Raw genomic sequence first — 72,089 nt, 5'->3', positions numbered from 1 at the left:
TGGAAGGTTGCGATGCATCCCTCTAACACGGCCTAACAATACTGTCCCACAGGTGTGCAGGGTACGGTCCTCGGTATTGCGGTTGACTTGAGCACCCCGCCTTACTTGCTCTGTCCATTTTCTGGGTCCTTACCGAGCGGGCGTCCCCGGTCGGTCGTTCCCCAGTCGGCTCTGGCCTCCCGGTCAGAGAAGAGCTGTAAGTAGAGGTTCGGTGTACTTCCGGTCGGAGAGGCGGGTCAGAGTCGAAAGCGAGCGTCGTTCCTCCTTGGCCAGGCCTTCCGGTCGGAGAGGCGGGTCGGAGTCGGAAGCGAGCGCCATTCCTCCTTGGCCAGGCCTTTCGGTCAGAGAGGCGGGTCGGAGTTGGAAGCGAGCGATATTCCTCTTTGGCCAGGTCTTCCGGTCGGAGAGGCGGGCCAGAGTCGAAAGGGAGCGTCGTTCCTCTTTGGCCAGGCCTTCCGGTTGGAGAGGCGGGTCGGAGTCGGAAACAAGCGTTGTTCCTCCTTGGCCAGGCCTTCCGGTCGGAGAGGCGAGCCGGAGTCGGAAGCGACCGTCGTTCCTCCTTGGCCAGGCCTTTCGATTGGAGACTGGATCATCCTTCTAGCCTGTCGTTTAGGTATTTGGGCCAGCCTAGGAGTTGCGCGTTGTTCGCAACGTCGTCTGCTGGGCCAAGCTTTTGCTAGGAAGTCGGTCCATGAGGGACCCCGGGTTTATAAACCCGACAGGAGGCCCCGGGCGATTCGGGTAGAATCGTCTGGGGGATTTTTGTCTTGACAGTAGGTGCACGCGAGCGCACCCATGGGTGTAGCCCCAGAGCCCCCGGGCGATTTGGGTAGAATCGTCTGGGGGGTTTTCGTGTAATTAGTGGGGGAATTTTTTGTTCTGACAGTGGGTGCGTGCGAGCGCCCCACGGGTGAAGCCCCCGAGCCTACGTCTGACTGGTGAGTTAGTTGGAGGCTGAGCATCTTGGTATTCTTTCCTTGGGCCGCAAACTGCCGTTCGGGATGTTCGCCCATGTGCGTCCCGCCCGCGACTTGCGCGGTCGGTGGATTTCTTGAGTCGATGTCGAGCGACCTGAGCCCCTTAGCCCTATTGGGCTCGGTAGGGGTTGGTCTAGTTCTGTGCATTACCCCATCCATGGTTTCCGCAACCGGAGGGGCTAAGCTAACGTGGCTTGCCTCGATGGCTCGAGTGACGTGCTCGGTGAGCTCGCTAACGGGCACGTTCGAGTGGAACCCGGGTTCGTCGTTTGTGATGGGGTCGGCATAGCCCTCATGTGGCATTCCATTGCTCCTTATCCAGCGTCCCGACAGATGCCTGGGTCATTCCAAAGACTGACTCAGGTGGCCCGCTGGCCTCCCCTTGATGGAGATTCTGTGGGCATGGCTCGAGCTTAGGATCGAACAAGAAGGTTGAGATGACCATATCTGCTTTGGAACAGATTGGGCGAGGTTCGCTGGGGCTCATCTGTGTTTTCTCCCCTAGCTCTATTTGACGCGAGGCGGCCTTGAGCCCTTCATGGGCCGACCTTCGAACGCCGGTTGGTCGTTGCTCATGTTGAACGAGGCAACTACCACTTCGTGACGCAACATGGAGCGTTGTGATGCATTTAACTGCATATGCAATGCTTTGGATGTATGGGATGAATGAATGACTGTATGAATGAATGTGTGAATGCGTGTATGAGAATGGATGTATGAATGATCATGCATCAAAAAAATAAAGTAAGGGGGATCGGTAGAGTTACATTGATGACTCGAGTGACAAGCTTGAGGAGTTTTTATCGGATATGTCCGAATGGGATCCGTGTTCGTCGTTCGTGACGGAGTCGACATGGCCCACATGGGGCATCCCTCTGCTCCTCACCTATCTCTCGGCATTTGCCTGAGCCATCCGATCGACTCAGGAGGCCCGTTGGTCTCTCCTTGGCGGAGATCCCATTGTTGGGCCCTTCCAAGTTTTGCCTGGGAAGGCGGAGGGCCGCCTACGTGCTGTTGCGCCTTGTTTCCCATGCCTATTGTGCGGTGGTGGTGGGTCATGCCTAGGCCACGTTATGTCTAACCAGGTGCTGTCTTGTCGGACAGGGCGCATCCCATCAGTTAGGACACATCCCACCGCATCCCATCCGCATTGAATGGGGGAAGGGAGAGGGTTTTTCGCCCCAATCCTTTGCCTTTCCCCAACTGCTGTGTCTCCTCCTTAAATAGGGGAAGGGAGAGGGCTTTCGTCCCATTCCTTCACCTATTCTCTAACTGTTGCCTCTCCTCCTTCTTCCTTCTCGCCCAGTGCATTCGTGCGCCACGGCGGTTCTGAATCAAGAGAGAGGGTAAAGTGAGGGAATGGAGGAACTCATAGATCCGTTCCTGAATTCGGAGCGCAATGTCGAGTTGGAGACCATCGAACGTGGATTAGATGGTGCTGGTCGCCTTCGGCGAGAAGGGGTTGCTTCTGCCAAAGGAGGTGGCGCACTGGAGGGCTCCCGCAGGGGAGGCTTTTTTGCCACCTCAGGCCGGCGAGGTCATCTCTTTCCTCGCCTTCCATGAGCACGGGCTAGGATACCCCACGCACTGGTTCCTGTGCGGGCTCTTTAATGAGTGGGGCCTAGAGCTGTAGCACCTCAATACGACTGGGGTGTTGCACGTCGCTGGCTTTGTCACCGTCTGTGAGGCCTTCCTCGGAATAGAGTGGCATGTGGACTTCTTCCAGTGGATCTTCACCGGGTGGGCCTTGTCAGAGCAGAAGCTAGCCAGGACCTCATCGGTTGGTGGTTTTGCCCTACAAAAGAAGCCAAGCTCATCGGGCTCCTACCCTATGTACACCCCTTGTGACTCCAATCGGGGGTGGCATGGGGAGTGGTTCTACATCTAGAACCCGGCGGAGGCGCCATTTCGACCGTTCACCGGTCGGAGGCCGGAGAGGCAGGATAGCTGGTCGTGGGGCCCCTCCAGCCGGCAAAATAAGCTAGAGATCATCAGGGTGGAGCTCCAGAAGCTATTGCGGCACGGCCTCGATGGGGTCCTGGTGTTCCACACCTTCTTCCACCATCGGGTCGCCCCGCTAGCGGAGAGGACACGGCCAATGTGGCTGTACTTTGGCCCAACGGACCTCGACCGCGCATCGCTAGTGGAGTTGGCGAAGGATGAAGTCTAGAGCTGACTCGACCGGGTGCTGCAACTGAAGGCCGGGGAGACCCTCGAAGGAAAGCCCAGACCTCTCCACACCGGGAAGCTACCCAATCCTATACGTTCTCCTCTCCTTATTCCGTGTCCCTTTCGATCTTGCTCTCCTATAATTTGACTTCAAGTCGTCCACTTCGTAGGGACTCACCAGTTATAAATCCCGACCGCATCTTCCGAAGGGGCCGGAAGGAGTGGCTCAGCAAGCTGCCCTAAAGGAGGCAGTAGATGGCAGGAAGAAGAAAAGAGCTGAGAAGGCTTGGAGGAGGCACCAAAAGGAGCAGGATATCGCCCGGCGTGTGTGGGCCAGGGAAAATAGGAGCAACATTGAGGCGGAGCTCAAGTCGGAGGAACCCATGGAGATGGGTGACGATGTGATCTCCTCCAAGGATGAGGGAGGCCAAGAGGTCATCGCGACCTCGGTGGAGCATCGCAAACCTGTAGCTATGTCTACCGGTGGTGGGCGGGAGGCAGAGAGGCACGACAATGTTCCCAAGCCAAGGAAGCGCGCCGTGAGCTCAAACATCGTGCCGAGCGGGAGGCGAAGCGAACGCGGTCGCTGCACCCTTCGAAGGCATCACTGGCCTTGTCCCTACCTACTACGAGCATGATGGGGTAGGCCAGGTGGTCGGAGGAGTGGGCTCGCACCCCCACAACATCGGGGCTGGTGCTGGCACGTGACCCAAATAGGGGGACGCCCCGCCAACTACTCCGGTCGACGCATCTCGAGCCGGTGGTCACGGTGACTCGGGGGCCGATCGGGAGCCAGCCGGGTCGACTCCCCCACGGTTGAGGTGAGGGGGCGTGGCTCGTGACCTATGAGCGGCCCTTGTCCGGTGGGCCTATTGCCAACAGGTCAGGGCTTCAGAGCCCTGCCGCTTGCGTCCTGATAGGCTTTCTTTGTTTCTTTTATCTCATAGTTGAATTTTTTTAAATGCGACTAACCTGTATTTTTTCGACAGTGGCCAAATACTGATAGGGTTGAGCATCTAAAGTGGACTGTGACGCCTAAGAGAGGGGGTGAATTAGGTAACCTAAAATTCTAACTCTAAACTATGGCCTCTTTTTCTAACCTCAGCAAAACCTATGCAAAAGATAAACTATCTAAATGTGCAACTACGGTTTTGCTAGTGTGTTGCTATCTCTACCACAAAAGGAGTAATACAATCAATGTAAATGCGGAAGCTAAAGAGCAAGGTAGAGATATGCAAACTCCCGTCGACGACTTTGGTATTTTTATCGAGGTATCGAGAAGCACGCAAGATTTCCCCTAGTCCTCGTTGGAGCCCCTCGCAAGGGCCAAGCTCCCAGTCAAGAACTCCGTGGATAGCCTCGGGCCTTCCCCACACGCAAGTGGGTCTCCGACGTGCCTTCCGGAAAGCCTCTCCCGGATGCTCCACGGCGCCGTCTTCACTATCAAGCTTCTAGCCAAAACGCCGCGGGCCTTGTTCCCTCCGGTACACGGTGGCGGCCACACCACAACCACGGTTGGTGTGATCTTGCAAGACTACAAGCCCCTCCGATGTACAACAATGGTGCGTGCAAGCACCGAGTGGTAAGAGGTATGCAAACCTCACTAAACACTAGGTCTAAACCTAGAGCAAGCACATAAGCGGTGGTCTAATCAACCTAAGCACTTCGCAAAGCACCTACGCTAATCACCTAATAAAACACTAAGCACTATGCAAGTGAAGATCACTAAAATGGTGTATCAACACCCTAGATATGTTTCCTCAACTCCACTATACTCAAATGGCTGGTTAGGATTCTATTTATAAGCCCCACTGCGAAAGTAGCCGTTGGGGACGAAATCCTGCTTTTCTGCTACTGACCGGACGCTGATCACGTCCTGACCGGACGCATCCAGTCGTCCCGACCGTTGGAGCCGCGATCCACTGATCGGACGCTGCCAGCGTCCGGTCACATGCCACCGGACGCGTCCGGTCGCATTTTTACTGCTCTGGAACCTCTTTATACTCGATCAGACGCTGCTGCCCTACGTCCGATCGGTTTGTCGCCAGCGTCCGGTCCAGCGTCTGATCATTGCTGATGACGCCTGTTTGCCGAGCCTCTTCATTGGAGCATCCAATCTAGCGTCCGATTGCTTCTGCCAGCGTTCGGTCCAGCGTCCGGTCACCTCTGTGAGCTCGTTTCTTCGTGATCTTGGTACGGCTTGGTTCCTATCTTCATGCTTGGACTTTGCTTGATATCTTGGGTCTTCTCTTGAGCTTTTAAGGTTTTGATTACGGTGTTGATCATCGGATCATCACTTCGGCTTCGTCCAAGTCACGTCTTGCACCCTATTGGACTACAAAACAACCACTTGCAAATTCATTACTCCAATTTGGTTGTGTTGGTCATCAAACACTAAAATCCAAAGTAAATGGGCCTAGCGTCCATTTTCCTCACAATCTCCCCCTTTTTGGTGATTGATGACAACACGACCAAAGCAAGCAAATAATAAAAATTTTGAAATTTGAAAACTACCTACTTGCTAGAATGCAATGCAAGGGGCAAGGTTATGTGATGCTAAAAGAGACTACTTTGTAAAGTTAAAGGGTACTACATAAAACTTATCTTGCCCTTGCAAACGTCCCCATGTGGCATTATGGATTTAAGACTTGCTTTCTATAAATTCTCCCATTACATAGGCTATCCATAATCCACTATCCTCTTTTTCTCAGACTATTACCACTTATAGACCAAATTTGGTCCTACAAATTAATGCTTGATTTTGGTCCTCTAAATTCTCCCCCTTTGGAATCAAACACCAAAAAGGAAGACATTAGTAGCACAAAGGAGGGTCAAACTTTGTGATCCTTTGTGTGTAGAGTGGAATAGGTCACAAAATTTGACTCTCACATTGTATAGATTAAGCTCCCCCTAAATATATGCATACATATGGTAGAAAGCAAGGCATATGCATATTTGGCAAATTATTGCTCAAGGGAATTTAATCTATATAAAGCATGGAGAAAGCATATAAATATCAAAAATGAAATCAACATGACGATATCGGTTTAGAAATACCACATGTGGAAACCAATTTGATTTCTACCACTTGCAATGGGTGGTGGATATTTGAAGTATAATGCTTAACTCCGGGGACTCCATTTTCCTTGCAATGAGACTACTACACACATGATAAGCTTTAAAATGTGTTAGTCTCAAAGCATACAACTTGTAGAGTAACATCCCCCTAAATTTGTGCACACAAGTGTGAGATACTTGTAGAAGTCATGCACATTGATTTTAGAATCAATAATACCACTTGAAAGATGACATCTCATGAAAGTGAGAATCATTTTCGAAGATGATATTCGAAAGAAATTATCTACAATTTGGACTTTGGCACATATTAGATGAACAATCAAAAGACAAGCTATGCGTCGTGCTCCTAAACAATTTTAAACCATGTATGTTTGCTCCAAGGGTTAAGAATGAAATCGAGCAAGCCTACCATCAGATATACCTAGTGTATGCATGACAAAAGGTATAAGCATGCAAATGCAAACATAGGCATGAAGAGTAACTAGATGCTTAAAAAAATTGTAAGAAATACCACTTGTAGGAAATGCAAATTGATACTACTTAAAGGTAATTGAATCTAGTTACCTAACATGGAAAGGGAAATTTGGGTCCATTGTATACACTAACCCACTTGGCAATGATTTTGTCCATCATGATGCACCCCATGAAATGCATTCAAACTTTGCCAAGTCTTCAAATTCCCCGAAGTTCATTGGACTTCTCACTTCCCTTTGGGGATCCAAACCTTCTTGGTGCTCTTCATGTTGAAAATGGTCTCCTTTGGCACCCAAAAGCGTTTGATCCCATTGTTGGCTTGCTTGTTCACCTTGATGGCCACCGCCTTGTCATTTTTCTTCTTCTTCAAGAGATAAGGTGTGGACGCCTTCTTGTCTACCTTGTTGGTGTAGGTGTTGGAGAGCTTGCTTGCTTGTTTCTTCTCTTTCTTCTTTGCTCCTCCCCCATTCTTCACCTTGCACTCATAGGACTTGTGACCTTCCTTGTGGCACACGTAGCAAACCACGGTTTGTCCTTCATCAAGCTTCTTCACTCCCTTCATGATTCTTGCCGCCCTTTTAGGGATCCTCACTCTAAGAATTTCCGCGTGGTATTGGATCACGACCTGAATGCGCGCCTCGTAGTGCATGTCCTTGATGAGTTTCTTGGCGGCTTTGTCAGCAATATGTTTTTGCCGAGTGCAATATATTTGCCGAATGTTTCCATGGTGGCACTCGGCACACCGCAGGTTTGCCGAGTGCCCGATGAAATACACTCGGCAAACCCTCAGCCACTCGGCATACTTACCGGAAAGGTAGTGTGTGATCATGTAATGGTGCTACTTCGACTAATGATGCTTATGGTGTTAGAATTTGAGTGCTTTCTATGTTTTTGTAGGTCTTAGATTTCATCTGAATTTGGTGCCTTTTGCAAGCTCAAACTGTAAATGGATGCATCCATCTGCGAGTGTTATCTTGAATTCATGATTGATTATGTTTCAATTTCAGCACTCCACTCGTGTGTCGTGTTCAAAATGAATTACTCGCGTCTTTGCCTGCTCAAAGAGGGACATTGGCACAACCGCGCAAGTATGAACTACTGAAGTACAGCTAGCGGAGAATAACGGATGGAAGCATTACAAGCTATAAGCACAATTTCTAATGGTCTGGGCTTATAAAGCAACGGGACTTTACGTGGGCTAGGTTGCACACTGCTACCACCATATAACACAAGTGTTTTTCAAAAAAAAATCTATATAAACAACTGTGAAATGGCATGCAGTCTTTTAGTTACAAGAGTCTTAGAAGCACTGCAGGTTCTAGATTCGACTCTCCGTGACGTTATGCTTTTAGTGGTATGCGATGCTTCCGTCTTTGAGCGTTCGTAGGGGTGGGTATAAACAAGTCCATAAGTTGTGCAAAATGTAACCCATAACACCAAATATTCTATTTTCAAAAAAAATAAGACCAAATATTTCTACCAAATTGTCACATGGAAAAAGTTCCTTTTTCCTCTTGAACCATCTCCTAACTCCTGTGCACGTCGGAACCAGCACCGTAACCGAATCGAACATACATGGCGTGGGGCCCACGTGGCAGGCACGTCGTTGAATGAATTCTGTCGTCGACTCCGATTGACTCACCTGATGATATACCACCGACTAAGGGGGAGATTGTTGGGGTTTAGTCCCACATCGTGTAGCGATGGTGGAGGAGCACAACATATAAGGCAGAAGAAGCCTCACCTATAAGGCTAGTCTTTTTGGTTGGGAAGGCTAAAGGCCTTATATGTTGTCAGCTTTGGTGGACCTAGGACCTGTGGGAGCGCAGGCTCGTGGTAACGAGCCAGGCCGGCTGCAAGCCAGCTCTAACAGATCATGAACTCGGTGGTCACCACCGGTTCCAACAATTGGTATCGTGAGCCCATGGTAAAAAAAAAAAGCTAAACCCGATAAAAAAAATCTCGAGCGTCACATATGGCGGGGGCACCCCGATGTGTGACTAAGGGGGGATTGTTGGGGTTTAGTCCCACATCGTGTAGCGATGGTGGGGGAGCACAACATATAAGGCGGAAGAAGCCTATTGTTGGGGTTTAGTCCCACATCGTGTAGCGATGGTGGGGGAGCACAACATATAAGGGGGAAAAAGCCCTCACCTATCAGGCTAGTCTTTTGGGCTGAGTAAGCCCAAGGCCTTATATGTTGTCAGCTCCGGTGGACCTGGGACTGTAAGCCAGCTCCAACGGCTCCAAGATCGTGAACTCGGTGGTCACCACCGGTTCCAACACTTCGTACGTCTTCGACTCGACCCATGGCGATCCCGGTTGCCCGCGTGCACCTTGCCGTGGCACACGCGGCTCTCCCGGCGCTCCTCCCGACCCCGCCAAAGTGGAAGATGCTCCCGCTGCTGCCTACGCCGCGCGTCGCCGCCATCCTCCCAAAGCCGCTCGCCAAGACCAGCCGCGCCGACTCCGACGAGTGGTGGGACGCGCACAAGACCAAGCCGGGCAGCATAGAATCCTCAGCCTCGTCAAGCCCTTGTTCCGCCAACAGCATCAGGAGCAGCGCCGCACGCGGACCCCCGGGCAAGAGCGCGACATCGCCGCCGCCTAAGCCCGGCCGGGCCGACTCCGTGGAGAGGTGGGACGCGCTCAAGAAAGCAGCGAGCCCAGCGTCGTCGTCGTCGTCATCTTCAAGCATGTCTTCCCTCGTAAGCAGCAGCAAGTGGCCGATCAGCCGAGCGACGTCCGCCGAGCGCTGGGACGTGCACAAGAAGCGCGCTGCCCGCCGCAGCCTGAGCTGCTCAACGACGGCGAGAGTAGCAGTACTGGCAGCAACGACGTCGACGCCACGGAGGAGGAGATACTATGGAAGCCGCGGGCCATGTACGCTGGACCTGGATTCGTCGGCGCCGCGCCGGAACCCAGCATGCTTCCCATGCCGACATCGTTCTTGGTTCCCGTTGCATAGCGCTGCACCGCACGAACTCCATCGATGGGATCAGGACTCAGGCCGCTGGTTTCTTCAGCTACCGAAGCAAGTGTGGTCATGCGACTAATGATGCTAGTTTAGATAATGGAGAAGTACTTACGCAGCTAAGCTTATGGTGTTAGATTTTGAATGTTTTCTATGTTTTCGTCGGTCTTAGATCTCATCTGATTTGGATGCCTTTTGCAAGCCCAAACTGTAATGGATATGCATCCATCTGCAAGTATCGTCTTGATTGATTCTGTTTCAATTTCAGCAATCCAACTCGTATTGAAAATAAATTACTCGCGTGTTGGTTGCCTATTGAAAGAATGAGAACACTGCCACAAGAACAGTTTGAGAAGAATGGATTCATTCATTAAGAAAAAAAGGAATTTTATTTAATCCGTAATGCTCCACCGCTGTTGGTGAACCCGACGTCCAGAAGACTATCCATTCCTATCGCTCCCCTCCCGTCACTGCAAATTAAAAAAAAAAACACATATCACCGCGACTGCGTTCCGCGACCGCCTCAACAGCTGGATCTCGCTATGTCATGCTCCGCCCACCTGGAGGTCATGTTTTGCTAAAAGCGCATATTGCAAGAGTATGTTTCGAGTATTTATGATGTTTCAGAGGTATGTTGCAAGTGTTTTAGATGGATGTTGCAAAAGTAGATCGGGATATTGCATATGTTGCAATGGTTGTACACGTATGCTGCAAAGGTCTGTTACCAATGTTTCATCTATGTTTTCTGGACGCATGTTGCAATTTTGTTTATTTGGATGTTTCATATGTTTTATACATACATTGTACGTGTTTTATCTGGATGTTGCGTATGTTTGCAATGATTTTCAAGTGTGTGTGTTTTAATATTTCAGAAGCATGTTTCATTTGTCTTCAAACATATGTTGCAACTGTTGCAACTGTTGCATTTAATGTTTCAAAAGCAGATCGGTGTTGCATCTCTCCTCACCTTCTCCTGCATCGTCTCAGTGCGTCCTCCTCTCGGCGCATGCAGGGTATCCATACGATGCCACGGTTGGGTCCTTCCAAATTAGAGGCGGCGCCCCCTTCCCCTCTTATTGCTTGGGTGGCGTGGGGCCCACGTGGAGCGCGCGAAACTGAGTGCAGTGCGGGCGTTCCGAACGCGGGCGTAGCACCGCTGTTATTTAATCAGAGAAGAACAGTTTCCTAAAAAACAGAGATGAACGGATGGAACCACCACAAATTGTGAGCACATTTCCAATGGCCTGGGTTTACATGGGCAGATGGGCTTAGGTTGTGCACTGCTACAGACTGACACGTAAACCTAGTTACTGGGCCAAATCTTTCTAACTAAAATTCACAATGGCCCATCCAGACATCCACATCCCGATGAGCATCCCCTGCCTTTATTATTAGCAATCGCTAATTTTATTTCTCTTCTCAACCAAATTTCCCATCCAATGAATGTCAAAAAAGATTTCCCATCGAATGAAAACATATCATCAGCATCCATGTGATCTTTGGTCACGCCAGAATAAAAACAGCTGATTTGTTTTCCTTCCCAATCAAAATTGACTAAGGAAGCATAAAGATAAAGACAGTCGAATTTCCAATGGAAATGGCACAAATAAAGCTTTCATCATTTCTATGCAAAAACAAAAGTGGTTGTCCTTTTTTCAATTACAGTCGTAATAACAAAAACTAACCAAGATTGCCTAAAATTGTAGACGAATCTTCTTTAGGCATTTACTACCTCAATCCCAAAAAAAATTGTCATTTTAGAATTCAAAATTTGTCCCATGACTCTTCTATAGCCTTTGGACAGTTAATGGGGCCCACATTAATTGACTCAGACGCATATACTGTACTCATCAACTTTGAACCAACGGACTCATACAATACAAATAAGATAATTCTCCCTCGGTTAGAAAATAGATGTTTTAGTTCTCTTATTAGGTCAATCGTCTTCAAGTTTGGCCAAATTAGTAAAGATGTAGCTACATTTTTAACACAACAAATATCCAATGGCAGATAGTTATACTAGTTTGGTTTTGTAAATGTTGATATTTTTTCTATGAACTTATCAAATTTAAAAGACTGACCTAGGACAAAACAAAAATATGCAATATTTGGGAAGGACTTTGTCGGTGCGAAAAATAATAAATATTTATAGTTTTGCCGTACGTTGTGATCGGATATGGCCTAGCACTTGATGACACATGGTTTATACTGGTTCAGACAACGTGCCCTACGTCCAGTTTGAGTCGGTCGATGACTTTATTCCTGAGCCCAGGTGCTCGAAGTTTGTTGTGGGGTCACAAACGAGAAGGACTAAGATGGGGGGTATCAGAGGTCTGATCGGACTCCAGACCAAAGGGCCAAGAGTGACGGGAGCTCCGACGTGCGCTAAGTGTTCGAACGTATGCTCTGTTTGGCTTTAGAGTTCTAGAACCAAGCAGAGAGAATCGGAATCAGTTGTCTAAGTCCTCCTCCTTTTGGAGAGAGCGCATCCCCTTTTATAGATGAAGGGGGCGGCTTTACAAGAGAGTGTGAGAGGAAGAGAGTGTGTGTGCTACCTAGTCTTGTTGCCCACGCCATCGGGTACAAGACGGTTTGTCAGCGCCCACAACATTGTTGACGCCCAGATGCATGTGGTTGGTTCCATTGTCTTCTCCTAGGATGGCAAATGTCGGCGCCTACCATACTATAGGATAAATGTCAATGTCCACAACACTGTTTCTATACTGACATGTCTGGAAGGTTGCGGTGCATCCCTCTGATATGGCCTAACAATACTGTCCCACATGGGTGCAGGGTACCGTCCTCGGTATTACGGTTGACTTGAGCGCCCCGCCTTACTTGCTTTGTCTGTTTCCTAGGTCCCTACCGAGCGGGCGTCCCCGGTCGATCGTTCCCTAGTCGGCTCCTGCCTCCCGGTCGTAGAAGAGCTGTAAGTAGAGGTTTGGTGTACTTCCGGTCGGAGATGCGGGTCAGAGTCGAAAGCGAGCATCGTTCCTCCTTGGCCAGGTCTTCCGGTCAGAGAGGCGGGTCGGAGTCAGAAGCGAGCGCCATTCCTCCTTGGCTAGGCCTTTTGGTCGGAGAGGCGGGCTGGAGTCGAAAGCGAGCGTTGTTCCTCTTTGGCCAGGTCTTCCGGTCAGAGACGCGGGCCGGAGTCGGAAGTGAGCATCGTTCCTCTTTGGCCAGGCCTTCTGGTCGGAGAAGCGGGTCGGAGTCAGAAGCGAGCGTCGTTCCTCCTTGGCCAGGCCTTCCGGTCGGAGAGGCGAGACGGAGTCAGAAGCGAGCGTCGTTCCTCCTTGGCCAGACCTTCCGATTGGAGACTGGATCATCCTTCTGGCCTACCGTTTAGGTATTTGGGCCGGCCTAGGAGTTGCGTGTCGTTCGCAACGTTGTCTGCTAGGCCGAGCTTTTGCTGGGGAGTCGGTCCATGAGGGACCCCGAGTTTATAAACCCGACAGGAGCCCCTGGGCGATTCGGGTAGAATCGTCTAGCGGATTTTTGTCTTGACAGCAGGTGCGTGTGAGCGCACCCATGGGTGTAGCCCTAGAGCCCCTAGGCAATTCGGGTAGAATCGTCTAGGGGGGTTTCGTGTTATTAGTTTGGGAATTTTTTGTTCTGACAGCGGGTGCTTGCGAGCGCACCCACGGGTGTAGCCCCCGAGCCTGCATCTGACTGGTGAGTTAGTTGGAGGTTGAACATCTTGGTACTCTTTCCTGGGGCCGCAGACTGCCGTTCGGGGTGTTCGCCCATGTGTGTCCCACCCGCGACTTGCGCGGTCGGTGGATTTCTCGAGTCGGTGTCGAGCGACCTGAGTCCTGTTGGGCTCGGTAGGGGTTGGTCTAGTTCTGTGCGTTACCCTGTCCATGGTTTCCGCAACCGGAAGGGCTAAGCTAATGTGGCTTGCCTCGATGGCTCGAGTGACGCGCTCGGTGAGCTCGCTAACGGGCACGTTCGAGTGGAACCCAGGTTCGTCGTTCGTGACGGGGTCGGCATAGCCCTCATGTGGCATTCCACTTGTCGAGGACCTAATACCAGGGTACCCCAGAAGGTGGAACCAATAACCACCGAACGTGAAAAACTTCTGGACACATAAGAGCGCCGTTTTATCCCTTGTTTGAATGACAGGAGTTTGGTTCTGCCTCGCCCGACGCCTTTTGAGATAGCTCTGCCTCGCTCGAGGGCTCAGGGTTAGTCTCTATCTCGCCCGACGCCTTTGGGGCAGGCTCGGTCTCGCCTGAGGGCCAAGGGATAGACTCCGTCTCGCCCGATGCCGTTGGGGTGGCTCTACCTCACCCGAGGGCTTAGGGCTAATCTCCATCTCGCCCGACGCCTTTAGGGCGGGCTCGGTCTCGCCCGAGGGCTGAGGGATAGATTCCACCTCGCCCGACCCCAGAGGGGCAAGGTTGGTCTCACCCGAGAGATAGGGATTGGTCTCCGTTTCACCCAACGGCAAGGAACGAGCCTCACCCTGCTCCATATCTAAAGATTGGAATCATCTTACCTGACAACTTCTCCCCATTCCCTCAAGATGATAGGTACAGGGCAAGACAAGACGTTTGGGTCAACCATGGCTCCAAGGACCATACCCTGCACCCTAGCCGGAAAAGTACTGCCACGGGATGACGGGACAGGTGCTTTAGACCCTTCCGGGCGCCGCAGAGCCCAAAAGGTTGTACAGGTACGTGCTCCTCGCCCTGTAGAGTTGTAGGCGCCGCCTTCAGCCCTGGGACACGGAACCCGACAAAGATATACGACAACCGCTACGCTCCAGAAAAGGATTTGCTATCTCCATGAACGACGGATTTTCCGTCACCACGCTATGGACCCGAGGGAGCGGCGCCCGCTTCCCGACCCCTCAGGTGTGCCAAGTCAGAAGGCCTTGACCACGGCATTACGCTGGATCCCGACCCCTCATCCCTCCGACGAAGACTCACAAGAACCAGAAGGCGTACGGAGCAAGGCTAGGAGAGGCTAATAAGTCAAAACCACTGTACTACAGCCTATACCCTACGTAGGGCAACGTTCTGTAATCAACCTGACATTCTATAGAGACATTGACAGTATTATAGGCACTTATCTTCCTTCGCACTCATCAGAATGAAGAAGGAGGTCAGGTAGACGTGAGCCACAAGAATTAGGTAAAGCCCTCATCCTTGTAAAGCCAGCCCCTTCATCTATAAAAGGGGATGCACTTCTCCCATAAAGGGACGGAACTGGGGACCGAACAAGAAGACACACCTACATATAGTCAAGCTGCTACGAAGCTCTTGACCTCCTTTCAACCCTTCCATCAGAGACTTGGGACCAGTCCCTCTCTCGATCGTTTGTACCCCATACTACAGACCGTTCACGGTGCTAATAACACGAGCAGCAACAAACTGGATGTAGGGACATTAGGCCCGAACCAGTATAAATCTTGTGTCCTTTAGCACATCATCCGAGCCTAACGCGCATTACTATAAATTTACTTGCTGGTGCTCATATGAAACACCGACAGTTGGCGCGCCAAGTAGGGGGCTTTGCGTGTTCCAGAAAAGGCCTCGGATGGCCACCCACGCAATCAGCTAGGCCCCGGGCGCACACGTGCGTTTCGGCGACCTAGATTTCATCATCACACTAGGAGGAGAGCTGGCGCTCACTCACACAGCTGCCCCGTCTCTCCCTTCCATCGACCTCCGCCGTCTTAGGCTTGAGGGGCCGCTGCGCAACTCCCTTGGACCCCAGTCATCAAGGGAGGTCACGCACAACGTCACTCTGTGTCCGGAAGGTCCCGTACGGAGCACCCCAATAGCGTTTCCGTTCGGTCTTCGCAACGCTGCAGCGATCGTTGGCCACCCTCTGGCACTACGTGTGGTTCAGTCACCCACGGACATCGAGTTCGTGGGGTGATTGAGCATGATACGGAGACCCTCTATGGGATCTTCAATGAGGAACCAGAATCGTTCTCCAGCTCGGATTCTAGTAGGGGGAGCCACCACCCTTCTCGGGAATGCTTCATGATGCAGACCCCCGAGGGTCACGTCAAAAGTGTCCCTGGGGAAGAGGTCACCCCTCCAAACAACCCTGATGGTAGATTTAGGGAAGAGACGACTGCCCCATCTTGCCTAAGGATGGAGCAGCTGAGGGCCTGTTAGCAAGAGATCGATGAGGCCGGGCAAGGGCTCATCTGGGAGTACGCAGACATCAATCATGAGATTGAATGTCCCAAAGACGGGGGGCGCGCGCGCGCCACGACCCGCACCGTACACCAAAGGATCCTCACCGACGATGGGACCCTTCCTCACTTTGCCTGAGCCAGCCAGAACATCGTCGCAGCAACCGCCTTGCTGCATGGCCTTCTAGAGGCCGCGACGTCCGAGGATCGTCACGCCCGCCAAGAAATTCGCACGTTGCTCGAGCGTACAGCGGCGCAGCAGGCAGAAAGTTTGTTGTCCCGACGACGCGAACCCGACACCAGCCAGCGCACGCCCTCAGTGTGTCCCACCAAGGACGCATCCGTTCACCAAACACCACCGGGTGGCAGGCAACCTTCCGCCATCCTAGTACGTCAACGCCTCGGCCATGGCCGCGACGTACATAGCATCATCGATGCTCGAAAACACGCCCACGGCGATGATGGAGAAGCAGCACACCGCGGCTACCATCCCTGACGTGGCGGATGCTACGACAGCAACGAGGACCGAAGCCCGAGCCCTAGCCTGCCAGGTCCTCAGGCCTTCAGCCGGCACATCCTCAACGCCATGTTCCCCCTAAGGTATCGACCGCCTACCAACATCCCCAAATATTCTGGCAAAACAAATCCCGGGCTTTGGCTCAAAGACTATCGGCTTGCATGTTAGGCCGGTGGTGCGAGTGATGACGATTTCATTATTCGCAATCTCCCGCTGTTCTTGGCCGATTCAGCGCAAGCATGGCTGGAGCACCTACCGTCCAATGTCATTCAGAGTTGGACTGATCTAACGGAGATCTTCGTGGGCAACTTCCAAGGCACGTACAAACGCCCTAGAAACCCATGGGACCTCAAGAACTGCTGCCAGAAGGCCGATAAAACCCTTCGCGGGTACATCCGGCGCTTCTCTCGACAGTGCAATGAGCTCCCTAACATCACCGACGCCGACGTAATAGGAGCCTTTCTATCTGGGACAACCTGCGAATCCCTGGTCCACAAGCTAGGACACAGGGGCCCACAAACTACCAAGGAACTCCTGGACATCGCCACCAGTCATGCCTCTGGAGAGGAGGCGGTCGGAGCCATCTTTGATCACTCTGACGGAAAGATGAGGCAGGATGAGGATGCCGGCGAAGGCGCCTCCAACCGTCCCGCCAAAAGGAAAAATAAGAAGCAACGGCGCGACAACTTGCTCATGGCCGCTGCTGACCGCAAAGGTGGCCGGAAGCCCACGGAGGGCACTCCGAACCACTTTGAGAAAATGCTCGAGGGCCCATGCCCAAACCACGCCTTCCCGGCCAAGCATCTGTACAAGGATTGCGGCCTCATGCGCAAATACTTGTCCGGGGGCCTTAACAAAGGGGAGCAGGGGAAGGAGCCTGATCCCGCCATGGACGACGCAAAGGAGAAGGATGATGCCTTCCCAACGCCGACCGGCGCCCTCATGATCTTCGGAGGATCAACGGTCTACGACTCCAAGCGTCGCCAGAAGCTCGCGCGCCATGAGGTCTATACAGTTGGACCGGCCGCACCAGCCTTCCTCCGATGGTCAGAATCCGCCATAACCTTCGACCGGACCGACCATCCGGATGCCGTCCCACATCCGAGAAGGTACCCGCTTGTCGTCGATCCGATCGTCGGACCAAAGCGGCTCACAAAAGTACTGATGGACGGAGGCAGCGGCCTCAACATCATGTACGCCAAGACACTCAATGAGATGGGCGTCGATCGAACGAACCTCCGCCCCATCTGAGCGCCTTTCCATGGCATCGTACTTGGTAGGCAAGCCATGCCACTGGGGCAGATCGACCTGCCCGTCACTTTCGGGGATCAGTCCAATTACCGGACTGAGACCCTCACCTTCGACGTAGTAGGGTTCCCAGGGACTTTCCACGCCATTCTGGGATGACCATGCTACGTGAAGTTCATGGCCATCCCCAATTATACGTACCTTAAGCTAAAGATGCTGGGCCCCCATGGGGTCATCACCATAGGCACCTCCTTCCAGCGCGCTTACGAGTGCGAGGTCGAATGCTGTGGACACGCATTCGCAGTCATCGCCTCCGAAGAACTCACCACCCTCAGGGAAGAGGTCGTTGAAGAGGCACCCAACGCGAAGAAATCAACTGGGTCGTTCGAATTAGCAGAAGGCTCTAGGGAGGTCCTCTTGGACCCCAGCAGCTCCGAGGGCAAAAAAGTCCGTATCGGGACCGCGCTCTCCTCCGAATAGGAAAGCGCGCTCATCGACTTCCTCCGTGACAACAAAGACATCTTTGCGTGGAAACCCTCAGATATGCTGGGCATCCCGAGGGAGGTCGCTGAGCATACTCTCCAGGATCCTCCCAGGCTCTAAGCCAATAAAGCAACGCCTACGCCGCTTCGACGAAGAGAAACGCAGGGCCATTGGCGAGGAGATAGCCAAATTGCTGGCCGCAGGATTCATTAAGGAAGTATACCACCCAGAGTGGTTAGCGAATCCCGTTCTTGTGCGAAAAAAGAGTGGGAAATGGAGAATGTGTGTTGATTATACCGGCCTCAATAAAGCGTGTCTAAAGGATCCGTTTCCTTTGCCAAGAATAGACCAAATAGTCGATTCCACCTCAGGGTGCGAAACCCTCTGCTTCCTTGACGTATACTCCGGTTACCACCAAATCACAATGAAAGAGTCCAACCAGCTCGCGACATCTTTTATCACCCCCTTCGGATCATTTTGCTACATTTCGATGCCTTTTAGTCTGAAGAATGCTGGGGCAATGTACCAATGCTGTATGCTCAGTTACTTTAGAGACCTCATCGGGTGAACCGTTGAGGCCTATGTCGATGACATCGTAGTCAAATCCAAACGAGCTAACCACCTTGTCGCCGACCATGAGCAAACCTTTGCAAAACTCCGGGCAAATAGCATCAAACTCAATCCCGAAAAATGTGTCTTTGAGGTCCTAAAGGGCATGCTGCTCGGCTTCATCGTCTCCAAGCATGGCATCAAAGCCAACCCAGAGAAAATATCAGCCATCACAAGGATGGGCCCAATTGAAAACATAAAGGGGGGTCAGCGGATCACAGGGTGCCTTGCCGCCCTCAGCCGATTCATTTCATGCCTTGGCGAACGAGGACTCCCCCTTTTATCGACTCCTGAAGAAATCTGACTGCTTCGAGTGGACAGCCGAGGCTCAGGAGGCGCTTGACATGGTTAAGCGATTTTTAACTAAACCTCCGGTCCTAGTGCCTCCATGCAATGGAGAATCCCTCCTATTGTATATATCGGCCACCACCCAAGTGGTCAGCTCTGCCTTAGTGCTAGAACGAGAGGAAGAGGGGCACGCCTTCAAGGTGCAGCGCCCTGTATATTTCATCAGCGAGGTGTTATCCGACTCCAAAACCCGCTACTCCCAAATCCAGAAACTCCTCTACACCGTCCTCATCACCCAAAGGAAGCTATGCCACTACTTCGAGTCACACCCCGTGATAGTAGTAACATCGTTCCCCCTTGGCGAGGTCATCCATAGCCATGATGCTACGGGAAGAACTGCAAAGTGGGCACTCGAGCTGATGGATCAGGGCATTTCTTATGCCCCCCGAACAGCGATCAAATCTCAGGTACTAGCTGACTTCATCGCGGAGTGGACCGAGGTCCAGATGCCACCAGCGGTCGTCGATCAAGAGTACTAGACAATGTACTTCGACGGATCACTGATGAAGAAGGGCGTCAGAGCAGGACTAGTTTTTGTATCTCCCCTCGGGGTCCACATGAGGTACATGGTTTGGCTCCATTTCCCCTCATCAAACAATACTGCAGAATACGAAGCGCTCGTCAATGACCTATGAATCGCCATCGAGCTGGGCATCTGATGCCTCGACGTTAGGGGCGACTCTGCTGGTCGTCAACCAGGTCATGAAAGAGTCATGCTGCCACGACACCAAGATGGAGGCATACTATCAAGAAGTCCGACGGCTGGAGGACAAATTCGATGGCCTCGAACTCAATCACATCCCAAGGCGCCTCGACGAAGCAGCTGACATGCTTGTGAAAGCAGCATCCGGCCGAGAGCCAGTCCTGGCAGGCGTCTTTGCTAGCGACCAACACAAACCCTCGGTATGCTACACGGGGTCGGAACAAGCCAACGATGGCCCATCTAGTTCGACCCCAGGGGCCGATCCTCCAACTGCTTCACCCGGCCTCGAGGTCATGGAGCTTGAAGAGGACCCAGCAGCAGAGTCTGACCCTCCCGGTGACTAGAGAATGCTTTACCTCGACTACCTCCTCCACGACATACTACCGGTAGACAAGATGAAAGCCCGATGGCTCGCACGATGTGCCAAGTCCTTCATTCTTATAGAGGGTGAACTCTACAAACGGAGTCACATTGGGATTCTGCTACTCTGTATCCCTAGTGAACAGGGAAAACTCCTGCTGGGCGACATCCATGGTGGAGTCTGCGGTCATCATGCCGCACCAAGAACTTTGGTTGGGAATGCATTCCGACAAGGTTTCTACTGGCCCACCGCAGTAGCTGATGCCGAGCAAATTGTACACACCTGCGAAGGGTGCTAGTACTACGCTCGGCAAACACACCTCCCGGCCCAAGCTCTCCAGATGATCCCCATCACATGGCCCTTCGTGGTCTGGGGGCTCGACCTGGTTGGGCCACTCAAAAAGGCGCCCGGGGGCTTCACCCACCTGCTTGTCACCATAGACAAGTTTACAAAATGAATTGAAGCTTGACCAATATCCACGATCAAATCCGAGCAAGCGGTGTTGTTCTTCCTCGACATCACCCATCACTTTGGAGTACCGAACTCCATCATCACAGACAACGGCACGTAGTTCACCGGTAGGAAATTCGTTCGATTCTATGATGAACAACACATCCAAATCAATTAGGCAGCCGTCGCACACCCCCGGACGAACGGGCAGGTCGAGCATGCAAACAGCATGCTCCTTCAAGGCCTGAAACCCAGAATTTTCAACTGGTTGAACAAGTTCGGCGCGCGCTGGCTCGCTGAGCTCCTGGCCATGCTCTGGAGCCTAAGGACAACTCCTAGCCGGGCCACCGGCTACACACCCTTCTTCATGGTCTACGGTTCCGAGGCCGTTCTTCCAACAGACCTTGACTATGGAGCACCAAGAATCAGAGCATACGATGAACAGGGAGCCGAGGCATCCCGCCAAGACGCCATGGACCAGCTAGAAGAAGCCCGCAACGTCGCCCTCCTCCATTCGGCTAAGTACCAGTAGGCGTTGCGACGGTACCATAGCCGACGAGTGCGGGGTCGAGCCTTCAACATCAGAGACCTCGTCCTCCATCTTGTGTAGAGCAACAAGGACCGCCACAAACTCTCCCTACCCTAGGAAGGGCCCTACGTCGTCGCGGAAGTACTTTGCCTAGGTGCCTACCGGTTGAAAACCATCAACGGCGAGGTCTTCAACAACGCCTGGAACATTGAGCAGCTACGTCATTGCTATCCTTAAAATAAGCTTACACTCTTCCTTATCAGATTATGTCATAACAAAACCCCGATCCTTAGTGACTTCCGACCCCTGCAAGTAGCGAGGGGTCAGACCTCACTCGGGGGTTGGCATGTGATCATAACATGTGACATATGTAATACAACTATTGCGCTTGCAAAAACTTCCTGTGTCATGGTTATAAACATTCTCTAAGTTTTCCATTCCTCTCATAAACGAGTCCTAAGGGCTAAGATTTTGGGAACCAATTCTGAATGCAACTGGTAGGACTGCGGGACACCCACGCCCCAGCGGCTGCAACCTCTTTGCTCACCAGCTCAATCAGAATTAGTTCGCCCACGTTCCTAGTTTCTTATGACTTAGACCGAGAGAAGGGTCAGAAAGCACTAGAATCATTTCTACCAAAAGGAGAAAGATAAAAAATTGCTTGCCATAAGCAAAAGATGTAAATTTGTCCATTTTTTGCACAAATTCGTCACTTACAAAGCGATTTCATTACAAAAAGGAACAATATACTTGTAAATTCAGAGGACTGTTTACTCGGGGGCTTCCCCACAAAGTCATTCAATTACAGTCTCTGCTTAGCTCTACTACAAGTACTACTGCGGTCGTCGTGCCACACTCTTTATCAGCGACGCCCGGGGCGTGTACATGGGCCAGCTCGTTTACTGCGGTCGCCGCGCCACGCTCTCCATCGGCGACGCCCGGGGCGTGTACATGGGCCAGCTCGTCTACTACAGTCGCCATTCCACGCTCTCCATCGGTGACATCCCGATATCCCACCGCTTCACAGGATCCTCGAAGGCGCCACCATCTGCAACGCCTCCGCCGGGGCGTCCGGGGACTACGCCATTGTTGTTAGCCGCAACCCCGACAGCGACGCCTCTGCTAGGGCGTCTAGGGACTACGCCATCATCCCCAGCCACAACCCTGACAACGGCGTATGGGCAGGAAACGCCTCTCGCCAAAGGAGGAGCACAGTGGACGACGGCGCAGTCGACGACGTACGACGCCCACCGGCGCCTCTTCTCCTTCGGCAGCAGCGACTCCTCAGCAAGAGCGGCACACACCATCTCATCTACGCTGGATAACCTCTAGCTCGACATCATGCTCTAGATTCATGAGCGAATCTATGAGTTCTCTCTCTCTGGCATTACTCTTCCTCACTCAGGAATCGCCGCGACGCACGGACGCATTCGGCGGAAAGGAAGAAGAAGGAGAGATAGCGGCTCGAAGGCAGAAGAGGAGGTGGGATGAGAACTCCCCTCCCCCTCCCTATTTAAAGAGGAGGCGCTGTAGCTAAGGAAAGGCGAAAGGTTGGATGAAAAACCCTCTCTCTTCCCCTCTTTAAATATAGAATCAATAATGATTGATACCTGAGGGGACGTGCCGGAACTGACGGGATGTGCCCCGATCGACGAGGCGTCCCCTCTTGGTCAAACTAAACACTTCTTGGGTATGGCCCACCACTGACCCGCTACGGACATGGCAATTAAGGCACCCACATAGGCAGACAACTTTTTGCCTCCCCATGCAGGACCATGGGACGATCCAACGACAGGACCTTTCGGATCTCCTGGGACGGCCATTCGGCCTAGAAGAGACGATGAACAAACATCCAAAGAAAGATAAGCACCTCAGCCTTCTTACTTTATGCATTAAAATTCATTTCTCGAGCTTCCGACCCCGTCAAACGGTGGGGACACGAACATCACTCGAGGGCTGCCGAGGATGTCTACCAATCTAGACACCCTCCTCACCCGATCCCCTCCATATGCTTGAAACAAAGGACGTGAAATATGGGCATAAAACTTTGAGTAAAATTGGATGAACTAGAAGACCCTACGCCTCGGTAGCTACGGTGTTTCTGTTCGCTAGAAAATTCATGCTCAATGCCCCTCGCGTCTCCAGCCTTGACGTCTGCCTTCTCAAGAAGGGTTCGGAGGGGTCCGCCTACAGAATCCCCCAAAGGGGAAGCTATCAGGTTGCCCAAGTTAAATTAAGCGGCTCGGACCGCCACCGAGATATGAAAAACAAAGAATAGCGATTCTTATGTAGGTTACTCCAACCTCATCGCGAACATCAGGGTCCGAACCCCGCACGGACGCATCTGGTAAGAGCTTTTCGTCACTCATACCGCCAAGGTAACGTTACCAACCCCGCCTTCATTTCGATTATATTATACATATGCAAAACATCCCAACGCTTCGTGTCGCATCATGAAACGGCCATCGCCTCATTCAATATAGGCGACCACAGGCCGAGGTTCGAAGGTCGGCCCGCGAAGGGCTCGAGGCCGCCTCATGCCAAATAGAGCCAGGGAGAAATAACTGAGATAAGCCCCAGTGGCCCTGCCCGACCCCGCTCAGAAGCGGACAGGGACGTCTCAACCTTTTCTCGTTCGATTCTAACCCCGAGCCAAACCCACAGAATCTCCATCGAGGAGAGGCCATCGGGCCGCCTGAGCCTATCGAACGGCTCGGGCATCTGCCAGGAGGCGGGTTAAGAAGTTGTGGAGTGCCACCAGAGGGCTCTGCCGACCCCATCAGCAAATGATGGACCCGGATTCCACACGAACGTACCCGTTAGTGAGCTCATTGAGTGCGATACTCGAGCCGTCGAGGCAAGTGTCGTTTACTCAGCCCCTCTGATTGCGAAAATCGAGGACGGGGTAACACGCAAATTATGGCCGACCCCTATCAGACCCTAACAAGGCCCGGGGGCTCGAGCCAATCAATATAGGGACACAGGTTCGAAGGCCCCACCTTGTCGAGCCCATAGAGTCCCCGGATGGGGATTTCTGTTGGAAGACAGGGCGGGGAATATTGCAATGTCATCCAAGGACTTCGTCGACCCTGTCACCAAAACCATAGTTCCGATCTCTAGTAACCCCCGACCCCAGCAAATGTAGGGGGTCGGACCTTACTCGGGGGCTGGTTAAGGTACGGCTACCTCCTTTCTTTCTTTCAAAACAATCTCCTCGCATCAAGACCAGCGGCAAGATTCGGGGGAACAGATTGGTAAGATCGCAAAAAATCAAACAAAAGGAAATTATGACGCAAAATCACGAAACCGCGTCTAGACTCGAAAAATATCGACACTTGTCCACATATTACATATAAGTTGTTCTCAAAATTATTCAACTAACTACTCCCGTGAAGGGAGAACCATCTCTTTCAGATTATCCGCCAAGTTTTTCGCAAGGGGAGCAACCATCTTCTCCATTTCCTCCAGCTCATCATCCTCATAGGTGGATGGGAAACCTTCGCTCATCACCTTCAGGTTGATTTCCTTCTCGTAATGGGCATGGGCGACGGTGAAGGCCTGAGTGATCCCGGCGTGAAAAGCACTCTCCTCAACCTAGCCCACCCGAGCCGTGATACCAGCGGCACGAGCCGTGAGCGGGCTGGTCTCCACCGGCTCCACCACATTTAGGGCATTAAGGACCACCCCGACCACAGCTTGCAGAAGATCGTGCTCATCGCTCTCAACCTGAAGGGCCCTTGGTGCATGGGCAGCCTCTTTTTCTAGCTTGACGAAGACATTTTCGGCGCTCAACCTTCGGCTCACCGCGTCACCGAGCTCCGCTCAGAGAGAGCGGACCACCTCGACGTCCTCGTCCACCTTCTGCTGGAGGGCCATGGCCCTACTCTCGGCCTTCCGCCGGAGGTCCCGCTCCATCTCTAGCTCCTTCAGGACTTCGCCGGCCTTCTCATTAGTCGCGGCATTCCTCTGCAGCAGTTCGTCTCGCTCCTTTTGGAGCCTAGGGATCTCCTCCCCATCCAGCTTGGACCTCACCGACAAATCCTCGAACATCCCATGGGTCTCCTCTGCGTCTTGACGCGCCTGGGCCTCCCGCTCCTGGGCGGTAGCAAGCTGTGCGGCCATGTCTGCTCACAGCCGGGCCTCCTCGAAGAGGTGATCCCACTCCGCCTTCTGCTCATGGAGGAATCGGGATTTATTCCGGCTACGAGCAACAAGAACCTGAAGAGGAAGAAGACTGGAATCAGAAATGCGAAAACACAAAAACATGCGGAGAAAGAAGAAAATCATGCGAATACCTGGGTAGTAGGAACGACGATTTCACGCAGGGCTCCTCTAGCCTAGTCCAGGGCCTCCAGCATGGTCAAAATTCCAATGTCAAGACCCTCCCGCTCCATGCTCTCGGAATGATCATCAAGCGAGAAAAGAGCCAACGTCGGGTCTCGAGCAGCCATCCACTGAAGTGGCGGCTCCCCCGCGCGGGAGAGCGGCTTCCTCCCGACAAAGGGGCTAGGGGTGGCTCCCTCCTGACCCTATGCGGCACCACCGCCGCACTCGAGGACCCTCCGACTAGACCCTCCTCCGTCTGGGCCACTTCGAGCACTACGGGCGGATCCACCTGGGCCCCCGGTGGCACGGATTGCACTACGCCCTCGAGTGCCACCACGACCGTGCCCGGCTGATCCTGGCTTGGCACGGTCATGACCACCTCCACTAGCGGTATGTGGCCCTCGGCCGGCTGTACCACGTCTGCCATGGAGGAGGCTGCCTGCTCAGTAACCTCCACGGGTGTGGGTGCCACCACAGACGCCGTCGGGTTGGCCAACGTAGATCCGATGTTGGCACCACTCCCGCCCAAAACAGAGGTGACGCCAGGCGATGCCATCTATCCCACTTGAATGGCGAGACTCTTCTTGGGCGCCAGCCCTAGGGGGTGACCCGTCCGCAAGAACCTACATAAAGGTACTAATCATTAGATCAAAATAGAAATGGAAAAAGGATGAAAACAGGGGAATCAGCAGCTCACGTTGATGTCCTCGGTCGGCGGAAGCGTTTTGGGGATGGATCCCCAGATCCCTACCCTGACTCATCTGGCTGGGACTGTTTCGTGCCTACCCCCTGCTCCGGGGCAGGGGGCTCACCTCATGGGGCGCGGCACCAGAGCCACTCCCCTCCATCATCTCATGGGGCACGACACCAGAGCCACTCCCCTCCCCCGTCGCTTTGGGGTCGGCAGCGGCAGGCCCGCTTTCTCCATCCACCGGTGCTCGGCTGGCACGCCGTGCGAAGCGGCGGACTCACCGGCCTCCACCGACCTCACCGATTCACTTCCCTCCGCGTGGAACAGGAAGGGTCCCTGCATGGACGGGCGGCCACTTGTTAGTGTGTCCTCATCCTCTAGGATGTCCCAATCCACGCCAACAGCTACCTCGTCATCGTCGTCATCATCATCGTCATCGTCATCGTCGTCATCCTCACTGCTCACGTCCTCCCCCCGATCCCGTGCCTCCTACTTTAGTCGTTTCGCCTTCTTCATCTCCTCCCTTGCTTTCTTGTCCTGCTCGGCCGTGAGTCGATTCATCGCCGCCATGGCCTTGTCCTTTGGCAGCGGAACCAGACTATCCTTAAAGACTAGCCCCCTCAGCTGGTCCCAACATCACAAAAGCAAGTATTAAAAAATGGAGATTCAGGAGAAAGAAAAGAGCACGGGAGAAGGGGGCTTACGAATTCAAAGAACCCAGGTTCTGGACGCATTGGGGGATGTCCGGGCACCAGATACACAATGTCGAGGACGCTGCCTTTGGAATCCTTCATCGGCTCTGTCGCCTCCTTAATGCGCTGCGCCACTTCTGAAAAAGGGAGTGCCTCATCAACAAGCACCGTCCCCTCGAACGACATTCTGGGCGTCATCCGATGCAGGGGGACCATGCGCGCCATCAGCGGCGCCACCCTCCTCGTATGATAGGCATCGATAATCCCCGTCCCCTTTATGCCCCGATCCTTTAGGGCTTGAAGGGCAGAAAGAAGGTCAGAGAGGTGTTTCTTGTCTTTGGACTGGATGCCCCGGCTCCACGACTCTGGAGCCTCTTGAATAAGGCGTCTAGTGTACCTCGGAAGGGTGGCACTCGCATCGTCCCTAACATAAAACCACTGCGAGTGCCATCCCTTGTTGGATGTCGCCAGACACATGTATGGATAACCCCTCGACCGGGTATGGCGCAGATGAATGCTAGCACATCCCATTGGCGCATTCACATCTTTTCCCCCAATCTTCCTCTTCGACAAACTAATGTTAAAGAAATACCGCCACAAATCAAAATGGGGATCGATCCCCAGGAAACCCTCGCACAGGGCAACAAATGCCGCCATGTGTTGAACCCTATTGGGAGTTAGATGCTGTAGCTCCACCACATAATAATCCAGCAGCCCCCAAAGAAATCTATGCGCGGGTACCGTGAATCCCCGCTCATGGAAGATGGCGAAAGAAACGACATACCCTTCAGGCGGCACCGGCTCACCCTCGTCGCCAGGTAGCAGCCACTCCTAGACAGCGGACAGCGGGTGGAGAAGGCCACGGTGGACGAGGCCCTCCAAATGCCGTGGGGTGATGCTAGATCTGCCCCACAACTCCATCAAAGCAATTGGGGAGAAAGGTGGGCGCGAGCTCGACGGCGACTATGGGGCAGGTGCAAGCTTGACGGCGGCTGCAAACACGAACGCAAGCCAGTCGACGGTGGTGATGTGGGCGCAGGAGGCTGGGGCGATTGACTACGGATGTTTTAGAATGCAAAGGTAGGGGAGCGAAATACGGAACCTTGGGGGCAAACCCCGTGGTTTTATAGGGGCAAAGGACACGAGAAGGGCAACTGTCCGCCTTGATCTCCAGGCCTGCCACATGCACCACCGCGTCACGTCGTGGGACACGTGCCCATAGTCCCTATCCTCTCACCCCAAGAATCATGGTGGACGGTTCGCCTTCCCCAGGCAAATCCGGACTCTCTACCCACCTAGGAAACACAGGTCATGGAGATTTTTTCTCTCTTTAGCCCACCTAAGGCCCAAAAGCTTAGCAACCGGCCTAACTAGGGATGGGTCCACGAACAATCCAAAATCAAGGGCACGAGCATTACTGGGGTCCTGATCCATGGTTGAGCCCTAGCTAGGTTAGCCCTGAATGAAATCCCCGTGAACGAGATACCACGACCCCCTCGAAAAATATCCAGTTGATGAAAAACTAAGTCCTTTAGCCTTACCCACAAAGGATCCGATACAACCCCCTGGGCGACTCTACTCAAATCACCTAGGGGCTCGGGGGCTACACCCTTCGACAAAGTAACTTCGACGAAATCAAAAAACACCCTCCAGGCGGTTCTACTCGAATCACCTAGAGGCTCGGGGGCTACTGTCGGGGACCTAATACCGGGGTACCCCAGAAGGTGGAACCAATAACCACCGAACATGAAAAACTTCTGGACGCATAAGAGCGCCATTTCATCCCTTGTTCGAATGATAGGAGTTTGGTTCCGCCTCGCCCGACGCCTTTTGAGATAGCTCTGCCTTGCCCGAGGGCTCAGGGTTAGTCTCCGTCTTGCCCGACGCCTTTGGGGCAGGCTCGGTCTCGCCCAAGGGCCGAGGGATAGACTCTGTCTCGCCCGACACCTTTGGGGTGGCTCTGCCTCGCCCGAGGGCTCAGGGCTAATCTCCGTCTCGCCCGACGCCTTTAGGGCGGGCTCGGTCTTGCCCGAGGGCTAAGGGATAGATTCCACCTCGCCCGACCCTGGAGGGGCAAGGTTAGTCTCGTCCGAGAGATAGGGATTGGTCTCTGTTTTGCCCGACGGCAAGGAACGAGCCTCACCCTGCTCCATATCTAAAGATTGGAATCATCTTACCTGACAACTTCTCCCCATTCCCTCAAGATGATAGGTACAGGGCAAGACAAGACGTTTGGGTCAACCATGGCTCCAAGGACCATACCCTGCGCCCTGGTAGAAAAAGTACTGCCAGGGGATGACGGGACAGGTGCTTTAGACCCTTCCGAGCGCCGCAGAGCCTGAAAGGTTGTATAGGTGCGTGCTCCTCGCCCTGTAGAGTTGTAGGCGCCGCCTTCAACCCTGGGACATGGAACCCGACGAAGATATACGACAACCACTATGCTCCAGAAAAGGATTTGCTATCTCCACAAACGATGGATTTTCCATCACCATGCTATGGACCTGAGGGAGCGGCGCCCTCTTCCCAACCCCTCATGTCCGCTAAGTCAGAAGGCCTTGACCACGGCATTATGCCGGATCCCGACCCCTCATCCCTCTGACAAAGACTCACAAGAACCAGAAGGCATGTGGAGCAAGGCTAGGAGAGGCTAATAAGTCAAAACCACTATACTATAGCCCATACCCTGCGTAGGGCAGCGTTCTGTAATCAACCTGACATTCTATAGAGACATCGACAGTATTGTAGGCACTTATCTTCATTCGCACTCATTAGAATGAAGAAGGAGGTCGGGTAGACATGAGCCACAAGAATTAGGTAAAGCCCTCATCCTTGTAAAGCCGCTAGCCCCTTCATCTATAAAAGGGGATGCGCTTCTCCTATAAAGGGATGGAACTGGGGACCGAACAAGAAGACACACCTACATATAGTCAAGCTGCTACGAAGCTCTAGACCTCCTTTCAACCCTTCCATCAGAGACTTGGGACCAGTCCCTCTCTCGATCGTTTGTACCCCTTACTACAGACCGTTCACGGTGCTAATATCATGAGCAGCAACAAACTGGACATAGGGACATTCGTCCCAAACTAGTATAAATCTTGTGTCCTTTAGCGCACCATCCGAGCCTAACGTGCATTACTATAAATTTACTTGCCGGTGCTCTTACGAAACACCGACACCACTGCTCCTTATCCGACATCCCGATAGATGCCTGGGTCATTCCAAAGACCGACTTAGATGGCCCGCTGGCCTCTCGATGGAGATTCTATGGGCATGGCTCGAGGTTAGGATCGAACAAGAAGGTTGAGATGACCCTGTCTACTTTGGAACAGATTGGGCGAGGACCGCTGGGGCTCATCTATATTTTCTCCCCTGGCTTTGTTTGACATGAGGCGGCCTTGAGCCCTTCATGTGCTGGCCTTCGAACGTCGGTCGGTCGTTGCTCATGTTGAACAAGGCAACTACCGCTTTGTAACGCAACACAGAGCGTTGTGATGCATTTAACTGCATATGCAATGCTTTGGATGTATGGGATGAATGAATGACTATATGAATCAATGTGTGAATGCAAGTATGAGAATGGATGTATGAATGATCATGCATCAAAAAAATAAAGTAAGGGGGATCGGTAGAGTTACCTTGATGACTCGAGTGACAAGCTTGAGGAGTTTTTATCAGATATGTCCGAATGGGATTCGTGTTTGTCGTTCATGGCAGAGTCAACATGGCCCACATGGGGCATCCCTCTGCTCCTCACTTATATCTCAGCATGTGCCTGAGCCGTCCGATCGACTCAGGAGGCCTGTTGGTCTCTCCTTGGCGGAGATCCTGTTGTTGGGCCCTTCTAAGTCTTGCCTGCGAAGGCGGAGGGCCACCTACGTGTGGTTGCGCCTTGTTTCCCACGCCTGGTGTGTGGTGGTGGTGGGTCATGCCTAGGCCACATTCTGTCTAACTAGGCCTCGTCTCGTCGAGCAGGGCACATCCCATCAGTCAGGACATATCCCACCGCATCCAATCCACATTGAATGGGGGAAGGGAGAGGGTTTTTTGCCCGAATCCTTTGCCTTTCCCCAACTACTGTGTCTGCTCCTTAAATAGGGGAAGGGAGAGGGATTTTGTCCCATTCCTTCACCTATTCTCCAATTGCTGCCTCTCCTCCTTCTTCCTTCTCGACCAGTGCGTTCATGCGCCACGGCGGTTCCTAATCGAGAGAGAGGGTAAAGCGAGGGAAAGGAGAAACTCATAGATCCGTTCAAGAATTTGGAGTGCAATGTTGAGCTGGAGACCATCGAATGTGGATGAGACGGTGCTGGCCGCCTTCACCGAGAAGGGGCTGCTTTCATCAAAGGAGGTGGCGCACTAGAGGGCTCCGTGGGGGAGGCTTTTCTGCCACCTTGGGCCGGTGAGGTTGTCTCTTTCCTCACCTTCCATGAGTGCGGGCAAGGATACCCCACGCACTGGTTCCTACGTGGGATCTTCAATGAGTGGGGCCTAGAGCTGCAGCACCTCAATACGACTAGGGTGTTGCACATCGCTGGCTTCGTCACCGTCTGTGAGGCCTTCCTCAGGACGGAGTGGCACATGGACTTCTTCTAGCGGATCTTCAACGGGCAGGCCTTGTCAGAGCAGAAGCTGGCCAGGACCTCGCCGGTTGGTGGTTTTGGCCTACAAAAGAAGCCGAGCTCGTTGGGCTCCTACCCCACGTACACCCCCTACGACTCCAATCGGGGGTGGCATGGGGAGTGGTTCTACATCCGAAACCTAGCGGAGGCGCCATTCTGGCCCTTCACCGGTAGGAGGCTAGAGAGGTAGGAGAGCTTGTCATGGGGCCCCTCCAGCCGGCAAAATAAGCTGGAGATCATCAGGGTGGAGCTCCAGAAGTTATTGTAGCACGACCTCAACGGGGTGTGGGTGTTCCACACCTTCTTCCACTGTCAGGTCGCCCCACTAGTGGAGAGGACACAGCCAATGTGGCTCTACTACAGCCCGATGGACCCTGACCATGAATCGCTAGTGGAGTTGGCGAAGGATGAAGTCTGGAGCTGACTTGACCGGGTGCTGCAACTGAAAGCCAGGGAGACCCTCGAAGGAAAGCCCAAACCTCTCCACGGCAGGAAGCTACCCAATCTAGTACGTTCTCCTCTCCTTATTCTGTGTCCCTTTTGATCTTGCTCTCCTATAATTTGAATTCAAGTTGTCCACTTCGCAGGGACTCACCAGTTATAAATCCCGACCGCATCTTCCGAAGGGGCCAGAAGGGGAGGCTCAGCAAGCTACCTTGAAGGAGGCGGTAGACGACAGGAAGAAGAAGAGAGCTAAGAAGGCTTGGAGGAGGCACCAGATGGAGCAGGATATCACTTTGCGTGTGTGGTTCGGGGAAAACAGGAGCGACATTGAGGCGAAGCTCGAGTCGGAGGAACCCACGGAGATGGGTGACGACGTGATCTCCTTTGAGGATGAGGGAGCCCAAGAGGTCATCGCGACCTCAGTGGAGCATCGCAAACCCGTAGCTGTGTCCACCGACGGTGGGTGGGAGGCAGAGAGGCGCGGCGATGTTCCCACACCAAGGAAGTGCGCCGCGAGCTCAAACACCGTGCCGAGCGGGAGGCAAAGCAAATGTGGTCACCGCTGTAACACCCCGGTGTTATGCCTGCATTTAGGCACTGCAAATCATACATATCATGCATCATCAAGCATCCTAATCATACATGCCTAATCATGTAAATAACAATTGAAACACTGCTTCGAAACATATGAAACATGTTGTGAAACCTGAATGTTACATACATTTGTTAGAATGGTTTTGCCCTGATTTTGCTTGCTAGGTTAGTAAAACATGTTTGGCTACTATTGTAAATCATCTAGGATTATTTAGTTCAATTTTTGGAGCAAGGTTTGTATTCAAATTAATTCAAAATTTTGCTTCCAAAGTAATTTCCCGAAAATTAGGGTTTTGAGTTAAACATGGACTTTGATTTTACAATTCAAACTCTAGAAAGAATTTGGCTTTGGTCATAAAAGCAAAGTTGTAGAGAATTAAATTCTAATCAACTTTCATTTTTGGTACATTTTCAAAAGATGTCATTTTCTTGCTCAAAATAATGTTTGAAAGTTGGCATTTAAAAATTCCTTGAAAATACAAATGAAAAAGGGCTTTTTCTCCTTCGCGGGCCGCCGCCTCGCTTCTGGCCCACGGCCAAAGCCGGCCCAGCCAGCCTCTCGCCGCGCCGCGCACCTCGCCTCGGCCCAGCCTAGCCCAGCGCCGCGCCTGGCCTGCCTCCGCGCGCGCCTGCCCGCTGACGCGCCGCGCCGTGCCCGACCGCGGTAGAGCTTGCCCGCCGCGTGGCAGCCATGCGCCGTTGACGCCGCCGCGTGTCGCAGCCGGCCTACGCCCGCGCCCACACGCCCACCTATTCCTGCCGACGCTGGTGCACTCGCTCGCTCACTCCCGCGCTGCTTCTCCTCTCCGCAAGCACCGCGCGCACTCGCTCTCCTCCTCGCCGCGCCACCGCACCCGCTGATGAAATCCACAGCGCCTTCTCCACCGCGGCCAGCGATCGTGCGCCCATAGCTCCGCCTTGCTCTCCATCACGTCATGCTCATGCCTGTGCTGCCTGCTGAGCTCAGGTAGTGACGTCTCGAGCCTCGCCACCGTCGGCCATGGCGCCGCCGTGCTCGACCGCCATGGAAGTCACCTTCCTCCTCTTCTCCAACCCTGCCTAGCTACCTTCCCGCATTCGCCAGCCTCTCACGAACCTCATGCTCCCGCTAGCTCGCCCTGCCACGGCTGGCAATGGCCGCCGGCCTCATGGCCGAGCCGCGCCGCCGCGACGTCGCAGCGCCGGCGTGGCCTCTGCCTCAGCCGAGCCAGGCCGAAAGGCCATGGGCCGATGCCCTGCCGGGCTGCCTTCCCTTTCCCCTCCGCTCGGGCCGCGCAGGCCAAATGTGGCCGTGGGCCGAGTGCTTCCAGCAGGCTGGCCCAGTAGCGATTGAATGATTTGTTTTTCATTTTTCTTTATTATTTGAAAATAGAAATGGTTTGGAAAATGTTTGGGTACTCAAATTTGCTCCAAAATAGTTGAAATAAATTTGTCTAGGTTACTTATCATCAGATCTACTTGGGAAAATTATTGCATGTCATTTTTGAGATACTTTGCTGTAGAATTTTATTTAATCATGTATATTGCTGATAACTTGAAAAATATGTAGAAAAATCTATAGGCTTCAGAAAAAATATGATTCCAAGTTTGTTAATCTTCTTATGTCATGTACTTCCTAGGAAAAATATGTTTCATGCATGTGTTGTGGGAAAATTTTGAGGTGTAGTTCAAGTACCTTTAATGGCTGATTTTTGTTATTTTAGCTAGAGAGCAAACTTTGTATAAAACATGCATGTGATAATTTTTGTATAGTCATTGTATGCTATGAAGAACCTAGGAAAAATACTAACTCTGTTGTTTGACACTTTTCACAGTTCAAAGTATTTTTATGTTCATAATCCTGCCATAGCTTGTTATTTTTGTGTAGGCTAATCCACTCATTAAAATACCATGAAAATATGATAATAGACTACTTAGGGTAGTAATGTGCTATGGTAATTTTCTAAGATTTTTCTAAGCAAGAAAAATAGAGGTTGCTATTCAAACCTATTATTAATTAGGGTTTAATTAAGTGTTGCTTTATGTGTGATTAAGAAATTAGTGAAGCTTTGGTGTATCTTTGAAGCATTTAATAAGATATGTTGACTTAACATATTAGTAGTAGAAGAGAATGCAGTAGATGACATGTGCTTGTAGTATATTTTCTTGGATGATGTTGACTACCTTGCATTCAAAAATATCCATTGTATTCATCTCATCCGATGCACCGATTGCATAAGCACTTACGCACATTACATCATACAGGATCGCAAACCGAGAACCCAGTCGTCATACCCGAGGAGCCCGAGGAGCAGTTCGAGGTGTAGCTGCAGGAAGTGCCCGAAGCCGATGAGGAGGACGTTGAGGAACTTCTGGAGTGCCCCGATCACCGTCCGAGCTCCTTCGAGAGAGGCAAGCCCCAAAGCATTTTTCTCCCGGTTTACAATTATTTAATTAAATGCTTTACTTTAATTGATGCATTACGTTCAGGAGTTATTTGCAACCGTTGCTGCATTATACCTTGTCTACCTTTGTTATACTATATTCTTGTTACCCGAGTATCCGCAGTCAAGTCAATGCTTAGCTGGCTTAGACCAGTAGAAGTCGGGTGATTCCCTGTCACCTGCGAGCTATAGGTGGTTACCTGGATCTGCTTGAATGACTATGAAGTCATGGTATAACTAAGTGTTAAATGAAATTGAGACCGGACGGAGACTTGCAGAGTTTTGGACTGTAGTGTTTCTGTCTGTGTCGATTAAGGACCGACCGTTGTTGGGCCTCGAGTCATGTTGAACGCATGCCTTACATTTAGCTAGCCGGATAAAGTACCTTCCAACCGCGAAGCTGGGAGATTATTCGGGCTGAGTAGATTGCCCGCAACGCACTGTGCCGGAGCAGGTGTGGTAGGACATGGGGGCGAGATGATAAGACCAAAGTGCAGTTAGTCGGCCCCCGGGTACATGTGGTTCCTAGCAAACTCGAGATTCCTGGATAGTTGACTCGGTGATCAATATCTCACTTTAGCGGGTGAGTGAGGTTTGTGTAAGAAATAAATCACCAGCTGGTTAGGAATCGATTCGAATCGCCATCGCTCCTGGATAGTGAGCACTTGACTTGAGTTACTTCATCATAGTAAATGTTTATGGAACACTTGGACAATTATAATGAATATGACAGTATGGAAGTTGTTTAATGATCATTGGTTATCATTATCTGCTTAATCACATGTTTGCTCTAGTATAGGTGCAAATCTAGTCGACAGGTTAATAACAATGAACTTGACAATAATGCTTTAAAAAGGATCTTGAAATGCTAAAAATGCTTCTTTTGCAAATGAGTCAGCTACCCTACTATAAAGCCCTTCATAATCCTTGGTGTCACTTATTTTCGGTTATGTCGGGTAAGTCTAGCTGAGTACCTTCTCGTACTCAGGGTTTTATTCCCACTTGTTGTAGATGGGCAGATGTATTACGGCTACTGTATCAACTGCCTTTATCCTGTGATGGGTGATGCTTAGGACCATGGGCATGGTCATTCCTTATGTCTCGTTTGATGCTTTTGTTGGAGATGATCATTCGCTGGCACTATATTTGAACTCCGCGTGAGTGTGTGTGTGGTTTGAACAAATGGCTTCCGCTACTTTTATTCGAACTTGTTTTGTAATAACTATGTTGAAACTTTGATGTATCTGAGATTGTGAACTTTTATGTAATATGTGATGGTGACCGCTAAACTTATTACGATCTTGGCAGGAATGGAAGTTGGTTTGAAATCCTTCGTAATTTCACGGACTACCGGATTATACGGGCTTAAGTTTGCTAAATTGTCTGCTCTAGCGGATGATTTTCTTACTTAATTTTGTATAATTGGTCGGTTCTGTTACAGCTGGCATCAGAGCATGGTTTAGCATGTTACTGTTCACAAGTGTATTTAAAACAAAAAGGCATTTGAAAAACGTGATTTCCAAACTATAAAGTGTGCCAGTGGTCATATCCTTTATGCCCAGTTAAGGACTTTAGGTGGCTTAATTAAGTACTGACTGGGGTTCTTGCATCATATTTCTCTTTCGTCGCTCATACGGCGTGTTATTGTATGAGTGCCACTTGTTTGAGTGGTAATGTATGGATCATTTGCCTCTACGCCTCGGTAAGTGTGAGTTGTGAGAGCATGATCGGATACACCGCCAATCTAGGGTGAATGCTTATATGATGCTGGAGTAATTACATGTTCTACGCATGTTTTACAAAGGTATCTCATGTATGGGTCTTCCATCTATGGAGGCGATGCCATCAATAGGACGATGGTTCGGGTAGTTACTACCGTTGTACACGTATCTGGGGATTCGTGTAGAGCGTGTAGATAAAATTTTACTGCTTTTATGCATTCATTGGGAATTGGGCTGAAATAAATCTTCTGCAGGTACATAACAATGCTATCGTGTAGAACGTATTAGCTACGTATTTGAGAGATTGTTTGTATGCCACCGAATTCATCGTTAGAAATTATTATTCCTAAGTTTGTGAGAACGTACGGCACGTACATACATCATGTTACTTGTGCATTTCATTCATGTCATGCATTCCTCCCCTTATAAATTGATTATCTCATTTTGATAAAAGTTGTATCACCTAAAATATGTTTCCTCGAGGTAATAAAAGAACTTTTGCTACAGATGGCCCGCACGAAGCAGACCACCCGTAAGTCCACCGGAGGAAGAGCACCTCGACGTCCGTTGGCCCTGAGGGAGCACCGCACCACGGACACCTTCTTGAGCAAGTTTGGCATGCCAACCTTGCTTTGGAGAGTGCTCCATGATGTGGGGTACCCAGAGGGTCAAGAGCCGGTGTACTCCTAGAATGAGAGCCAGTTAACAGAGGATGGACTCGCAGTGGTGGAGATCATAGTTCCTGCTCTCGGTGATGCTCCAGATTGGGATGGTTGGCATTTGGAGTTTGAGGGTCGCACTCCAGCTGAGGGTGTAGAGGGAGCAGCCTTCCGTGTCATCAGGGACATTATGAGCAGATTTCCCAGTGAGCTTGCAGCAGCTCTAGCTGGCACCTTTCCTAGGGATGAACCTCATGATGCCATTTGGGTTCAGCCTCAGGGAAGTGCATTGGTCAGAGGTCCAGCTGAAGGACAGGCTAGCAACAACCAGGCAATGAGTGCTATGTTCGCCGCCATCAGAGCGTATGAAGGTCTCGAGAGTACCTACTGGACTTTGACTAGCTTGCGTGGTGAAGATAAGCTCAAGGGGAGAAAGCAGAAGAAGAGACAGGCATGTGCTATAGCTAGTTTGCAGGAGCAGTTGGCTGATATGAACTTACAGCGAGATCAAGCGGTTAAGAGAGGTGATAGAGCTATGCAGCGGGTGCATACGTTGACTCAAGCCAACAACAATGCAGACCACATGATTGGACAGTTGGTTCAGGAAAGGAATAAAGCCTAGGACGAGAGGGACCTTCTGCTGCAGAGGGTCGATGAGCTAGAGGAATATAACGGCAACCTGCATGAGGAGTTTCATGCGCTCTACAATGGGGTTGACCCATATGCTCCACCAGACACCGCTGGCATGGACATCGACGACGACAATGAGGATGAGCCTGTAGTTTCCCCTGGGGGCGATGGTGACGTCTCTGATCCCGATGATGGCCCCGAGGAGTAGGCTAGTTGCCTTGCGCTAGTATCTAGGTCCTATCGCGATGACCTTTCTTTTGTTGGCATGTAACCTATTGTATGTTGCTTCGAATGTATGAGACTTGGCATGTGGTTGGAACTTGATTTCTGAATGTATGTATGCTGGCAATTTGATTGTATGGACGCGATGTTTGCCGTTGAAGTAATTTGATTAAGTGCTGTTGTTTTAATTGGGATGCGATTGTTGTGCCTCTGTTTTATTGTATGAATTTATTCTCTCCAGTAAACTCAGTACAGCATAATTTTTCCTTCACCCGCAATTATTACAGCTTCACTCAATCATTACTTGTTGCTGAAATATGCAGATGACAAACACTCGCCGAACCACGTATGAGGCCGCTGAGACCAGTGCTAACGGTGCGGAGACTGGTGGTGGTGGTGGTGGAAACCACGGCAACAACAATGAACCTCCCCATGAACCGCATTTGCCACCTCCTCCCCCGTTTACCCCCGAGATGTTCCTCGCACAGTTGCTCGGGAGTCAGCGCAACGCGGAACAATCTCAGAAGAACATGGAGGATTTTCTACGCACCATCGCCAACAACGTTCAACGTGGTAACAATCAAGGTGGTGGCATGGGAGTGAACCAATATAGCAGCTTCAAAGATTTCATGGACACCAGGCCACCAGTATTCAAGGAAGCAACAGAGCCACTCGATGCTGAGGAATGGATCAACACGATGGAAGATAAATTCCGTGTGTTGAGGATGACTGAGGTGCTAAAAACAGAGTATGCTGCACTTTAGTTGCAAGGACCAGCGGGAATGTGGTGGAAGCACCATCGCACCACCTTCCCTCCAAATGCTCAGATTTCATGGAGAGAGTTTGCTGAGGCCTTCCGTGGAGTCTATATTCCACCCGGGCTGACCGAGATGAAGTTGGGAGAATTCTTGGTGTTAAGTCAGGGCACCAAGACTGTGACGCAATATCTGCATGCCTTCAACAACTTGTGTCGCTATGCTCCCGACATGGTTGACACAGATGCTAAAAGAATAGCCAGTTTCAAGAGGGGACTCAATCCAAAAATGATGAAGCATGTTGGTACCAACAACCACATCAGATTCAATGACTTCATCAGTGACTGTCTGAAGCAGGAGAAGAATAACAACGCCAGCACCACAGCCAAGACACGCAAGAGAGCCCTTGAAGGTGGTCCGTCGCAAGCTAGAGCACCTATGGGAGGTCATCCTCCATATCGCCCATCGGCATTGGGCGCTAGGTTCAGGCCACCTCAGCAAAGAAGTCAGAATTTCCGTGGACCTCAGAAGCCGTACAAGATGGCAGTACAGCCCAACAAAGTAGCCACAACTGCGGTACAAGGCAGTTCTAAGGGAGCTGTGGGATCTGCCAGGACAGTGAGGGGACCCTACTATAACTATGATCAACCCGGCCATTTCTCGAGGTTTTGTTCGTACCCACCCAAGAAGAAGCAGCAGACTTATAATGCTAGAGTGCATAGTATAACAGTGGATGAAATTCCTGAGGGAGAGCTTGTCACTGCTGGTAAGCTTCCTATCAACGAAAACCCTGCAGTTGTTCTATTTGATTCCAGATCATTGCATTCTTTTATGAGTCAAGCATTTGCACAGAAACATGAATAACTATGCACAGAATTGGGTTATGGTTACCGTATAAGTTCAGCAAGGGCTGATGTTTTGACCAACCGGATGGTTCGAGGGGCAACCCTTGAATTAGGTAGCAGGAAGTTCCGAGTAAACTTGATAGTTATGCCGGGATTAGTTTTGGATGTCATTATAGGGATGAATTGGATGAAGGATTGGGGAGCAGTCATAGATACTGGAAGTCGAGTACTTACCCTTAAGGATCCCCTGGGTGAGGGTACTTTCCAAGTACCATTGCCTCGAAGAACAGACCTTATAAGTGTTACATGTGCTACGGTAGTCATTCCTATTCATCAGATTCCGGTAGTGTGTGAATTTCCAGATGTATTCCTGGATGAGCTACCTGGTCTTCCGTCGGATAGGGAGATTGAGTTTGGAATTGAGTTAGTCCCCAGAACAGCTCTGATTTCAAGGAGACCCTATCGGATGCCTCCAAATGAGTTAGCTGAGCTGAAGAAGCAATTAGAAGATTTATCAAAAAAGGGGTTTATTCGGCCAAGCAAGTCTGAATGGGGATGTCCCGCCTTGTTTGTGAAGAAGAAGAAAGAGGGCACGTTGAGAATGTGCGTAGATTACAGGCCACTCAACGCTGTAACCATAAAGAATAAGTATCCCTTGCCTCATATTGATGTTCTATTTGACCAATTATCCAAGGCCAAGGTGTTCTCAAAAATAGATTTGAGATCCGGTTATCATCAGATCAAGATTAGGCCACAGGATATACCGAAAACTGCATTTTCCACCAGATACGGGTTGTATGAGTATCTTGTCATGTCCTTTGGCTTGACAAATGCTCCTACATACTTTATGTTTTTGATGAATACAGTTTTCATGCCAGAATTGGATAAGTTTGTGGTAGTGTTCATCGATGACATTCTGGTGTACTGCGAGAACGAGAAAGATAATGAAGAGCATCTAAGAACTGTCTTGACCAGACTTAGGGATCATCAACTGTATGCTAAGTTTAGCAAATGCGAATTCTAGTTGAAGGAAGTTCCTTTCCTTGGTCACATTCTATCAGAGAATGGGGTTTCAGTCGATCCAAGTAAGGTGCAAGAAGTTATGAATTGGAAAGCACCGACCACAGTTCCTGAGATTAGAAGTTTCTTAGGACTAGCGGGTTATTACTGTCGCTTTATACCAGATTTCTTGAAAATTGCCAAACCGATGACAAGTCTCCTACAGAAGGATCACAAGTTTGTGTGGACAGAGGAGTGTGAAGCAGCTTTCCACACTTTGCGGAAACTGTTGACCACTGCTCCTGTTCTAGCACAACCAAATATCGAGAAACCATTTGATGTGTTTTGCGACGCATCGAAGACTGGATTGGGCTATGTTCTTATGCAAGAAAGGAGAGTCATTGCTTATGCATCACGTCAATTGAGAAAGCACGAGGTCAACTATCCAACACATGATCTTGAACTTGCTGCAGTTGTGCACGCCCTAAAAATTTGGAGACATTACCTACTTGGTAATGTGTGCAACATTTTCACAGATCACAAGAGTCTTAAGTACATCTTTACCCAACCAGAGCTAAACATGAGACAGCGCAGATGGTTGGAATTGATCAAGGATTACAACTTGAATGTGCAATATCATCCTAGAAAGGCCAATGTAGTGGCAGATGCTTTGAGCAGAAAGTCACATTACTTGAATGTGCAGCCATTACTGGAAGATGGGTTCGATCTAATGCATCCTGCTTTGTTACATAGTATTCAGATTAGTTGCTCTTTGGAGAGTAAGATAATAGAAGGCCAGAAAACCGACAAGGGGATATTCCACATCAAAGAGAAAATAAAAGAAAAGTCATCTCAACACTTTAAAGTGGATGAACATGGCGTGTTGTAGTTTGACGACCGTCTTGTGGTTCCCAAGGATCGAGAGCTTAGGAATAAACTCATGGATGAAGCTCACCTTTCTAAGCTATCTATCCATCCTGGAAGTAGTAAGATGTATCAAGAACTAAGATCTCGTTATTGGTGGACCAAAATGAAGAAAGAAATTACAGCATATGTTGTCAGATGTGACACATGTTGTCGAGTGAAAGCCATCCACATGAAACCTACCGGTATGTTGCAACCCTTATCAGTCCCTAGTTGGAAGTGGGACGATATCAGTATGGATTTTATCATGGGTTTGCCCACTACTCAAAAAGGACATGATTCGATTTAGGTAATTGTGGACCGTCTTACCAAGACCGCTCATTTCTTGCCTGTCAAAACAGATTATCGACCACCTTAATATGCCGAGAAGTATATCGCAGAAATTGTGAGGTTGCATGGTATACCAAAGACCATAGTATCTGATAGAGGCTCACAGTTCACGGCTCACTTTTGGGAATATTTACACAAAGGCTTAGGAACTAGTTTGATTCGCAGTACCGCTTATCATCCTCAGACAGATGGTCAGACTAAACGAGTGAATGCTGTTTTGGAGGATATGTTAAGAGCCCGTGTATTGTCTTCTAAGGGATCATGGGAGTCATGGTTACCGTTAGCTGAGTTTTCTTATAATAATAGTTATCAAGAAAGCATCAAGATGGCTCCCTTCGAAGCCTTATATGGCAGAAAATGTAGAACACCATTGAATTGGGTCGAGCCTGGAGATAGAAGGTATTATGGCATTGACTTTGTAGAAGAAGCCGAGAAGAAAGTTCATATTATTCAGCAAAATATGAAAGCGGCCCAATCATGTCAGAAAAGTTATGCAGACAAAAGAAGGAGACCCCTTGTGTTTGAAGTTGGTGACTATGTTTATCTGAAAGTCACGCCGATGAAGAAGAAAAGGTTCAGAGTTCGAAGAAAACTTGCCGCGAGATTCGTAGGACCATACAAGATCCTAGAACAAAGAGGTCCGATAGCCTACAAATTAGAGTTACCTGAGACAATGAGTATCGTTTTCCCAGTTTTCCATGTATCACATCTCAAGAAATGTTTGCATGTTCCGGAGGAAAGAATAGAACCTCGAGGTATCCAACTCAAATCAGATTTGGTGTATCGTGAGCAACCAGTCCGGGTGTTAGACACTAAGGAACGTGCTACTCGGAATAGTATGGTGAAAACATACAAGATACAGTGGGATCATCATGATGAGGGAGATGCAACTTGGGAAACGGGAGAGTATCTATAAAAAGCTTATGAAGATTTTTATAACAAATGGTTCGTAACCCAAATCTCGGGACGAGATTTTTATAAGGGGGGAGGGCTGTAACACCCCGGTGTTATGCCTACATTTAGGCACTGCAAATCATACATATCATGCATCATCAAGCATCCTAATCATACATGCCTAATCATGTAAATAACAATTGAAACACTGCTTTGAAACATATGAAACATGTTGTGAAACCTGAATGTTACATACATTTGTTAGAATGGTTTTGCCCTGATTTTGCTTGCTAGGTTAGTAAAACATGTTTGGCTACTATTGTAAATCATCTAGGATTATTTAGTTCAATTTTTGGAGCAAGGTTTGTATTCAAATTAATTCAAAATTTTGCTTCCAAAGTAATTTCCCGAAAATTAGGGTTTTGAGTTAAACATGGACTTTGATTTTACAATTCAAAATCTAGAAAAATTTGGCTTTGGTCATAAAAGCAAAGTTGTATAGAATTAAATTCTAATCAACTTTCATTTTTGGTACATTTTCAAAAGATGTCATTTTCTTGCTCAAAATAATGTTTGAAAGTTGGCATTTAAAAATTCCTTGAAAATACAAATGAAAAAGGGCTTTTTCTCCTTCGCGGGCCGCCGCCTTGCTTCTGGCCCACGGCCGAAGCCAGCCCAGCCAGCCTCTCGCCGTGCCACGTGCCTCACCTCGGCCTAGCCTAGCCCAGTGCCGCGCCTGGCCTGCCTCCGCGCGCGCCTGCCCGCTGACGCGCCGCGCCGCGCCCGACCGCGGTAGAGCTTGCCCGCCGCGTGGCGGCCATGCACCGTCGACGCCGCCGCGCGTCGCAGCTGGCCTGCGCCCGCGCCCACGCGCCCGCCTATTCCTGTCGAAGCCGGTGCGCTCGTTCACTCACTCCCGCGCTGCTTCTCCTCTCCGCAAGCACCGTGCGCACTCGCTCTCCTCCTCACCGCGCCACTGCACCCGCCGGCGAAATCCATAGCGCCTTCTCCACTGCGGCCAGCGATCGTGCGCCCATAGCTCTGCCTTGCTCTCCGTCACGTCATGCTCACGCCTGTGCCGCCTGCTGAGCTCAAGTAGTGACGTCTCGAGCCTCGCCACCGTCGGCCATGGCGCCGCCGTGCTCGGCCGCCATGGAAGTCACCTTCCTCCTCTTCTCCAACACTGCCTAGCTACCTTCCCACATTCACCAGCCTCTCGCAAACCTCATGCTCCCGCTAGCTCGCCCTGCCACGGCCGGCAATGGCCGCCGGCCTCGTGGCCGAGCCGCACCGCCGCGACGTCGCAGCGCCGGCGTGGCCTTTGCCTCAGCCGAGCCAGGCCGAAAGGCCATGGGCCGACGCCCTGCCGGGCCGCCTTCCCTTTCCCCTCCGCTCGGGCCATGTAGGCCAAATGTGGCCGTGGGCCGAGTGCTTCCAGCAGGCTGGCCCAGTAGCGATTGAATGATTTGTTTTTCATTTTTCTTTATTATTTGAAAATAGAAATGGTTTGGAAAATGTTTGGGTACTCAAATTTGCTCCAAAACAGTTGAAATAAATTTGTCTAGGTTACTTATAATTAGATCTACTTGGGAAAATTATTGCATGTCATTTTTGAGATACTTTGCTGTAGAATTTTATTTAATCATGTATATTGCTGATAACTTGAAAAATATCTAGAAAAATCTATAGGCTTCAGAAAAATATGATTCCAAGTTTGTTAATCTTCTTATGTCATGTACTTCCTAGGAAAAATATGTTTCATGCATGTGTTGTGGGAAAATTTTGAGGTGTAGTTCAAGTACCTTTAATGGCTGATTTTTGTTATTTTAGCTAGAGAGCAAACTTTGTATAAAACATGCATGTGATAATTTTTGTATAGTCATTGTATGCTATGAAGAACCTAGGAAAAATACTAACTCTGTTGTTTGACACTTTTCACAGTTCAAAGTATTTTTATGTTCATAATCCTGCCATAGCTTGTTATTTTTGTGTAGGCTAATCCACTCATTCAAATACCATGAAATCTGATAATGGACTACTTAGGGTAGTAATGTGCTATGGTAATTTTCTAAAATTTTTCTAAGCAAGAAAAATAGAGGTTGCTATTCAAACCTATTATTAAGTAGGGTTTAATTAAGTGTTGCTTTATGTGTGATTAAGAAATTAGTGAAGCTTTGGTGTATCTTTGAAGCATTTAATAAGATATGTTGACTTAACATATTAGTAGTAGAAGAGAATGCAGTAGATGACATGTGCTTGTAGTATATTTTCTTGGATGATGTTGACTACCTTGCATTCAAAAATATCCATTGTATTTATCTCATCCGATGCACCGATTGCATAAGCACTTACGCACATTGCATCATACAAGTTCGAGGTGTAGCCGCAGGAAGTGCCCGAAGCCGACGAGGAGGACGTTGAGGAACTTCCGGAGTGCCCCGATCACCGTCCGAGCTCCTTCGAGAGAGGCAAGCCCCAGAGCATTTTTCTCCCGGTTTGCAATTATTTAATTAAATGCTTTACTTTAATTGATACATTACGTTCAGGAGTTATTTGCAACCGTTGCTGCATTATACCTTGTCTACCTTTGTTATACTATATTCTTGTTACCCGGGTATCCGCAGTCGAGTCAATGCTTAGCTGGCTTAGACCAGTAGAAGTCGGGTGATTCCCTGTCACCTGCGAGCTATAGGTGGTTACCTGGATCTGCTTGAATGACTATGAAGTCATGGTATAACTAAGTGTTAAATGAAATTAAGACTGGACGGAGACTTGCAGAGTTTTGGATTGTAGTGTTTTCGTCTGTGTCGATTAAGGACCGACCGTTGTTGGGCCTCGAGTCATGTTGAACGCATGCCTTACATTTAGCTGGCCGGATAAAGTACCTTCCAACCGTGAAGCTGGGAGATTATTCGAGCCAAGTAGATTGCCCGCAACGCACTATGCTGGAGCAGGTGTGGTAGGACACAAGGGCGAGATGATAAGACCAAAGTGCAGTCGGTCGGCCCTCGGGTACATGTGGTTCCTGGCAAACTCAAGATTCCTGGATAGTTGACTCGGTGATCAATATCTCACTTTAGCGGGTGAGTGAGGTTTGTGTAAGGAATAAATCACCAGCTGGTTAGGAATCGATTCGAATCGTCATCGCTCCTAGATAGTGAGCACTTGACTTGAGTTACTTCATCGTAGTAAATGTTTATGGAACACTTGGACAGTTATAATGAATATGACAGTATGGAAGTTGTTTAATGATCATTGGTTATCATTATCTGCTTAATCACATGTTTGCTCTAGTATAGGTGCAAATCTAGTCGACAGGTTAATAACAATGAACTTGACAATAATGCTTTAAAAAGGGTCTTGAAATGCTAAAAATGCTTCTTTTGCAAATGAGTCAGCTACCCTACTATAAAGCCCTTCATAATCCTTGGTGTCACTTATTTTCGGTTATGTCGGGTAAGTCTAGCTGAGTACCTTCTCGTACTTAGGGTTTTATTCCCACTTGCAGATGGGCAGATGTATTACGGCTATTGTATCAACTGCCTTTATCCTGCGATGGGTGATGCTTAGGACCATGGGCATGGTCATTCCTTACGTCTCGTCTGATGCTTTTGTTGGAGATGATCATTCGCTGGCACTATATTTGAACTCCGCATGAGTGTGTGTGTGGTTTGAACAAATGGCTTCCGCTACTTTTATTCGAACTTGTTTTGTAATAACTATGTTGAAACTCTGATGTATCTGAGATTGCAAACTTTTATGTAATATGTGATGGTGACCGCTAAACTTATTACGATCTTGGCTGGAATGGAAGTTGGTTTGAAATCCTTCGTGATTTCACAGACTACCGGATTATATGGGCTTAAGTTTGCTAAATCGTCTGCTCTGGCGGATGATTTTCTTACTTAATTTCGTATAATTGGTCGGTTCTGTTACAACCGCACCCTTCGGAGGCATCACCAGCCTTGTCCCTACCTACTCCGAGCACGGTAGGGTAGGCCATGTGGTCGAAGGAGTGGGCTCGCACCCCCACATCATCAGGGCTGGTGCTGGCATGCAACCCAAATTGGGGGACACCCTACCAACTACTATGGTCGATGCACCTCGAGCCAGCGGTCGCGGTGACTCGAGGGCCGATCGGGAGCCAGCCGGGTCGACTCCCCCCTGGTCGAGGTGAGGGGGCGTGGCTCGTGACCTATGAGTGGGCCTCGTCTAGCGGGCCTATTGCCAATAGGTCAGGGCTTTAGAGCCCTGTCGCTTGTGTCCTGATAGGTTTTCTTTATTTCTTTTATCTCACAGTTGAGTTTTTTGAATGCGACTGACCTGTATTTTTTTGATAGTGGCAAGATACTAATAGGGTTGAGCATCGCCCCGCCTCTCGTGTGGAAGGAGTGGAGGCCCACCTTGTAGTGCATCACGACGAGCGACGGGGAGAGTAGGGTGGCGGTGGTGTGACCTTCCCCTCCAGGTGTTGCGCCCTCCTGGTTGGTCATAAGTACGGCGGCAGCGGTGGCAATGGTGTTGGCGGCGATCCCGGTGGCGATGGTAGAGGCTGAGTCAGAGGTGACCCTCGCGATCCCTCCTACATCGGCTATAGCAGAAGAGGGGAGGGAGAACAGTCTCCTTGCCTCACCCCACGGAGGGACGCACGGCTCGCCCTCTTGGTTAGAGCTGGAGGCATTGGGAGGCAATGCGGCTAGGCTAAAGGCAGAGCATCCAGTGGTACGTCGCATGGTTGAGGAGGTGGAGGTCTCCTGCCCTAGCAAGATAGGCACTAGGGTGGAGCCGCTAGCCATCCCACCGTCGCAAGGGCTGGTGGTGGTCCAGTTGGTAGCTAGGACTTCCAGCGGGTTGGGGGCGACCACCGACCTATTGTGGCCCTACCCCGGCAACCCGAGGAAGGTGTGGTTCATTCCTCAGGATGAGGAGGAGGTGCTTCTCTAGGACATACTCGGGGGGAGAGGACTCACGATGGAGTCCGATCTCGCCCAAACCAGGGCGAGGCTCGAGGAGGCCTTGGAGCGGGTTAAGTCCGTCCATCAGGCAGTGATGGTCGACCTACCCCATGTCATAGAGGTAAGTTTTCTATGTTCATCCTTGGCTCCTTGGTCTTTCACCGGTTGCCTCAGCACGCCTGCTTCTTGCTTTGCAGGGCTTGGAGGAGATGTCGAGCCACAAGTCCCGTTTTCTCTGGGAGGAGCACGCTCGGATGGAGCGGGAGGCCATAGCATCGTGGTGGGTCACCGAGCTCGAGCGCCAGCTGGAGTCCACCTATTGTGAGTCTTAAGACCGGGTGGCCAAGGCGACGAAGGCACTGGCGGTGGAACTGCTCACGGTGGAGCAGGCGACTGCCACTGAGCGTGGACTTGACGCAGCAAAGGTCCACTAGGTGAAGACTGAGGCGGTGCTCTAGAAGTCCCTGGCGGATATCGAGGCGGTGCTCTAGAGTTCCCTAGAGGCCCTGGAGTCAGAGCGGAAGGCCTGGTTGAAAGTTGACCAGGAAGTGCTCGCGCTCCAGGGGCAGGTGCTGGGGATGGAGGAGTCGAATGCTTGGCTACACGAGTAGGTGACTCGGCAGGAGGAGGGACTCTCCATCCTCAAGAACACCTGCCTTGGTATGTACCTATTCTACCTTTGATGTCTTGGTTTTTTCCTTTAGCTTGCTTCTGAGCTTGTCATCCTTCTTCCAGTGCTGGGCGAAAGGGTTGGTTTTCTAGAGCAGGACCTAGAGATGGCCAAGGCGACGATCGGTTGGAGCACCCACCATCCAACTAGTGGAGGTCCCAGATGAAGTTCGGGCACTTATCTCTGATAGGATATTCTATGGGACATCGGGGGTGCGGACTTCGGTGGTGACGCACCACCCAAACCTAGACTTTGCCGCCATCTGTAGTGGGTATGCCGACGGCTGGAGCCCGGGCGCTATCCATGTGCTTGGGGAGAGCTTGCTACCATGCACACAGATGGTGGCAGAGCAAGTCTCTGCACAATGGGTGATGGAGGCTCCCCGTGCGAACGTGGCTGAAAGCACATGCCAGGAGGACGTTGCCCAGCCTATGGATGGAGTGGAGCCCGGGTCTGAAGCGAATGTCGCCCCACCTCCGACCGAGCCAAATGTCATCCTATCAGAGACCGAGTAGCCCTCGTCTTCGCTGGTCGAGCCGGTAGCCGATGCCACCGGGCAGCCACAGTAGTATTTAGAGTAGAAAAATAGTCAATATATGTAAGGGATAAGTTCGCGGGGGAGCCCCCTATGTAAATGTTTTTGTGTATCCATGAATACAATAACTTTGTTTTTGTGATGGAATCACTTTGTAAGGGAAAGCTTGTCCCATCCGTTAATTGTTTTTACCCTAGCATAGCTCTGTTTTTATCCTTTCTTTTTCGCACCTGCCTATTCATCCCATAGGCTACAACCTTAAGAGCCCAGGCATGGCCTGTGAGGCTCAGCTGCTCGTAACCATAGGTAGTGGTGGGGTGCGATCCGTTAGAATGTTTAAAGCAAAGTCACGTAGGGTAATTAAAGAAACGAACTACCCTTTCATTTGGGTAAAAAGGTATTTACCATATGATAGTAAAAAAGAGAGGTGGTATCGTACCTCCATGGAGCCCCCGAGCGACCCAGGACGAAAGTGTTCGAGCCAGGGTGCTTTGTAGGAGCGAACTTGAATGAAAGAAAGTGGTAAGACCGAATTTTAGGGGGAGAAATGACTTAACTGTTCGATGTTCTAAGTGTTGGTGAGAACATTGCCATTGTCATCCTTTAGTCCATAGGTGCCCAGTCGAATCACCTTAGTCACCATATAGGGTCCTTCCCAAGGCAGAGAGAGTTTGTGTTTCTCCTTGGTTGATTGGGTCCTTCAAAGCACGAGGTCTCCGACCTCGAGGATCCTTCCTCTGATTTTCCTCTCATGGTACCTACAGAGAGTCTGCTAGTAGCAAGCGGAGCAGATGATGATCATCTCGTGGGCCTCCTCGAGCAGGTTGACTGCATCTTGCTGAGCCTCCATGGCTTGGTTGTGGTCGAAGGCCTTCACTCTTGGGGCGCCGTGGTCAAGGTCGAAGGGCAGCACTGCTTCAGCTCCGTAGGCTAGGAAGAAGGGTGTGAACCCAGTGGATCGATTTGGGGTCATTCTCAGGCTCTAGAGGATCACTGGGACCTCTGCAACCCATCGCCCGACGTACTTGTTGAGTCGATCGAAGATGCATCGATTAAGTCCTTGGAGGACCTTGCCATTGGCATGCTCGACCTGACCGTTAGTATGTGGATGTCCAACTGAGGCCCAGTCAATCCTGATGCCGTATCCATCACTAAAGTCCAGAAACTTCTTCCCAGTGAAGTTAGTTCTGTTGTCAGTGATGATACAGTTAGGAACACCGAACCGGTAGATGATGTCGAGGAAGAACTTGACTGCCTCTTCCGAGCAGATGTTGGTGATGGGCTTGGCTCTATCCACTTCATGAATTTGTCTACTGCTACGAGCAGGTGAGTGAAGCTGCCTAGGCCCTTTTTGAGGTGTCCTATCATGTCGAGGCCCCAGACCATGAATGGCCAGGTGATGGGGATGGTTTGAAGCTCCTGTGTTGGTAAATGAGTTTGCCGAGCATAGAACTGGCATCCCTCACACCTATAGATGACCTCCTCTATATCTCGTAGTGTGGTGGACTAGTAAAAACCTTGACAGAAAGCTTTTCTGATCGGTGACCTCTAGGCCACGTGGTGTCCACAGATTCTGGCATGGACCTTGAGGAGGAGCTGCTTGCCTTGGTCAGTAGGGACGCACTTCATGAGTACTCCTAACGGACTTTGTTTGTAGAGTTCGTTACCGATTGTGATGAATGTCTTGGCGCGTCGAGCGATTCATCGCACTTTAGTCCTCTCTGGTGGGAGAACCTCCTTGAGGAGGTAGGCGAGTAGCGGCACTTGCCAATCGGCTTGATCAAGTGCCACCATGGCGACATCGTCGTAGAGGTACTGAGGTCAGAGCCCCTAAGCGTCGGGTCAGCATCAGGGTGTGTCTAGATAAGACCTTCCAGGATGCAGGCAGACAGTTCGTGAAGGTCATTGATGAAGACCCCATCCAGAGATGGAACCCGCCTGGCAGCCAATTTTGCAAGGAAATTAGTGGCATCGTTGTCCTTTTGGGGGACATGGTGTAGCTTGATCCCCTGGAATTTGTCCTTGAGCTTGTGCATCTCTTGGTAGTATGCTGCCATGAGGGGGCTTTTGCAAGAGGACTCCTTTATGACTTAGTCAACGACCAACTCCGAGTCGTCATGAACGTAGAGTCACGTAGCGCCAAGCTCGATGGCGATGCGCCGAGTCATCATTGATGAGGGCCTCGTATTCCGTGGTGTTGTTTGAGGCCAAAAAATGGAGGCGGATTGCGTAGTGGAGCCTACTCCCATCTAGGGAGATTAGAACCACTCTAGCCCTGAGCCGGGCGCCATTATGGACCCGTTGAAGTACATCATCCAGTACTCGTGGGTGACGTCTAGGGTCAGGAGCTGGACCTCCATCCATTCGGCAACAAAGTCCATGAGAGTCTGAGACTTAATACGAAATAGGGGATATACCTGATGTCGCGGCCCCATTAGCTCGAGTGCCCACTTGGAGATTTGTCCTGTGGCATTGTGGTTGCGGATGATGTCTCCGAGTGGGTATGAAGTGACGACTAAGACTTCGTGGTCAGTGAAGTAGTGCAGGAGCTTCTGGGTCACCATCAGCATGGCGTATAGGAGTTTTTGCACCAAGGGGTACCAGACCTTGGGGTTGGTGAGTACCAACCCGACAAAGCATACAGGTCGTTGGACCTTAAGGTGGTGTCCCGGCTCCTCCCTTTCAATGACTAGGGTGGTGCCCACCATGTGGTTGCTTGCCGCAACATAGAGGAGGAGGGGTTCTCCTCGTTCAGGAGCAACGAGGATTGGGGCCGACGTTAGTGACGCTTTGAGGCTCTCCAAAGCCTATTGTGCTTTCTCAGTCCAGATGAAGGCATCTGTCTTTTTGAGAAGCTTGTAGAGAGGCATCCCCCATTCACTGAGCTGGGAGATGAATCGACTCAGGGTGGCCAAACAGCCAGTGAGCCTCTATACGCCCTTGACGTTGCGTATAGGGCCCATGTTGGAGATGGCCATGATTTTTTCGGGGTTGGCCTCGATGTCGTGTTCGGACATGATGTATCCAAGCAGCTTCCCCTTCGGAACCCCAAAAACGCATTTTTTGGGATTCAATTTGATGTTGAACCTTCAGAGGTTCACAAACGTTGCAGCCAAGTTTGCGATTAGGTCGCAAGCTTGAGATGTTTTGACCACTATGTCATCAACATATACGGCAATTGTTGGTTTTGGCCACTTGACTTGGTCAGGCTGATCGAGCGGGTTGATTTGATTGGTGAAGCATTATTGCATGCACCGTTGATAGGTGGCACCAGCATTCTTCAGACCGAAAGGCATGGTCACGTAATAGTATGAACCATATAGAGTGATGAACGAAGTCACGAGCTGGTCAGGCTCTTTCATCGTGATTTGGTGATAGCCTGAGTAGGCATCCAGAAAGGAGAGGATTTCACATCCTGAGGTGGAGTCGACTATCTAGTCTATGCGTGGTAAAGGAAAATGGTCCTTTGCACATGCCTTGTTGAGGCTAGTATAATCAACGCATATTCTCCATTTCTCGATCTTCTTTATAACAAGAATAGGATTGGTGAGCCGATCGGAGTGGTATACCTCTTTGATGAATCCGGCTGCCTGGAGTTTGGTGACCTCGCCTATGGCTCTGTGCCTCTCATCGTCAAAGTGACATAGGTGTTACTTTGTGGGCTTCGAGCCTAAGATGAGGCATAGTGCGTGCTCGGCGACCTCCCGCGGTATGCCTGGCATGTCAGAAGGTTTCCATACGAAGACATCGTGATTGGCGTGTAGAAAGTCGGCGAGCTCGTGTTCCAATTTGGCCGGGAGCTGGGTCCTTATCCGCACCATCTTGGTAGGGTCAGTGGGGTCGATCACCACCACCTTAGTTTCCTCAAGTAGGTGAAACGCAGTCGAGGAGGTTGGCTTGTTGTAGTCTAGGACTACTGGGGTCGACAACTCTTCGAGCCGCGAGAGCTTAGATGATTTCATGACGATAGTGGAGAGCTCATAATGCTCACGGTCGCACATGTAGGTGTGTGAAAAGGTGCTACCCACAATGATGACGCTGTTCGGTCCTAGCATCTTCAGCTTTAGGTAGGTGTAGTTGGGGATCGCCATGAACTTGGCGTAGCATGGCCACCCCAAGATGACATGGTAGGACCCTAGGAAGTCCACCACTTCAAAGGTGAGGACCTCCTTACGGAAGTTGGCTCGGTCACCAAACATGATGGGCAGGTCGATCTGCCCAAGCGGGTATGCCTGCATCCCTAGGATCACGCCGTGGAAGGGAGAGCTCATCGAGCAGAGCTTCGACCGAGGAATGCGTATGGCATCGAGGGTATCCACGTAGAGAATGTTGAGGCCACTGCCTCCATCCATCAGCACCTTGGTGAGGCGCTTCTTGTGGATGATGGGGTCAATGATGAGCGGGTAGCAACCTGATCTAGCGACATGGGAAGGATGGTCCCTCTAATCAAAAGTGATCGGAGATTCTGACCAACGAAGGAAGGTAGGGATGGCCGTTTCAGCGACCCATGCCTCTCTATAGCGCACTTTGTGCTGGCGCTTGGAGTAGATGGCATCGGATCCCTCGAAGATCATGATGCATTCCTCGGGGTCAGGAAAACTATCCCCATCCTTGCCTGTCGTGCCTCCTTTCTTGGCTGCAGCCTCCTTGCCCTTTACTTCTTTTGGCCCACTGGCCTATCGTAGGAAGCGCTTGAGGAGCTCGTAGTCCTTGTAGAGGTGCTTGACAGGGTAAGCGTGGTTGGTGCATGGGCTATCCATGAGCTTGTCGAAGTGGTCAGGCAGGCCCTACTGAGGCTGCTTGCCCACGTGATTAGCTACGGCGACTAACGCAGAGTTAGCTGGTCGTCACCGATCCTTCTTGTTCTTTTTGCCCCTCTGCGTGGAGGAGACCTCATCTTGGTCCTTACGCTTGGCCTTGCCCTTGTCTTGACCTTCGTTGAAGACCACTTCGACCACTTTCTCACCAGAGGTGTGGTTTGTGGCGACGTCGAGCAGGTCACGGGGGGTACGAGGCTTCAGGCAGCCAAGCTTGTGGATCAGGGACTCATAGGTTGTCCCAGAGAGGAATGCGTTGATGACGTCTGTGTCGACGACATCAGGAAGGGAGTTGCATCATTTCGAGAACCTATGGATGTAATCCCATAGGGACTTGTTGGGATCCTATTGGTAGCTCTTGAGGTCCTAGGAATTCCTAGGGTGGACATACATCCCCTTGAAATTCTCGACAAAGATCCTCTTGAGGTCTGCCCAGTCATGGATGCTGTCATGTAGGAGGAATTCGAGCCATGCTCGAACATGTTCTCCCACGCAGATGGGGAGGTATTGAATGATGAAGTGGTAATCATCCACCCCTCCGGCTTAGTAGGCGAGCCGGAAGTCTTCGAGCCATATACCGGGATTTGTCTCCTCGGTATATTTGGCGATGTTGGTAGGCGGTCGGAAGCACTGTGGGAACGGCACTCTCTGGATGCACCAGCCAAAGGCCAGTGGTCCCGGGCCATCCGGGCTAGGACTCTAGTCGTCGGGTCGGTGACCATGCCTAGGGTGCATCTCATCGGTCCCCTCGATGGTCTAGCCAGAGCCCGTGCTACCTGCTCTCACCGCCGTCTGATGGATGTCATCATCATGCCGGGCCTAATGCCGATTGTTTATGACGTTGCGAGTGTCTCGGTTTGGCCCGAAGCATTCGTGCAAAGGCGGTCGGTGTGGAGTGGGCACCAAGTTAGGCCGTGGTGCAGTTGTGGCCTCCTGTTCCATGCCTGGCAGCTGTAGCAGTGAGTGGATGGAGCAATTCATCTAGTGCGTCTCCACTCCCCTAGTAGGGAGAGAGGCCACGAGTCGGTGTCGCGACGTAGAGCTCTCCGCCTATTGAACGGCGGCGGTTTCCACCAGTGCTCGGAGGTTCCGTTGGACCACCTGCTCCTGGGGGTTGATAGGTTCTAGAAGGCCATGCAGAAGCATCGCCACAGCGGTGATGTTCTGGCCAGCCTGAGCGAACTATGGGGGATCGTTCCCCCCATCCATGATGTTGCGCTGGACCTAGCAGACGTGACCCCAGGCACCGCTCACTAGGTTACGCACACGGGGCGCAGCGTGCTGCGCCGAGCGTGCTGACGTAGGTGGCGGCTAGTTCTACCACCTTTATCATAGCTCCTCTTCGTGCTCCTACACACATGTGAGGGCCTCTACGTGAGGGTCCGGAGCGGTGTGGGTCTGTAGAGACTTCGCTACCACTGGCGGCTGTCCTAGGGCATCCTCCATAGCGAACTCCCAGGACAGAGGGTGGCTAGGTGCCACGATGTCGCCAATGCTGGAACCATCGCTCTCGACATCGTCATCCATGAGGTCGTGGAAAGAGGCAGGAGCATAGCTTACCATCCCCATGAATTCAGATGTGAGAGGGGGTGGCGCTAGCATCCTTCGGAGCCCCCATGCGTATGCGTCCACGGGGGACGTGACGCCATAGGGGAACCGGTCGTATGGCGGTCATGGCAGGGACAACAGGGTCCCTTCAGAGAGTCAGTGGAAAATATAAAAAAGCAAGTAGAGAACAGTATGTATGTTACTCACAGTGGGGTTTGAGCCCAGCGTAGGTTCAGAGTGAAGCGTAGGCGTCTCGTCGTTGAGGTCGCCGGGCGTCTCAGGGCCAATAGAGGGCGCTCCTCCTCTGACAGGCGCTGGGATAAGTGCCTCCTCGTGGAGGCGAAGCACGTCGAGCCGGTCAGCGATGAAGTCCAGGCTTCCAAAGAGGAAGGCCTGGGATGGCTCGAAGATGGGAGGAACCCACATCCCAACAGGTGGGAGCGCGGGAAACTCCAGCGAGCCGAAGCAAGTCGTATCGCTTGAGCCCACCATGCCAAAGACGACGGAAAGGTGGGCCATCCGATGACCAAAAGCGTGAACGTACGACGTCCATCCCCACAGATGGCACCAACAGTCGGTGCAAAAAGTGACCAACATGTAAATATTTGTAGTTTTGCCATATGTTGTGATCGGATATGGCCTAGCCCTCAATGACACAGGGTTTATACTAGTTCAAGCAACATGCCCTACGTCTAGTTTGAGTCGGTCGATGACTTTATTCCTGAGCCTAGGTGCTTGAAGTTTGTTGTGGGGTTACAAACGAGAAGGAGTAAGATAGGGGGTATCAGAGGTCCGATCGGACTCCGGACAAAGGGCCAAGAATGTCGAGAGCTCCGACGTGCACTAAGTGTTCGAACGTATGCTTTGTTTGGCTTTAGAGTTCTAGAGTCAAGTAGAGAGAATCATAATCAGTTGTCTGAATCCTCCTCCTTTTGGAGAGAGCGCATCCCCTTCTATAGATGAAGGGGACGACTTTACAAGAGAGTATGAGAGGAAGAGAGTGTATGTGCTACCTAGTCTTGTTGCCCACGCCGTCGGGTATAAGACGGTTTGTCGGTGCCCACAACATTATTGACGCCCAGATGCATGTGGTAGGCTCCATCGTCTTCTCCTGGGATGGCTGGCGCCCACAACACTGTTCATGTTCTGACATGTCTAGAAGGTTGCGGTGCATCCCTCTGACATGGCCTGACAATATTGTCCCACAGGTGTACAGGGTACAGTCCTCGGTATTGCGGTTGACTTGAGCGCCCCACCATACTTGCTCTGTCTGTTTCCTGGGTCCTTACCGAGCGGGCGTCCCCGGTCGGTTGTTCCCCAGTCGGCTCCGGCCTCCCGGTCGGAGAAGAGCTGTAAGCAGAGGTTCGGTGTACTTCCAGTTGGAGAGGCAGGTCGAAGTTGGAAGCGAGCGTCGTTCCTCCTTGACCAGACCTTCCGGTCGGACAGGTGGGTCGGAGTCGGAAGCGAGCGCCGTTCCTCCTTGGCCAGGCCTTCCGGTCGGAGAGGTGGGCCGGAGTCAGAAGTGAGCGCCGTTCCTCTTTGGCCAGGTCTTCCGGTCGGAGAGGTGGGCCAGAGTCGGAAGTGAGCGCCGTTCCTCTTTGGCCAGGCCTTCCGGTCGGAGAGGCGGGCCGGAGTCGGAAGCGAGCGTCGTTCCTCCTTGGCCAGGCCTTCTGGTCGGAGACTGGATCATCCTTCTGGCCTGTCGTTTAGGTATTTGGGCTGGCCCAGGAGTTGCGCGTCGTTCGCAACGTCGTCTACTGGGCTAAGCTTTTGCTGGGAAGTAGGTCCATGAGGGACCCAGGTTTATGAACCCGACAGACTTCTATTTTGCTTGATCTCTCCCTTCCCAGGATGCTTAGGTCAATAATCCAAAACTGCTGGCTAGATAGATAGATAATCCTCCGATGCTTTAAATCAAATCTAAAATGAACTTTGCTTACCAGCAATTGTTTTCTAAGACAACGTTGTTACTCTGTTGTTTCAAATTATAGGTTGCTTTCACTTTTTCTAAGTTAAACGTTTATAACTTTGACTAATTTTGTTGAAAGAATAAAACAGCATCTATAAAATTAATTCAGTTTATTTATATCTACCAAACATGTCTTGTTAGTTTATTTATTTAGTATTGTAGATGTAAATATATTTTTTAGAAATTTAGTCAAAGTTTGAGAAATTAACTTAGAATAAAGCTAAAACAATCTACAATTTAAAAATAGAGGGAGTAGTATATATGGAGTAAATGTGACTCTATGAACTAAGATTATTGAAAGACGGTAATCCTACACGTCTTATGTCCTACAAGAGTAAATCGTCGGACGCTCCCATAGGCCTACCGCCAAGCTGCTTGAGCTTTTACCCCACCGCTCGCTCTCCCTGTGAGTTTATTAAAAAAATAACCCATCCTTATCACTTACGCTTCCTCCTCCCCTGTTGCAGCGCCTTGCGGCTGCCCCATCCTAGACACGGGCACGCACTCCCCTCGCTGCTGTGGCGTGCCCCATCCATCGCCGCTCGCTCATGCCCCGTCGCACGCACCTCTTGCCCCCTCCCACCGCGCATGCTGGTGCTGGTGTTACTCGCTCCGCCCGTCGCACGCCACCCGCGCGGCCGACCCAAGCCCAGTGGTGGTGGTGCTCACGCACGCCGCTTGTCCGGATGCTAGTGGTGCTCGCGTGCTGCCACTCGCCACTAGCTCCCACCCCGACGGCCGGAATTGACCAGCACATGCGCTCCCCCTCGCCTATGTTGCAAACATATGTTTCAAGTGTTTCAGATGTTTCAGAGGTATGTTGCAGTTGTTTCATATGAATGTTGCAAAAGTAGATTGGGGATGTTGTATATGTTGTAAGTGTTTCAGAGACATGATGCAAGAGTTTGTTCAAAATGTTTCATCTGTTCTAGACGTATGTTGCAAGCGTTTTGATCTGGATGTTGCATATGTTTCACTCATATGTTTGGAACAGTATGTTCTAAATATTTTATCTACGGAGTGGGGCGAACAGATAGGGGTGAGGTGCACAGATGGAGTGGGTCGAATTGAGCAGGGCAAGGCAGATTACCAGCGAGTCGTACGGATGCGACGACGGCGCAATCCATATGCGGGTAGGGTGAGTTAGCAGACGCACACTGTGCACGCGCGCAGGAAACGGCCGTCCGACGGAATCCTATCTAGTCAGCATGGTTCAATTGAAAGAACAACCGAATTAGTATTTCCCATTCATTTTAGCCCAAAAATTCAAAAAAATAAAAGACAATCCACCGGCCCAAAATAATGGTAGAAAGAGGCCCAGTTAAGAACACCAGTTAAATTCCAAATTTGGGCACTAAGCTGATTGATGCTCTTGTAGAATTCCAAAGAACAAGTATTTGGACACTAGCTTAGACATTAGGGGTGGAAAGAATCGATACGAATTGTACTATTTACTATATTTTTAGTTTGATAAGATGGTTATATCAGCTCTTTTGCATTAGTTTCTGTGACATCAGGGATCTAGATTTTGGCTTTCGACTTTTAATATTTTTATTAGTTGCAGTTTTTTTATCCACTTCTTAATCTAAAACTTTAGTTACTATAACTTCAATATTAAAATTTTTCCTTTTACATTCTAAAAAAAAATAGATAGGTCCTAGCCCACAATCTTAGCTTAACAACGGCATAAACAATTGTTTCACCTAGCTACGTTACAGTACTCAAGAGTTGAATTTGTTTGCTATATCAAAGAGCTATCTGTAATAGTATTTTTTCATAAAAAATGTAGAGTTCTTAAAAATTAAACCAACATTGATGTCATGATTGTTCATTCCAAATGTATAAATTTATTTAATATATATAACTTATAAAATTTATTATCATAGAGTATTAATGCAATTTAAACTATATGTCAGTTGGCATGTTGTTTGTTAAGGCTACATTTTTCCATGACTGCAACACATATCATTTATGTTACTATTAATTTAATAGTGGTATGTATTGATATTTAGGCGTATATTTGAGGCACATTTTGGTTTGCCATTTTGATAACGACATAGGTTATTCATTTAGATACAATTAAAGGGGTTATTTTATATTTTCTTTCATAATAGATATGTGGGTAATTTTAAAGAAAATGTATGCGGTTTCTTTGCATTATCTTCCATAATGGTAAATGTAGTTATTTAGATGAAAATTTATGGGTTGTTTATATTATCTATCATAATGGTAAAGCTAGGTAATTTAAGGCTACTTTATATATTTTTAATAAGGGACAATTGTCTGTTGGATATCCAAAGTGATGGTCCTTCGTTGGCGGACATCCACTTTGGAGCATTTTGTCAAAAGACACTCTGGTTCGGTAAAATTAGGCCACAGGACACTGCGGACCGGTTGCAGCCGGTCGAGGAGAGAGAACAGTGGTGAAATGATATTCTTGCCTTCCCACTTTCTTCTTCCCTCTCCTTTTCTCTTTTTTTCTGTTTCCTGCCCTACGATGGTGCCAGCAGCGGGGGCGACACGGGGGGCGGCAAGTACAAGGAGTGCATGCGCAACCACACGGCGGCCATGGGTGGGCAGGCCTTCGACGGCTGCGGCAAGTACATGGCCTCCTCGTCGGACTCGCTCAAGTGCGCAGCCTGCGGGTGCCACCACAGCTTCCACCACGCGTCGCCTCGGGCGCCGCCGCGTTGGCGCCATCGGGCTCGTCGTGCGCCCCGCCCGTCTTCTTCCGCCTGACTTCGCCGCTCGTGCTGCCGCCACAGCAGCAGCACTTCCACCACCACCACCTCCACCAGACCGCGCTCGCCGCGCTGCAGGCCTTGTTCCCATCATCGGTGTCGGTGCCAGCGCCGCCGCAGCTCGCGCTGTCGTACCACGCCGTGCCTAACGCCGCCATCGCCGCCCCGCCCCCGTGGCTCGACACGCGCGCCGGCTTTGAGACGCCGCCGCGCACATACGACTTCAGCATCGGCGTCGACATCAGTTTCGTGTTCGGGAGCGTCCGGGGTAGCGGGGGCAGCGGCAGCGACAGCTTCGGGCGGAAGCGGTTTTGGACCAAGTTCACGCCCGACAAAAGGAGCAGATGCACGAGTTTGCGGAGAACAGGGCTGGCACATCCAGCGAAACGACGACGGCACCCTGGACCGCTTCTGTGACGAGACCGGGGTTAAGCGCCAGGTGCTCAAGGTGTGGATGCACAACCACAAGAACCAACTTGCCTCCACCTCCGCCGCTGCCGCAGCCGCGGGCATCGGCATCGGCACACCCACACCTGCACCTCTAGTTCGTTGCTTTACCGGTGGCTAGGCGCTCGTGCTGCCGCCACGGGCATTGGCATGTCACTCACAGCTTCGACGCGACGACGCCCTTTGGTTTGCTTGGTAGGAGACCAGTCGTTCCTCCGCACTACTGTTTGCTTGAACTGCGGGGACAAGAAACAGAAAAAGAGAAAGGGAGAGGAAGAAGAAAAGTGGTAGGGGTAAGAATGTCATTTCACTGCTGTTCTCTCTCCTCAACCGGCTGCAACCGGTCTACGGTGTCCTGTGGTATAATTTCACCGGACCAGAGTGTCTTCTGGCAAAATGCTCTAAAGTGGGTGTCCGCCAGCGAAGGACTATCACTTTAGATGTCCAACAGACAATTATCCCTTTTAATAATGGCTGAGTTGCATAGGGTTTTTAAGAATTAGAATAGATTCATGCTATTATAATAATTATGCCTATTATGTACTAAACTAATAAGGTTAGATGTCTATGATTTTGAGGATTTTCGGAAGCTTATTTTCTTAGCCCATATCATGAGGGTTAATGTGGAGGTATTGTTGAATGTCTCTGATTATTAATAGTAAGATGGTAATCTATTTACACCATGACCTGACAATAAATAAGATTATTCCTTTTTCATATCATTCGGGTTCTTACATGTTATTGTGAGATCAACGACCCATTACTTTTTACATGATTCTGAGTTAGGACTGGAAGAGGGATGCGGTTAGCAACGCGTTGTAAGTTTGACTTAACAGCTAGAGTTAGTATTCTTTTTGACCAAGGCACTTCATTTCTTTTGATGGATTGTTCAGTACATGTCAATTAAACGCGACAGTAACACGCCCTAGCGGCACAAATTGAGATGATTAGAGAAGGTATTTGACGAGTATTATCAGCCCTTTTAACCTTTTGACCCTTTGCACTTGCAGAGCCAGATTGGGCCTTTTTTTCAGCTGAACCAAATCGAGACTTTCGGTATCATGGGAATTGACATTACGCTGTCCTGCAGTTAATAGGTTCGGGAAACTTTCAGCGGCGTAGCCAATTCGAAACATGGTATTTGACGAGTATTATCAGCCCTTTTAACCTTTTGACCCTTTGCACTTGCAGAGCCAGATTGGGCCTTTTTTTTTCAGCTGAACCAAATCGAGACTTTCGGTATCATGGGAATTGACATTACGCTGTCCTGCAGTTAATAGGTTCGGGAAACTTTCAGCGGCGTAGCCAATTCGAAACATGTTATTAAAATCAACTGATAAATTAGTTGAAGCTATTTTTTATTTAAGAAAAATACTGACCGATAAATCGGCTGATAAGTTCTAGCGAGAACCATGAGTGGCATGAGCATCCATGTGTGCATAAGAGCAGAGCAGGAGATGAATGATGGTGCCATCACCTCCAGCTGAAGCCCTCCCTTCTTATCATCAGATCTACTTGGGAAAATTATTGCATGTCATTTTTGAGATACTTTTCTGTAGAATTTTATTTAATCATGTATATTGCTGATAACTTGAAAAATATGTAGAAAAATCTATAGGCTTCAGAAAAATATGATTCCAAGTTTGTTAATCTTCTTATGTATGTACTTCCTAGGAAAAATATGTTTCATGCATGTTGTGGGAAAATTTTGAGGTGTAGTTCAAGTACCTTTAATGGCTGATTTTTGTTATTTTAGCTAGAGAGCAAACTTTGTTATAAAACATGCATGTGATAATTTTTGTATAGTCAATTGTATGCTATGAAGACCTAGGAAAAATACTAACTCTGTTGTTGACACTTTTCACAGTTCAAAGTATTTTATGTTCATAATCCTGCCATAGCTGGTATTTTTGTGTAGGCTAATCCACTCATTAAAATACCATGAAAATATGATAATAGACTACTTAGGGTAGTAATGTGCTATGGTAATTTTCAAGATTTTTCTAAGCAAGAAAAATAGATGTTGCTATTCAAACCTTTATTAATTAGGTTAATTAAGTGTTGCTTTATGTGTGATTAAGAAATTAGTGAAGCTTTGGTGTATCTTTGAAGCATTTAAGTAAGATATGTTGACTTAACATATTAGTAGTAGAAGAGAATGCAGTAGATGACATGTGCTTGTAGTATATTTTCTTGGATGATGTTGACTACCTTGCATTCAAAAATATCCATTGTATTCATCTCATCCGATGCACCGATTGCATAAGCACTTACGCAACATTACTCATACAGGATCGCAAACCGAGAACCCAGTCGTCATACCCCCGAGGAGCCCGAGGAGCAAGTTCGAGGTGAAGCTGCAGGAAGTGCCCGAAGCCGATGAGGAGGACGTTGAGGAACTTCGGAGTGCCCCGATCACCGTCCGAGCTCCTTCGAGAGAGGCAAGCCCCAAAGCATTTTTCTCCCGGTTTACAATTATTAATTAAATGCTTTACTTTAATTGATGCATTACGTTTCAGGAGTTATTTGCAACCGTTGCTGCATTATACCTTGTCTACCTTTGTATACTATATTCTTGTTACCCGAGTATCCGCAGTCAAGTCAATGCTTAGCTGGCTTAGACCAGTAGAAGTCGGTGATTCCCTGTCACCTGCGAGCTATAGGTGGTTACCTGGATCTGCTTGAATGACTATGAAGTCATGGTATAACTAAGTGTTAAATGAAATTGAGACCGGACGGAGACTTGCAGAGTTTGGACTGTAGTGTTTCTGTCTGTGTCGATTAAGGACCGACCGTTGTTGGGCCTCGAGTCATGTTGAACGCATGCCTTACATTTAGCTAGCCGGATAAAGTACCTTCCAACCGCGAAGCTGGGAGATTATTTCGGGCTGAGTAGATTGCCCGCAACGCACTGTGCCGGAGCAGGTGTGGTAGGACATGGGGGCGAGATGATAAGACCAAAGTGCAGTTAGTCGGCCCCGGGTACATGTGGTTCCTAGCAAACTCGAGATTCCTGGATAGTTGACTCGGTGATCAATATCTCACTTTAGCGGGTGAGTGAGGTTTGTGTAAGAAATAAATCACCAGCTGGTTAGGAATCGATTCGAATCGCCATCGCTCCTGGATAGTGAGCACTTGACTTGAGTTACTTCATCATAGTAAATGTTTATGGAACACTTGGACAATTATAATGAATATGACAGTATGGAAGTTGTTTAATGATCATTGGTTATCATTATCTGCTTAATCACATGTTTGCTCTAGTATAGGTGCAAATCTAGTCGACAGGTTAATAACAATGAACTTGACAATAATGCTTTAAAAAGGATTCTTGAAATGCTAAAAATGCTTCTTTTGCAAATGAGTCAGCTACCCTACTATAAAGCCCTTCATAATCCTTGGTGTCACTTATTTTCGGTTATGTCGGGTAAGTCTAGCTGAGTACCTTCTCGTACTCAGGGTTTTATTCCCACTTGTTGTAGATGGGCAGATGTATTACGGCTACTGTATCAACTGCCTTTATCCTGTGATGGGTGATGCTTAGGACCATGGGCATGGTCATTCCTTATGTCTCGTTTGATGCTTTTGTTGGAGATGATCATTCGCTGGCACTATATTTGAACTCCGCGTGAGTGTGTGTGTGGTTTGAACAAATGGCTTCCGCTACTTTTATTCGAACTTGTTTTGTAATAACTATGTTGAAACTTTGATGTATCTGAGATTGTGAACTTTTATGTAATATGTGATGGTGACCGCTAAACTTATTACGATCTTGGCAGGAATGGAAGTTGGTTTGAAATCCTTCGTAATTTCACGGACTACCGGATTATACGGGCTTAAGTTTGCTAAATTGTCTGCTCTAGCGGATGATTTTCTTACTTAATTTTGTATAATTGGTCGGTTCTGTTACAGCTGGCATCAGAGCATGGTTTAGCATGTTACTGTTCACAAGTGTATTTAAAACAAAAAGGCATTTGAAAAACGTGATTTCCAAACTATAAAGTGTGCCAGTGGTCATATCCTTTATGCCCAGTTAAGGACTTTAGGTGGCTTAATTAAGTACTGACTGGGGTTCTTGCATCATATTTCTCTTTCGTCGCTCATACGGCGTGTTATTGTATGAGTGCCACTTGTTTGAGTGGTAATGTATGGATCATTTGCCTCTACGCCTCGGTAAGTGTGAGTTGTGAGAGCATGATCGGATACACCGCCAATCTAGGGTGAATGCTTATATGATGCTGGAGTAATTACATGTTCTACGCATGTTTTACAAAGGTATCTCATGTATGGGTCTTCCATCTATGGAGGCGATGCCATCAATAGGACGATGGTTCGGGTAGTTACTACCGTTGTACACGTATCTGGGGATTCGTGTAGAGCGTGTAGATAAAATTTTACTGCTTTTATGCATTCATTGGGAATTGGGCTGAAATAATCTTCTGCAGGTACATAACAATGCTATCGTGTAGAACGTATTAGCTACGTATTTGAGAGATTGTTTGTATGCCACCGAATTCATCGTTAGAAATTATTATTCCTAAGTTTGTGAGAACGTACGGCACGTACATACATCATGTTACTTGTGCATTTCATTCATGTCATGCATTCCTCCCCTTATAAATTGATTATCTCATTTTGATAAAGTTGTATCACCTAAATATGTTTCCTCGAGGTAATAAAAGAACTTTTGCTACAGATGGCCCGCACGAAGCAGACCACCCGTAAGTCCACCGGAGGAAGAGCACCTCGACGTCCGTTGGCCCTGAGGGAGCACCGCACCACGGACACCTTCTTGAGCAAGTTTGGCATGCCAACCTTGCTTTGGAGAGTGCTCCATGATGTGGGGTACCCAGAGGGTCAAGAGCCGGTGTACTCCTAGAATGAGAGCCAGTTAACAGAGGATGGACTCGCAGTGGTGGAGATCATAGTTCCTGCTCTCGGTGATGCTCCAGATTGGGATGGTTGGCATTTGGAGTTTGAGGGTCGCACTCCAGCTGAGGGTGTAGAGGGAGCAGCCTTCCGTGTCATCAGGGACATTATGAGCAGATTTCCCAGTGAGCTTGCAGCAGCTCTAGCTGGCACCTTTCCTAGGGATGAACCTCATGATGCCATTTGGGTTCAGCCTCAGGGAAGTGCATTGGTCAGAGGTCCAGCTGAAGGACAGGCTAGCAACAACCAGGCAATGAGTGCTATGTTCGCCGCCATCAGAGCGTATGAAGGTCTCGAGAGTACCTACTGGACTTTGACTAGCTTGCGTGGTGAAGATAAGCTCAAGGGGAGAAAGCAGAAGAAGAGACAGGCATGTGCTATAGCTAGTTTGCAGGAGCAGTTGGCTGATATGAACTTACAGCGAGATCAAGCGGTTAAGAGAGGTGATAGAGCTATGCAGCGGGTGCATACGTTGACTCAAGCCAACAACAATGCAGACCACATGATTGGACAGTTGGTTCAGGAAAGGAATAAAGCCTAGGACGAGAGGGACCTTCTGCTGCAGAGGGTCGATGAGCTAGAGGAATATAACGGCAACCTGCATGAGGAGTTTCATGCGCTCTACAATGGGGTTGACCCATATGCTCCACCAGACACCGCTGGCATGGACATCGACGACGACAATGAGGATGAGCCTGTAGTTTCCCCTGGGGGCGATGGTGACGTCTCTGATCCCGATGATGGCCCCGAGGAGTAGGCTAGTTGCCTTGCGCTAGTATCTAGGTCCTATCGCGATGACCTTTCTTTTGTTGGCATGTAACCTATTGTATGTTGCTTCGAATGTATGAGACTTGGCATGTGGTTGGAACTTGATTTCTGAATGTATGTATGCTGGCAATTTGATTGTATGGACGCGATGTTTGCCGTTGAAGTAATTTGATTAAGTGCTGTTGTTTTAATTGGGATGCGATTGTTGTGCCTCTGTTTTATTGTATGAATTTATTCTCTCCAGTAAACTCAGTACAGCATAATTTTTCCTTCACCCGCAATTATTACAGCTTCACTCAATCATTACTTGTTGCTGAAATATGCAGATGACAAACACTCGCCGAACCACGTATGAGGCCGCTGAGACCAGTGCTAACGGTGCGGAGACTGGTGGTGGTGGTGGTGGAAACCACGGCAACAACAATGAACCTCCCCATGAACCGCATTTGCCACCTCCTCCCCCGTTTACCCCCGAGATGTTCCTCGCACAGTTGCTCGGGAGTCAGCGCAACGCGGAACAATCTCAGAAGAACATGGAGGATTTTCTACGCACCATCGCCAACAACGTTCAACGTGGTAACAATCAAGGTGGTGGCATGGGAGTGAACCAATATAGCAGCTTCAAAGATTTCATGGACACCAGGCCACCAGTATTCAAGGAAGCAACAGAGCCACTCGATGCTGAGGAATGGATCAACACGATGGAAGATAAATTCCGTGTGTTGAGGATGACTGAGGTGCTAAAACAGAGTATGCTGCACTTTAGTTGCAAGGACCAGCGGGAATGTGGTGGAAGCACCATCGCACCACCTTCCCTCCAAATGCTCAGATTTCATGGAGAGAGTTTGCTGAGGCCTTCCGTGGAGTCTATATTCCACCCGGGCTGACCGAGATGAAGTTGGGAGAATTCTTGGTGTTAAGTCAGGGCACCAAGACTGTGACGCAATATCTGCATGCCTTCAACAACTTGTGTCGCTATGCTCCCGACATGGTTGACACAGATGCTAAAAGAATAGCCAGTTTCAAGAGGGGACTCAATCCAAAAATGATGAAGCATGTTGGTACCAACAACCACATCAGATTCAATGACTTCATCAGTGACTGTCTGAAGCAGGAGAAGAATAACAACGCCAGCACCACAGCCAAGACACGCAAGAGAGCCCTTGAAGGTGGTCCGTCGCAAGCTAGAGCACCTATGGGAGGTCATCCTCCATATCGCCCATCGGCATTGGGCGCTAGGTTCAGGCCACCTCAGCAAAGAAGTCAGAATTTCCGTGGACCTCAGAAGCCGTACAAGATGGCAGTACAGCCCAACAAAGTAGCCACAACTGCGGTACAAGGCAGTTCTAAGGGAGCTGTGGGATCTGCCAGGACAGTGAGGGGACCCTACTATAACTATGATCAACCCGGCCATTTCTCGAGGTTTTGTTCGTACCCACCCAAGAAGAAGCAGCAGACTTATAATGCTAGAGTGCATAGTATAACAGTGGATGAAATTCCTGAGGGAGAGCTTGTCACTGCTGGTAAGCTTCCTATCAACGAAAACCCTGCAGTTGTTCTATTTGATTCCAGATCATTGCATTCTTTTATGAGTCAAGCATTTGCACAGAAACATGAATAACTATGCACAGAATTGGGTTATGGTTACCGTATAAGTTCAGCAAGGGCTGATGTTTTGACCAACCGGATGGTTCGAGGGGCAACCCTTGAATTAGGTAGCAGGAAGTTCCGAGTAAACTTGATAGTTATGCCGGGATTAGTTTTGGATGTCATTATAGGGATGAATTGGATGAAGGATTGGGGAGCAGTCATAGATACTGGAAGTCGAGTACTTACCCTTAAGGATCCCCTGGGTGAGGGTACTTTCCAAGTACCATTGCCTCGAAGAACAGACCTTATAAGTGTTACATGTGCTACGGTAGTCATTCCTATTCATCAGATTCCGGTAGTGTGTGAATTTCCAGATGTATTCCTGGATGAGCTACCTGGTCTTCCGTCGGATAGGGAGATTGAGTTTGGAATTGAGTTAGTCCCCAGAACAGCTCTGATTTCAAGGAGACCCTATCGGATGCCTCCAAATGAGTTAGCTGAGCTGAAGAAGCAATTAGAAGATTTATCAAAAAAGGGGTTTATTCGGCCAAGCAAGTCTGAATGGGGATGTCCCGCCTTGTTTGTGAAGAAGAAGAAAGAGGGCACGTTGAGAATGTGCGTAGATTACAGGCCACTCAACGCTGTAACCATAAAGAATAAGTATCCCTTGCCTCATATTGATGTTCTATTTGACCAATTATCCAAGGCCAAGGTGTTCTCAAAAATAGATTTGAGATCCGGTTATCATCAGATCAAGATTAGGCCACAGGATATACCGAAAACTGCATTTTCCACCAGATACGGGTTGTATGAGTATCTTGTCATGTCCTTTGGCTTGACAAATGCTCCTACATACTTTATGTTTTTGATGAATACAGTTTTCATGCCAGAATTGGATAAGTTTGTGGTAGTGTTCATCGATGACATTCTGGTGTACTGCGAGAACGAGAAAGATAATGAAGAGCATCTAAGAACTGTCTTGACCAGACTTAGGGATCATCAACTGTATGCTAAGTTTAGCAAATGCGAATTCTAGTTGAAGGAAGTTCCTTTCCTTGGTCACATTCTATCAGAGAATGGGGTTTCAGTCGATCCAAGTAAGGTGCAAGAAGTTATGAATTGGAAAGCACCGACCACAGTTCCTGAGATTAGAAGTTTCTTAGGACTAGCGGGTTATTACTGTCGCTTTATACCAGATTTCTTGAAAATTGCCAAACCGATGACAAGTCTCCTACAGAAGGATCACAAGTTTGTGTGGACAGAGGAGTGTGAAGCAGCTTTCCACACTTTGCGGAAACTGTTGACCACTGCTCCTGTTCTAGCACAACCAAATATCGAGAAACCATTTGATGTGTTTTGCGACGCATCGAAGACTGGATTGGGCTATGTTCTTATGCAAGAAAGGAGAGTCATTGCTTATGCATCACGTCAATTGAGAAAGCACGAGGTCAACTATCCAACACATGATCTTGAACTTGCTGCAGTTGTGCACGCCCTAAAAATTTGGAGACATTACCTACTTGGTAATGTGTGCAACATTTTCACAGATCACAAGAGTCTTAAGTACATCTTTACCCAACCAGAGCTAAACATGAGACAGCGCAGATGGTTGGAATTGATCAAGGATTACAACTTGAATGTGCAATATCATCCTAGAAAGGCCAATGTAGTGGCAGATGCTTTGAGCAGAAAGTCACATTACTTGAATGTGCAGCCATTACTGGAAGATGGGTTCGATCTAATGCATCCTGCTTTGTTACATAGTATTCAGATTAGTTGCTCTTTGGAGAGTAAGATAATAGAAGGCCAGAAAACCGACAAGGGGATATTCCACATCAAAGAGAAAATAAAAGAAAAGTCATCTCAACACTTTAAAGTGGATGAACATGGCGTGTTGTAGTTTGACGACCGTCTTGTGGTTCCCAAGGATCGAGAGCTTAGGAATAAACTCATGGATGAAGCTCACCTTTCTAAGCTATCTATCCATCCTGGAAGTAGTAAGATGTATCAAGAACTAAGATCTCGTTATTGGTGGACCAAAATGAAGAAAGAAATTACAGCATATGTTGTCAGATGTGACACATGTTGTCGAGTGAAAGCCATCCACATGAAACCTACCGGTATGTTGCAACCCTTATCAGTCCCTAGTTGGAAGTGGGACGATATCAGTATGGATTTTATCATGGGTTTGCCCACTACTCAAAAAGGACATGATTCGATTTAGGTAATTGTGGACCGTCTTACCAAGACCGCTCATTTCTTGCCTGTCAAAACAGATTATCGACCACCTTAATATGCCGAGAAGTATATCGCAGAAATTGTGAGGTTGCATGGTATACCAAAGACCATAGTATCTGATAGAGGCTCACAGTTCACGGCTCACTTTTGGGAATATTTACACAAAGGCTTAGGAACTAGTTTGATTCGCAGTACCGCTTATCATCCTCAGACAGATGGTCAGACTAAACGAGTGAATGCTGTTTTGGAGGATATGTTAAGAGCCCGTGTATTGTCTTCTAAGGGATCATGGGAGTCATGGTTACCGTTAGCTGAGTTTTCTTATAATAATAGTTATCAAGAAAGCATCAAGATGGCTCCCTTCGAAGCCTTATATGGCAGAAAATGTAGAACACCATTGAATTGGGTCGAGCCTGGAGATAGAAGGTATTATGGCATTGACTTTGTAGAAGAAGCCGAGAAGAAAGTTCATATTATTCAGCAAAATATGAAAGCGGCCCAATCATGTCAGAAAAGTTATGCAGACAAAAGAAGGAGACCCCTTGTGTTTGAAGTTGGTGACTATGTTTATCTGAAAGTCACGCCGATGAAGAAGAAAAGGTTCAGAGTTCGAAGAAAACTTGCCGCGAGATTCGTAGGACCATACAAGATCCTAGAACAAAGAGGTCCGATAGCCTACAAATTAGAGTTACCTGAGACAATGAGTATCGTTTTCCCAGTTTTCCATGTATCACATCTCAAGAAATGTTTGCATGTTCCGGAGGAAAGAATAGAACCTCGAGGTATCCAACTCAAATCAGATTTGGTGTATCGTGAGCAACCAGTCCGGGTGTTAGACACTAAGGAACGTGCTACTCGGAATAGTATGGTGAAAACATACAAGATACAGTGGGATCATCATGATGAGGGAGATGCAACTTGGGAAACGGGAGAGTATCTATAAAAAGCTTATGAAGATTTTTATAACAAATGGTTCGTAACCCAAATCTCGGGACGAGATTTTTATAAGGGGGGAGGGCTGTAACACCCCGGTGTTATGCCTACATTTAGGCACTGCAAATCATACATATCATGCATCATCAAGCATCCTAATCATACATGCCTAATCATGTAAATAACAATTGAAACACTGCTTTGAAACATATGAAACATGTTGTGAAACCTGAATGTTACATACATTTGTTAGAATGGTTTTGCCCTGATTTTGCTTGCTAGGTTAGTAAAACATGTTTGGCTACTATTGTAAATCATCTAGGATTATTTAGTTCAATTTTTGGAGCAAGGTTTGTATTCAAATTAATTCAAAATTTTGCTTCCAAAGTAATTTCCCGAAAATTAGGGTTTTGAGTTAAACATGGACTTTGATTTTACAATTCAAAATCTAGAAAAATTTGGCTTTGGTCATAAAAGCAAAGTTGTATAGAATTAAATTCTAATCAACTTTCATTTTTGGTACATTTTCAAAAGATGTCATTTTCTTGCTCAAAATAATGTTTGAAAGTTGGCATTTAAAAATTCCTTGAAAATACAAATGAAAAAGGGCTTTTTCTCCTTCGCGGGCCGCCGCCTTGCTTCTGGCCCACGGCCGAAGCCAGCCCAGCCAGCCTCTCGCCGTGCCACGTGCCTCACCTCGGCCTAGCCTAGCCCAGTGCCGCGCCTGGCCTGCCTCCGCGCGCGCCTGCCCGCTGACGCGCCGCGCCGCGCCCGACCGCGGTAGAGCTTGCCCGCCGCGTGGCGGCCATGCACCGTCGACGCCGCCGCGCGTCGCAGCTGGCCTGCGCCCGCGCCCACGCGCCCGCCTATTCCTGTCGAAGCCGGTGCGCTCGTTCACTCACTCCCGCGCTGCTTCTCCTCTCCGCAAGCACCGTGCGCACTCGCTCTCCTCCTCACCGCGCCACTGCACCCGCCGGCGAAATCCATAGCGCCTTCTCCACTGCGGCCAGCGATCGTGCGCCCATAGCTCTGCCTTGCTCTCCGTCACGTCATGCTCACGCCTGTGCCGCCTGCTGAGCTCAAGTAGTGACGTCTCGAGCCTCGCCACCG

At 49.6% G+C, this 72,089-nt stretch overlaps 1 pseudogene; it reads left to right on the top strand.

The window, feature by feature from the left end:
- The first annotated feature begins 17,165 nt into the window (after positions 1 to 17,165).
- Positions 17,166 to 60,642, top strand: LOC136479388 (zinc-finger homeodomain protein 8-like; annotated as a pseudogene).
- The last annotated feature ends 11,447 nt before the right edge of the window (positions 60,643 to 72,089 follow it).

This window comes from Miscanthus floridulus, chromosome 9 (genome assembly GCF_019320115.1).
Source record: "Miscanthus floridulus cultivar M001 chromosome 9, ASM1932011v1, whole genome shotgun sequence".
NCBI lineage: Eukaryota > Viridiplantae > Streptophyta > Magnoliopsida > Poales > Poaceae > Miscanthus > Miscanthus floridulus.
Note: the sequence above shows the minus strand (reverse complement) of the source record. Positions and strands in the feature narration are given on the sequence as shown.